Raw genomic sequence first — 72,089 nt, forward strand, 5'->3', positions numbered from 1 at the left:
TATTTTATTCTATTTTAATAATACAGTACTGTGTTTTATATATTTTTTACCTGTCAGCAATTTACCTGAGCCTTGTCACAACTGTTATGATGTACATATGAGCTGAAATACTGTCCAAATAATAAATAAACCTTGACTTGACTTGATTATGTAAGGAATAAAATATGACAGGATCTTCTGTTATAGGACAATAAACAGTGATGATTATTTTACTATAACAACACACCTCAAAATGTGTTATTCCTTTTGTTACTAGAGTTTTACCATAATAGTAATCAGAGAGTATCTTTGTTAAATAGCACATTTTATTTGAGATTAAATTACATGGAGTGTCTGCTTAGCCGCTTCCTTAGAACCAGTAACGTGTTTGAATGAGTGTATTAATAAATGCAGACCAAGCAGATTAGAAAAATCAACAGACCTGTGGAATAAAGTGCTATCTGCAATTACTTTAACAGCTGATATGGAGTTTCGCATCAACTGATATTACAAATCATTTTTGGGGTGTGCGCAACTTTTTCTGGTTACATGTGAACAATTTTAGTATAAAATGAGCGTACCTTTTTGTTGTTGTTGTTAGAGATGCTCAATAAGGAATTTATTAACAGTGCAGTTGTTGGGGTTTTTTTTTCATGTGTGACCAAGAAATTCAACCGTCTGAGTAACATATTAAACAGGTTGACTATGTTCTGAGCCATTTTCTGGGATGAAAAATTTTCACCAGTGCTACACCTCCATCTCCTTCACCTCCTTAAGATCCCTGTGTCATTCACGACGAAGATTAAATTTGACTGCTTTATAATTAAGTAACCTCAATTTATGTAGCAAGTAGCATACTCAGGGCCTCTAAATGTTCAGCAACTATCCAGTAGACAGCAATCACGAAGAAAAATTGGTATCCTGAGGTTCATGGATTACACTGAACTATGTTTATTGCTGCCCTGTGATGACCTGGCGACTTGTCCAGGGTGTACCCCACCTTTCGCCCATAGTCAGCTGGGATAGGCTCCAGCTTGCCTGCGACCCTGTAGAAGGATAAAGCGGCTACAGATAATGAGATGAGATGAGATGTTTATTGCTGTATCCTGAGAGTGGACCTTTTCCCCCCTCTCTGTGTGTATTCACAAAGACAGATGCAAGTGGTCTGAGTTTTTTTGTTACTATGTGATGTTCTGTTTGTAGTCATCCTTCCACACAACTGCCCTGCTCTGTGTATAGTCTTCCTGGAAACTTGTCCCACAGACAGGGAAGGAAAAAACATGAGAACAAATATGTCCTGACAACTGGCCGAGCAATTGAATTATTGCCTGAGTGAACAGGCACAGTGTACACAGATTCTCCCGCTGTCCCCTGGACCAGGCAGACCACCACTATCTTAAAACCCAAAGCAACAGATGCCCTGAAATTAAAAGGCTGTGTGACAAAAAAGGAGAAACAAAATGTAAGTGATTATCTGTCAATTAAACATAAGAGCAACAACACGCCAGTGGTATACAATTCTCTAACAGAGTGCAGAAGTGGAAATCTTTCCAAAGAGCTTTCAAAATGACGAATACACATGATTCTGTCATCCAATAACAGCAGCAGGGTTTTTTATTCAATGCTTTTAGAGCAGGAATGTCCATGACACCTGCATTACTATCGAGTTTATGTTATAGATTGTATAAAATTTATATGAAATAAACATTACATTTTGTTGACCAAATTAAATGTTTTACCAACACTTGTTAAACCAGTAATTAACCATCAACTTAAAATACAATTTATTTCAGACTAGTGCATCTCAAACAATTAGAATATTGTGGAAAAAGTTCATTTTTTTCATAATTTAATTCAAAAAGGTAAACTTTCATCTATTCTATATTCATTACATGTAAAGTGAAATATTTCACGTCTTTTTTGTTTTAATTTTGATGATTATGATGAAAATCAGAAATCCAGTATCTGATGAAAATCAGAAATCCAGTATCTCATCTCATCTCATTATCTCTAGCCGCTTTATCCTGTTCTACAGGGTCGCAGGCAAGCTGGAGCCTATCCCAGCTGACTACGGGCGAAAGGCGGGGTACACCCTGGACAAGTCGCCAGGTCATCACAGGGCTGACACATAGACACAGACAACCATTCACACTCACATTCACACCTACGGTCAATTTAGAGTCACCAGTTAACCTAACTTGCATGTCTTTGGACTGTGGGGGAAACCGGAGCACCCGGAGGAAACCCACGCGGACACGGGGAGAACATGCAAACTCCGCACAGAAAGGCCCTCGCCGGCCACGAACCCGGACCTTCTTGCTGTGAGGCGACAGCGCTAACCACTACACCACCATGCCGCCCTCCAGTATCTCAAATTATTAAATATTTCCTAAAGATTAATCAAAAAAGGATTTACAATACAGAAATGTCCAACTTCTGAAAAGTATGTTCATTTATACACTCAATACTTGGTTGGGGCTGCTTTACCACGAATTACTGCATCAATGTGGTGTGGCATGGGGGCAATCAGCCTGTGGCACTGCTGAGGTGTTATTGAAGCCCAGGTTGCTTTGATAGTAGCCTTCAGCTCGTCTGTATTTTTGTGTCAGGTGTTTCTCATCTTCCTCTTGACAATACCCCAGAGATTTTCTCTAGGGTTCAGGTCAGGTGAGTTCACTGGCCAATCAAGCACAGTAATATCATGGTCAGCAAACCATTTGGTAGTAGTTTTGGCACTGTGGGTAGGTGCTAAGTCCTGCTGGAAAAGAAAATCAACATCTCCATAAAGCTTGTCAGCAGATAGAAGCATGAAGTGCTCTAAAATTTCCTGGTAGATGGCTGTGTTGACTTTGGACTTGATAAAACACAGTGGACCAACACCAGCAGACGACATGGCACCCCAAATCATCACAGACTGTGGAAACTTCACACTGGACTTCAAACACCTTGGATTCTGTGCCTTTCCACTCTTCCTCCAGACTCTAGGACCTTGATTTCCAAATGAAATGCAAAATTTACTTTCATCTAAAAAGAGGACTTTGGACCACTGAGCAACAGTCCAGTTCTTTCTCTCTTTAGCCCAGGTAAGGCACTTCTGATGTTGTCTCTGGTTCAGGAGTGGCTTGACATTAGGAATGCAACAGTTGTAGCCCCTTTCCTGAAGATGTGTGTGTGTGTGTGTGTGTGTGTGTGTGTGTGGTGGCTCTTGATGCACTGACACCAGCTTCAGTCCACTCCTTGTGAAGCTCTCCCAAGTTCTTGAATTGATTTTTCTTGACAATCCTCTCAAGGCTGCAGTCATCCCTGTTGCTTGTGCACCTTTTCCAGCCAACCTTTTCAGCAATGACCTTCTGTGGCTTACCCTCCTTGTGGAGGGTGTCAGTGGTCATCTTCTGGACAACCATCAAGTCAGCAGTCTTCCCAGTAATTGTCGTTGCATGTACTGAACTAGACCAAGAGAGACACGGTATTTATACTGTTTTACTCAACTCAAAATGAAATATTCTCCTATTTTGATTTTTTTTGCACTGTAGGCCATAATTATCAAAATTAAAATAGAAAAATGCTTGAAACATTTTAGTTTACATGTAATGAGTCTAGAATATATTAGAGTTTCACTTTCTTAAATAATTGATGGAAAATATTGAACTTTTTCACAATATTCTAATTGTTTGAGATGCACTAGTATGTTCAAGTAATTATGAAAACACTTATTTATTGTTTGGAATTGCTTATGTTCAACCTCTCTGTCAACCAATACGTGTATCGATATATACACTGCCTGGCCAAAAATAAAGTCTCACACTCGAAATATTGTGTTGGACCGCCTTTAGCTTTGATTGCGATGCACATTCGCCGTGGCATTGTTATGCAACATCACAACATTAATTTCCATCCAGAGTTGCATTAATTTTTAAAAGACTGGACAGTCAAACCACTCCATAAAGTCTTCTCCAGTATATCTCAAAGACTTTCAATGGGGTTAAGGTCAGGAGTCTGTGATGTCCAATTCATGTGTGAAAATGATTCATCATGCTCCCTGACATGTCATCATTTTGAAGTAGTATAAATCTGGACTCATCAGACCACATAACCTTTTTCCATTGTTCCAGAGTTCAATCTTTACGCTCCCTAGCAAATTGAAGCCTTTTCTTCTGATTAGCCTCACTAACAAGTGGCTTTCTTACATCCACACAGCTATTTAGTACCAATCCTGTGAGTTCTCATCACATTGTGCATGTAGAAATGTTCTTATTTTCACATAGTTGTGAGTTCTACTGTCGATTTTTTATGATTTGACTTCACCAAGCATTTAAATGATCTCTGATCATGGTCAGTCAAAAATTTTTTCAACCACATTGCTTCCACAAAGTTGATGGTTAACCATGATCCTTCCAGATTTTAATAATGCGTTGGACAGTTCTTAACACATTTCCAGTCATTTCAGTCCAATTTTCAATCTTCTTAGTTGTGTTCTTTGCTTGATGCAGGCCAATAATTTGACCCTTCTGAAACAGTAACATCTTTTCCATTATACATCTTCTGAAATGGTTGTTAAAGAAATGAGAAGCTACTCACTGCATCAGTTAGGGTTAAAAAAAAAATTGTTGCCAGCTGAAACATATTAATCACTGCAGTAATTCTACAATCAAAGGTTCTTAAATGTTTGCTTATTTAAATCCAAATGGTGACTTTTTTTTTCTTTTTTGGCCAGGCAGTGTATGTGAACAAATGCACTTACACATAGAGTGCATTGGATAATAAATGTAAAACTGATGTCTCAGTGAAGGATAAATACAGTTTCTTGCAGAAATACCGGAAGACTGCATTGCAGCTACAGTAAACATTGCCAGCCATTTACAGACTGTATTTTTTTATGTATTAAATGCATTCCAACATGAGTCTACTATTGCATGCTGAATATCTTCTCCACTACACATTTACATAATGCGTTTATGAACTCATCTAAACCAGTTCCTAAAATATAACTAATTAAAAGCAATTAACAGAGAGAGAGGCATTCAGACTCATATTTAATCAACTTTTGGTGTTTTAGAGACACACTCCAGAATGACTGGAAATTTAGACCTAGTCATTAAAGCCAGCCATATTCTACCCTGTGTAACTAGAATGAACTCAGGTGATACTGGAAGCATTAAAAGAATTCTTGTTTACTTTCTTTGTCAAAATCATATCTGTGCAGACCATTAGGCCTAGCTGTGAAGAAATGACTAAACATGAATAAAACCTGACATTAACGTAATGATATAATGAGGGTCAAGGCAAGTATCAGTGCAGAGAAACATGCATATAAGCATACTGTGTACATTTAGACTAAACTCATGAAAATGTGCATTTTGTTTTTATTTCACTTTGTTGTGTATTACCAAACATACAGTTAGATAATATTTTTGGAACAAAAATATATTTTGGAGGTAATATAACTGGTCAACTTACGTATAAAATGTGCATTAAATGTAATAAATACCATATGGTAGCCACTGCACAGCTTCAGTGTCCTTGGTTCAGTCCTGAGCTTGGGTTACTGTCTGTTTCATCAATTTCATCACCACCGTGCCGTCCCGCACCACCGGGGCAGCACGGTGGTGTAGTGGTTAGCACGGTCGCCTCACAGCAAGAAGGTTCCGGGTTCAAACCCAGTGGCTGGCAAGGGCCTTTCTGTGTGGAGTTTGCATGTTCTCCCCATGTCTGCATGGGTTTCCTCCGGGTGCTCCGTTTTCCCCCACAGTCCAAAGACATGCAGTTAGGTTGACGTGGGGTGGCCTTGGGCTGAGGTGCCCTTGAACAAGGTACCTAACCCCTGACTGCTCCCCAGGCACTCTGGTGTGGCTGCCCACTGCTCTGTGTGTGTTCACTGCTTCAGATGGGTTAAATGCAGAGGATGAATTTCACTGTGCTTGAAGTGTGCATGCGACGAATAAAGGTTTCTTCTTCTTAAAAATTTCGATATGTGAACATGTACGCGCGTGCGTGTTTTTATATCCTACTGAGGCCCACACAAAGATAGTAAAATCTGACAATTTTGACCTTGTGGGGACATTTGGATGGTCCCCACAAAGAAATTGCTGTTGCGTGTGTGTGTTTTTTAAACAAAAACTGAAAAAAATAAAAGAGCTGAACAGTTTCCTTTTCATTACTGAGGTTAAGGTTAGGTTTAGGTGCAGACACAACATTAATTAACTGCAATAATAATTATGTCAATGGAAGGTCCTCACAAGGATAGTGAAGCAAACGTGTGTGTGTGTGTGTGTGTGTGTGTGTATGGAGCAGGGGTGGTGGAAGTGACTCTGTGATCCTGAGCAGGATAAAGAGGTTACTAAAGATGAATGAATGAGATAAAATAATTAAGGACAGGTAAATAGCTAGTTGATAAAACAATTATTTTATTAATTACAGGCTGGCGTGGCAGCAGTAAGTAAGAAAGACAGTGGACGGACAAACGGGGCATGACACGAAAGACAGATAGTGAGTGTCGGACTTCCAAAATACCCAGGAACCCGTTTGTCAGCAAATCATTACAGGGTACATGCTCAAAGCTTTATATGGATCTCATCAGTGTTGTGATAATTGTCAAATCTGACAATTTCAACCTTGTGGGGACATTTGGATGGTCCCCACAAGGAAATTGCTGGGGTGTGTGTGTGTGTATGGAGCAGGGGTGGTGGAAGTGACTCTGTGATCCTGAGCAGGATATAGAAGTTACTAAAGATGAATGAATGAGATAAAATAATTAAGAACAGGTAAATAGCTAGTTGATAAAACAATTATTTTATTAATTACAGGCTGGCGTGGCAGCAGTAAGTAAGAAAGACAGTGGACGGACAAACAGGGCATGACACGAAAGACAGATAGTGAGTGTCGGACTTCCAAAATACCCAGGAACCCGTTTGTCAGCAAATCATGACATGCTCAAAGCCTTATATGGATCTCATCAGTGTTGTGATCATTTATTTCTCAATATTTATACATATAGCCTATAACCATTATAATGGCTTTGTTTTAATGACAAACAGCATGAAGTCCAATGCTATGTTTATTCATTAGATTATACCCTATGAAAAGGTCCTTCTTATACTAAGGCTGTGCTACTGTAGGATGCAGACTCAGGACAAAACAAAGCAATACGAATTAAGATCAAATGCATAGATTTTATAGTATACATTGGTTACATCATCTTATTGCCAAGTTGAACAATAAGAATAGCAGGTCCTGAAGATTCAGTCAAAAGTTTGCAGTGGTTTTCAGTGGAAGTTCAAACGTCCAGAAGATTGAATGCCAGTAAAAGAGGTTTAGTGTGTGTTCAATGAAAGGTTCATCTTCAGTGTTGCTCTTTATTTCCCACCAGGTGTTTGGTTTCCTCCACAGTGCGGTGCTTTATGCAGCTCTCTCACATCAGTGGAGTTTGAGGCGTTCGGAGTCCAGAAGAAAACGTAGTAAATCGCTAAGAAGAAGGCAGCGATGGAAACGCAGAGAAAGTAAGCGATGCCCATTGCAACCTTAACCCAAACCTTGGTGCTGGACTTGGCTTGGTTTATCCACTGATCAGCCGGATAACTCGGTCTCCTGGATGCGTTTCCGCTCAGCCTTCCTCCTGCGCCTTTTTTGCTTCCCCTCATCGTGGAATAAGAGCTAAAGTCCTTACGGAATGTCTTCTTCCACAAGTGTAGTGCGTCGGTCTGGGACACAGCTCGCTCACAAGTCTCCGCACTCGGGATGGAGCAGTTCAGCTGCAGCTCAAGTGCGCGTCACCGCAGGGGAATGGCACGCGCATTGCCTTCAGAACGTGGGCGGGGCTTGTGGTTCCAACTCTGGTTTTCGGTTCCAAAAAGGATATCTCATCTCATCTCATTATCTCTAGCCGCTTTATCCTGTTCTACAGGGTCGCAGGTGTAACAGGTTATAGTACTTCCGTTATAATTGCACAAGATCTCTGTGTACATTTGGTTGCACACACTGACAGTGAGTATACTGATAGTAAGCCCCTCCTCTAGCTCCCCTTGTCTGACCGGATTCCCCCTTCCTCTTTCCTGTCTTACATTTGTATGGAAGAGGTAGGTTTGATTTGTTTTAGCCCAAGGTCAATCCAGTTATTATTTATGTTAATATATGTCATCCATTAGTTTCTTTTATCAGGTTTCATTTACAATCAATATATGTGTATTATTGTTGGGGTTTTTTTTTTGTTGACTAAATTCTAATTCTGTATTATTTATGTTTTGTGTCATGACATGTGGATGCTAGTTTTGCTGAGTGCTAGCTGAAATGCTGTTTGGAGGACTCACTATATTTCATGTTGTCAACAGGTGTGCCATAATTATTATTTCTATTTTAAACATATGTATATCTTTTTTTTGTTTGCCTGTCTTACATTTGTATGGAAGAGTTTTGCTGAGTGCTAGCTGAAATGCTGTTTGGAGGACTCACTATATTTCATGTTGTCAACAGAAAATAAACCGCAGCAAGTGAATGTTTGGGTCGTCACCTTTAATATAAAAACAAAACACAACGCAGAAGTTTCTCCCCGTTACAATGGTGCCGTGACCATCTGGTTCATCCGATCTACGCTCACTAGATCACCGGGACTGCTGCTGTTAACTCCACCGTTGCTGCCACCGAGTGACCGATGCTAGTTTCTCCGCTAGCATCCGACGACTGCTGCTACAGTGAGATCCTGCAGGTGTATTTATGCCACAGTTCGTGCATAAATTAATGACGTCGAGTGTTGTTTTAGTTTTAAACATTCTAAGCCCTTAGGCAATCGCTATTTTGAAAGCGTTTGTTTATGTTGCTGTAATCTACGTAAGTCAGGTGTTGTATAGGCTATTTTTAAGAAGACTCGTGTACATTATAGCCTGGTCTAGGTGCCTATTTTTTTTATTTAAATTTTATGAAACCTTGCCGTTATTAATATTTTTGAGTAACTTCCTAACGGTATTTTTACAAGTTTGCTTAGACATAGTGGTCAGTATGTCAATGTCGAAGTTGAATGGTACTTATGTATGTAGTGGGTTTGGGAGAGGTTGTAAAATTGGTTCAGATGCAGAGGCCAGTCATCAAAGGGTGGGCCAGTCAGCTCTGGATCCAGTAGCATTTTCCACTCCACTCACTCACATAGTAAAAAACACACATGTCACTTACACTGATATAGTTGATAGCCCAACTGCTAGGCTTGCAGAGCAGGCACATAATAGTACTAGTGCAATGCATAATATACCTCCCAATCATTCAAGCCCAGTACATGCTCCACAGACCTGTTCAGGAGGGTGCTTGGATACTTCAAGACTAAATGTGGTTGTTCAATCAGATGTTAAGCCACCGCCATTCTTCAGAGGTGACCATACTGACACATGTACTGTCCATGAATGGGAGGACCTGATGCAGAGTTACTTGCGCAGACGAAAGTGCAGCACTGCTGACATGTATGATGCCATAACAAGCAGACTAATGGGGAAAGCCAGGGACATTGTGAGAGTTTCACTGCGTAGCAACCCAGATATTGACCCCTATAGAGATCCTGCAGCTGTCTTTGACGTTCTGAAAAGGAATTTTAGTGAGCTCCCATACTCCGGCATGCCTATGGCAGATTTTTATAGCACGCTGCCAAAAACTGATGAGAGCGCACTGGATTACTGGGTGCGACTGAACAAGGCTATCGATGTTGTTGATGAGTGTCTCCGCAGGCGGGGCAGGCGTGTTGAAGACATGAGTGCTGAAGTTGTGATGATGTTTGTTACTCACTGCCCAGACCCTCACCTCTCGCTGTCTTTCAAAAGCAAACCAGCCAGTAAATGGTCAGCATCTGAGGTCCAGGAGCGCTTGGATGACCATCAAAGGGGCTTGAGACGTAGGCCCTCAGTGTGTCAGCACTCTCCTTCTACTCACAGTCCCAGCTATGTGGCGTTCACTCAGTCCACTGCCCAGTTTGACAACTCTTATGTTCAGCCAGAGGCGACATTTCACCCTGTGCTTCACCAACCACCTGCAGCTGTGCCTGTAAATCGTGCAGAGGAGGAGCCAAGTATGCATGAGGTAGTAAGCATGTTGAACAAGGTCATCACGCTGTGCTCTGCTCCCCAGTCAGTGTCATGTCGTCATCAGCCTCAGCAGCGCCAACAGTTGTCCCAGCCGCCAGTGTCCTCTCCTTGCCGAGTGTGTAGCAGCACTGACCACTCCACCTTCAGTCACTGCAGGCTACTAAAACTCTGTCGTAACTGCTTCCAACCTGGCCACTTCAAGTCTTCTTGTCCAAGTGTCACTCGTCCAGCTGCAGCCTCCGCACAGCCCAGCCGTGTGCCGTTAAACTAGAGCCCCCGCGCTGTGAGAGGGCAAGCGTGGGTTGTGATACAGCCCTCACCGACCCAGATCTACTTACCATCTACAGTGACAACTGTCAGCTTTTGCCATCAGGACAGGTGCCAATTCTCATCAGTTCACAGAAACTTGAGGGGTCAGGCGAACTGTTTTATACGCCTGTGCTAGTAAGTGACAAGGTCACCTTGAGAGGTATGTTGGACTCTGGGTCCATGTCTTGTACACTAAGTGAAGAGGCAGAGAAGAAACTCCGGTCTGCTGGTGTTCTGCCCAGTGCTCAGTTAATCCCTGGTAATGTGGTGCTTGTAGGCTGTGGCGGCTTAACAACCTACCCAAAGTGTTTCTATGACCTTGAAATTGAAGTGTATAGGACAAAGTTTGTTGTACCCACTCTAGTTGTACCAGGCCAGCAAGATGATTTCATAATTGGCACTAACGTGATTAAGTCTGTCCTCCAAACCATGAGAAATGAAAAGGAATACTGGAAGCTGATTTCCTCTAAGAGTAGTGACCCCGCATGTGAGGATTTCTTAGAGCTGCTGAGCTGTGTGTCACGGTGGAAAGGCCCTGGTGAGCACGACAAAGTCGGAACAGTTAAGCTGGTGCATAGCGTTACGCTCCTCCCGAAGCAAGAACACCTGGTATGGGGAAAGCTTCCTAGTGATGTTCCTGTGTCTCCAGGTTGCACAGTCATTGTTGAACCCACCTCTGCCCGCTCCGCTCCGAAGAATATCTTGGTAGGGAAACTTGTCACTGCTATGTGGGGTGATCGATGGGTCCCGATGAAGATTCTTAATCCAACACTGAAACCAGTTACTCTGCGGCGCAATGCTAAAATAGCCGATGTATCACCATGTCTAGCAATGGAAGATCTGAACATCACGCAGGTACAGTGTCAGACACAGAATGCAAGCCCCAGCCCAGAGTTATGTAGTAGCACGCCCACTGACGTTGTCCAGGCGTTGAAAGCTGCCGGTCTGGGTGATATCGACCTGGATGGCTGTGAAGTTTCTCCTGCTGAAAGAGCCAGGCTGGCAAACTTGCTGTTGGAGTACAGTGACATCTTTTCAAAAGACTCCCTTGACTGTGGAAAGGCCAGAGGATTTGTACACCGGATTCGTCTTTCGGATGATCGTCCCTTCCGGCTTCCCTATCGACGAGTCCCGCCAGCGCATTATCACAAGCTCAGGCAGGTTCTGAATGAGATGGAGGAGCGTGAAATCATCAGAAAATCAGTGAGTGACTATGCCTCCCCACTGGTCATGGTTTGGAAAAAGAATGGGGACCTGCGTATCTGTACAGACTTCAGGTGGTTAAACGCTCGGACCATTAAAGATGCTCACCCACTTCCCCATCAGTCTGACTGTCTTGCTGCGCTTGGGGGCAATGCTGTTTTCAGCACCATGGACTTGACGTCAGGGTTTTATAATGTCCCACTGCATGAGGCTGATAAGAAGTTTACTGCTTTTACCACACCAATTGGCTTGTATGAGTATAACCGTTTACCTCAAGGCCTGTGTAACAGCCCAGCATCCTTTATGAGGGTGATGCTCAGTATCTTTGGTGACCTGAATTTTTCCAGCCTTTTGTGTTACCTTGATGATCTGCTTTCTTTTGCGCCGTCTGTTGATGAGGGTCTGGAGCGTCTGAGGACCGTTTTCAACCGGCTGAGGTCCAACAACCTAAAGCTGTCACAGAAGAAGTGTTACTTCCTCAGGCGTTCTGTTAAGTTTCTGGGCCATGTAGTTAGCAGTGACGGAGTGTCACTAGATCAGGACAAGGTTGCTGTGATGTCATCCTTCATGAAGTCAGATCTTATGGAGTCAGATGGCTGCACACCATCCCAGAAGAGGATACGGTCGTTTCTGGGCATGGCCCTGTATTACCAGCACTTCATCCCAGGCTGTTCCTCCATTGCAAAACCTCTGTTTGCTTTGACTGCAGGCTCTAAGCGTAGGGGCAAAGCGGGGAAAAATGGGAATGGTGGCACATTCCGTAAGCTGACACCACAGGACTGGACAGCTGCTTGCGATAAAGCCTTTGCTGAGCTGAAGACTGCGTTGGTCAGTTGTGTAGCCCTTGCCCATCCAGACTTCGACAAGCCTTTTATCCTCTCCACCGATGCTTCTCTTCATGGCTTAGGCGCTGTTCTCTCCCAAGTCCAAGATGGTGATGACAGAGCGAGGCCTGTAGCATTTGCAAGTAAGTCACTCAACCGCAGCCAGGCCAACTACCCTGCACACAGACTAGAATTTTTGGCGCTGAAGTGGGCAGTGTGTGATAAGTTTAGTCATTGGCTCAAGGGCAACCAGTTCACTGTGTGGACAGATAACAATCCCCTCACATACATCATGACAAAGCCAAAGCTGGACGCCTGTGAACAGCGCTGGGTGGCGAAGCTGGCTCCTTATAATTTCAAGATCAAGCATGTCCCAGGCAAGTTGAATGTTGCTGCTGATGCACTGAGTAGGGACCCCTTTGTCAAGCCGCTGGGCCAACGTCTGCTTTCTGAGCCATACAGAGAACTGCTTAAGTGTGCGATTGATGTTGATGACGGATTCGTGCAAGATGTTTTTCGTTTGACAAGCCAGCCCCAAATGCTCACCGGTATAACTGGGTCTGCAGCCTGCTCTGATGTGTCTGTCTCCGAGGATGAGGTGTCGACGCTGCTTGATAGCCACAGTGACTGGGGGTCTGCTGCTCGTCTCAGGGCCATGTCTGTGGTGGACCACCTGTCTGATGTTGTTCCTGTCGGTCAACCTGCTCTGCCTGCCATATCCTTACAAGAGCTGCAGTCCCACCAGCGACGTGACCCTTCCATCGCGCCTGTGCTGTTATATGTGGAGAGGAAACGGAGGCCATCTTTCCGTGAGCGCTGCAAGGAAAGCCAGTCAACTGTACAGCTCCTAAGACACTGGGACAAGCTCACCCTGCAGAATGGTGTCCTGTACAGAGTTTGTAAAGATCCCCTGACGTACCACAAACGCTTTCAGTATGTCGTGCCTGAACAACTGAGATACAAAGCTCTGGCTGGAGTCCATGACCACGCTGGTCATCAAGGTCAGGCACGCACACTCTGTCTTGCCCGTCAGCGGTTCTTCTGGCCTGACATGGAGAGGGAGGTCCGTGACTACGTCAAAAACTGTGGCAGGTGTGTGCTGAGCAAGACACCTGAGCCCGCTGCCCGAGCCCCGCTGGAGAGCATAAAGACCACCGCTCCACTGGAACTAGTCTGCATCGACTTCTGGTCTGCAGAGGATCGCAACAACAAGTCTGTAGATGTTCTTGTAATTACAGACCATTTCACAAAACTGGCCCACGCGTTTCCTTGTCGAGACCAGACAGCAAAGAAAGTAGCTAGGACGCTGTGGGACAAGTTTTTTTGTGTTTATGGTTTCCCTGAGCGCATCCACTCTGACCAGGGAACAAGCTTCGAGAGCGATCTGATTACAGAACTTCTGGAACTTGCAGGCATCTCTAAATCTCATACCACCCCATATCATCCTATGGGAAATGGTGGGACTGAGAGATTCAACAGGACTCTGGGTAGCATGCTCCGCTCCTTGCCTCCCCGACAGAAACACAAGTGGCCTCAAATGGTCCAGACGATGACGTTTGTTTACAACTGTACAGCACATGAGACCACTGGCTTCGCTCCCTTCTACCTGATGTTTGGCCGTGTCCCAAGGTTGCCAGTGGACTTGATGTTTCGCAGTGTTCTGTTAGACGACACAGTGTGTGACTACAGTGCCTTTGTGGATTCCCTGTTGAAAGACCTCAAGTCTGCCATGTCTGTTGCACAGAGACACACAGAGTCAGAACGGAAACACCAGGCGACCCAGTACAACAGGAGGGCTAAGGGTCAGTCATTATCAGTAGGAGACAGAGTGCTGGTGGCGAACAAGGCCTGCCGCGGCAAACGTAAGCTCGCAGACAGGTGGGGAGACACCATCTTCACAGTTGTTGCTACCAAGCCAGCGCTCCATGTTTACAGGATTCGTGACAGCAATGGGAATGAGAAAGTGGTGCACCGGAATCTGCTGTTGGGGGTCAACTTTCTACCACTGGATGAGAAGCTGGATGGAAGCTCCACGGATGATGATGAGGTGGATGTTCATTCTACTCGGGATGGTTCCCACCCTGTGCGTGCAGCTCCCAGTGATACCGTTTCTGTCTCCCCCTCGAATGACGCTGTCTTTTCCCTGGATGCAGTGGTAGGAGACCGTACGTCATCATGGGTCTCGCAACACTCAGGTGCCCCAGTAGAGCCCCCAGAAAATGTGACCGAAGATCCTCCGGTGGTTGTCACTCGCTCTGAGTCTCCCCTTGAGCATGGTCGTACTGACGCATCTAGTAGTCAGACACACAGTTTATCTGCGCGTTCGCACAGTCCTGTTTCACACACACATGCAGCACATTCTTCACATGCACCAGAAGCACCTCACACTTCTAGATTTGGCCGAGTTATTAGGCCAGTGTGTAGATTAATTGAGTCTATGGTTCAACTCCAGTCTGTCCTTAACGATGACGTCCCAGGGAGACATGTCATCCATGTCTGAAAGAGTTTGATTTTTTTTTGTTCTTCTCATTGACCCAGGTTAGTAGAGGGTCGTAAGTTAGTGTTGTCCTCCTATATATATATATATATATATATATATATATATATATATTTTTTTTTTTTTTTTTCATTTTGGTGTACTTTCCATGTCTGTATAGGCAGTAGGCCTTAATTTATGGGGTGTAAATGGCATCCCTGTTTCCTGTAAAGAATACTGAGACTTGATCAACCTTGGTTTCTTTTAGCCTAATTGGTAAGGCAGCTTTTAGTGCTGGAAAGTTTCTAATGGCCTGTATACAGAATGGATGTGTGTAGATCTTTGTGCAATTCTAGGGGGGTGAATGTAACAGGTTATAGTACTTCCGTTATAATTGCACAAGATCTCTGTGTACATTTGGTTGCACACACTGACAGTGAGTATACTGATAGTAAGCCCCTCCTCTAGCTCCCCTTGTCTGACCGGATTCCCCCTTCCTCTTTCCTGTCTTACATTTGTATGGAAGAGGTAGGTTTGATTTGTTTTAGCCCAAGGTCAATCCAGTTATTATTTATGTTAATATATGTCATCCATTAGTTTCTTTTATCAGGTTTCATTTACAATCAATATATGTGTATTATTGTTGGGTTTTTTTTTTTGTTGACTAAATTCTAATTCTGTATTATTTATGTTTTGTGTCATGACATGTGGATGCTAGTTTTGCTGAGTGCTAGCTGAAATGCTGTTTGGAGGACTCACTATATTTCATGTTGTCAACAGGTGTGCCATAATTATTATTTCTATTTTAAACATATGTATATCTTTTTTTTGTTTGCCTGTCTTACATTTGTATGGAAGAGTTTTGCTGAGTGCTAGCTGAAATGCTGTTTGGAGGACTCACTATATTTCATGTTGTCAACAGAAAATAAACCGCAGCAAGTGAATGTTTGGGTCGTCACCTTTAATATAAAAACAAAACACAACGCAGAAGTTTCTCCCCGTTACACAGGCAAGCTGGAGCCTATCCCAGTTGACTACGGGTGAAAGGCGGGGTACACCCTGGACAAGTCGCCAGGTCATCACAGGGCTGACACATAGACACAGACAACCATTCACATTCACACCTACGGTCAATTTAGAGTCACCAGTTAACCTAACCTGCATGTCTTTGGACTGTGGGGGAAACCGGAGCACCCGGAGGAAACCCACGTGGACACGGGGAGAACATGAAAACTCTGCACAGAAAGGCCCTCGCCGGCCATGGGGCCCGAACCCGGACCTTCTTGCTGTGAGGCGACAGCACTAACCACTACACCACCGTGCCGCCCTCCAAAAAGGATATATGGTTTTAAAACAAAAGTCAACCTTGAGATACTTTAGAACAGCATTTCTCAACCTTTTTTCAGTCATGGCACCCTTCATCTCATCTCATCCCATCTCATCTCATTATCTCTAGCCGCTTTATCCTGTTCTACAGGGTCGCAGGCAAGCTGGAGCCTATCCCAGCTGACTACGGGCGAAAGGCGGGGTACACCCTGGACAAGTCGCCAGGTCATCACAGGGCTGACACATAGACAACCATTCACACTCACATTCACACCTACGGTTAATTTAGAGTCACCAGTTAACCTAACCTGCATGTCTCTGGACTGTGGGGGAAACCGGAGCACCCGGAGGAAACCCACGCGGACACGGGGAGAACATGCAAACTCCGCACAGAAAGGCCCTCGCCGGGCACGGGGCTCGAACCCGGACCTTCTTGCTGTGAGGCGACAGCGCTAACCACCACACCACCGTGCCGCCCGGCACCCTTCAGAAGTATGCAAATTCTCAAGGCACCCCCATACAAAATATACTGAAAAACTACACTGCATCCCCTGACGCCCCACCACCACCACACACACACACCTCATAATGCTTTGCACGGCAATGAAAAAAACAGCTGCAGGCTAATTATTACGCAGTCACGCTGACCATATGTTGACCCCGGCAGTGACGTTGTGACATGGGAAAGAGGGCCGTGAGACAAATTTTGATGATGCATGAGGCGACGATGATCTGCATTAGTGTAACTATCATTTTTTGGAATTTTAATTCATTTTATTTATTTCAATGTTAGAATATATAATTTTTGATGGCACCCCTAACGAAGCCAGACGGCACCCCAGTTAAAGGCTGCTTTAGAAAGAAAGAAAGAAAACTTTATTCATCACACACTTGTGAAATTTCTCTCTGCATTTAACCCATCTGAAGCAGTGAACACACACATGTGAGCAATGAGCACACACACACACACACACACACATATCCAGAGCAATGGGCAGCCATGCTAACAGCACCCAGGGAGCAGTTGGGAGTTAGGTACCTCACTCAAGGGCACCTCAGCCCAAGGCAGTCCCATATTATTTTCTTATATTTGCCTTCTGGGTTTTTTTATATGCTGTTCCGTCCCATGTATAACAAGTGTTCCGTCCCGCAATACCATTTTTGTGACATTTATTTACATAATATATATATATATATTTCACCCTCCAGTTTCCATCAAATCGTGCACTCTGATTGGTTAGCGAGCGGTCCGGAATCCTACGATACGTGTCATGCATTTTCTTATATTTGCCTTCCGGGTTTTTTATATGCTGTTCCGTCCCATGTATAACAAGTGTTCCATCCCACAGTTCCAACTCTGGTTTTTGGTTCCAAAAAGGATATATGGTTTTAAAACAAAAGTCAACTTTGAGATACTTTAGAAAGAAAGAAAGAAAGAAAGACTTTATTCATCACACACTTGTGAAATTCCTCTCTGCATTTAACCTATCTGAAGCAGTGAACACACACATGTGAGCAATGAGCACACACACATACCCAGAGCAGTGGGCAGCCATGCTAACAGCTCCCGGGGAGCAGTTGGGAGTTAGGTGCCTCGCTCAAGGGCACCTCAGCCCAAGGCCGTCCCATATTAACCTAACCACATGTCTTTGGACTGTGGGGCAAACCCACATAGACACCATGCAAACTCCACACAGAAGGGCCCCCGCCAGCTGCTAGGCTCGAACCCAGAACCTTCTTGCTGTGAGGCAACCGAGCTAACCACTTATGCCACCCCTTTAAATAGTGGTGTTGTGAAATATTTTTGTTGGGTGGCACATCTCCCATAACCCAGTACGGAACAGAACGGGATGGAACAGTAACGTCACATATTTTAATGTGGTGTCACGTATTTTCTTATATTTGCCTTCCGGGTTTTTTATATGCTGTTCCATCCCATGTATAACAAGTGTTCCATCCCGCAATACCATTTTTGTGACATTTATTTACATAATATATATTATTTTTTTCGCCATCCGGTTTCCATCAAATCGTGCACTCTGATTGGCTCGTGAGCGGTCCGGAATCCTACAATACGTGTCATGTATTTTCTTATATTTGCCTTCTGGGTTTTTTATATGCTGTTCCATCCCATGTATAACAACTGTTCCGTCATGCAATACCATTTTTGTGACATTTATTTACATAACATATATTATTTTTTTTCGCCATCCAGTTTCCATCAACTCGTGCGCTCTGATTGGCTCGCGAGCAGTCTGGAATCCTACAGTACAATACAGACCCCAGTTACGGACCTTTGGCGACTCATTCGTTCACAACAACAACAAACATAGTAGCAATTTTTTGTCAACATTTATTTTCGCATTTCTCAGTATAATAGCATTAATTTTACAGCATGGATAGCGATAACGACAGTGTTCACAGCGAAAGCGAGTTTTACTACCCTGATGAAGACGAAATAAAAGAAAACATTTCAGGAGAAAGCCGAAAACGAGCTTGTAGCAGGTTTGTTCTAAATATGGTTTCCCTTTCGGGCGCTCTCATTTTCTGTTAGAATTTGGTAAAGAAAAAAATAAATATATTATTTACCAGCTTAAGGTCGGTCCGTATCTTGAAATACCGTGACCTTGAAAATACTGACTGAGGCCTCTGGGCCAAGGTCAGTATTTTCAAGACCTCAGTCACGGTATTTCACGATACAGACCTCCCAGCTGGTAAATAATATATATTTATTTTTTTCGTGGTCTGGGTTCCATCAAATCCTGCGCTCTGATTGGCTGGCAAGTGGGTCCGTATCCTACGATACAGACCCCAGTTACGGACTCCGGGTATGGACCTCTGGCGACTCACTCGTTCACAACAACAACAAACATAGTAGCATTTTTTGTCAACATTTATCTTTTTTTATAAGATTTATTTATAAGATTATCAACATCTCCATCATGACAGTTAAAAGTGGAGACAACTATCCAGTGAGAACCCATCCCAACAGGATGGCGCTCATTCAAGCACATGGGATTTCTTTGTGACGTCACGCCGAGGTATATTCCATAACTGGAGTTCTGGGTTTTTGATCAATTTCGATTGAAAATATTGTGAATATAACGTTAATACAATGTGACGTGATATAATACTGGATAATCAAAGAATACATGACAGTGATACGTGTGAGTACAAGATGTTAAGTACAACCCCGATTCCAAAAAAGTTGGGACAAAGTACAAATTGTAAATAAAAACGGAATGCAATAATTTACAAATCTCAAAAACTGATATTGTATTCACAATAGAACATAGACAACATATCAAATGTCAAAAGTGAGACATTTTGAAATTTCATGCCAAATATTGGCTCATTTGAAATTTCATGACAGCAACACATCTCAAAAAAGTTGGGACAGGGGCAATAAGAGGCTGGAAAAGTTAAAGGTACAAAAAAGGAACAGCTGGAGGACCAAATTGCAACTCATTAGGTCAATTGGCAATAGGTCATTAACATGACTGGGTATAAAAAGAGCATCTTGGAGTGGCAGCAGCTCTCAGAAGTAAAGATGGGAAGAGGATCACCAATCCCCCTAATTCTGCGCCGACAAATAGTGGAGCAATATCAGAAAGGAGTTCGACAGTATAAAATTGCAAAGAATTTGAACATATCATCTACAGTGCATAATATCATCAAAAGATTCAGAGAATCTGGAATAATCTCTGTGCGTAAGGGTCAAGGCCGGAAAACCATACTGGGTGCCTGTGATCTTCAGGCCCTTAGACGGCACTGCATCACATACAGGCATGCTTCTGTATTGGGAATCACAAAATGGGCTCAGGAATATTTCCAGAGAACATTATCTGTGAACACAATTCACCGTGCCATCCACCGTTGCCAGCTAAAACTCTATAGCTCAAAGAAGAAGCCGTATCTAAACATGATCCAGAAGTGCAGACGTCTTCTCTGGGCCAAGGCTCATTTAAAATGGACTGTGGCAAAGTGGAAAACTGTTCTGTGGTCAGACGAATCAAAATTTGAAGTTCTTTATGGAAATCAGGGACACCGTGTCCATGGCCGTCGACAGGGGGGGACAACCGGGTATTTTGTCCTGGGCCCAGGCATGAGGGGGGGCCCAGAACTGGTCCCTCATGAAGATGCCATTAATCATTCTGTTTCATTTCAAAATGTGTTGATTTGGGGGAGAAAAATGTGCTATATTTGCATTCAATGAATGATTTCTGGTTCTTTTGCCTTTATTGTCTTCGAAAATAGATTCAAGAACCTACCTACCACCCCTAATGCAGAAATGGTTTGGTCTTTGATTAAGGTGCCAAATAACACGGCACTATTCCATCATAACGCTTTGACAATAAGCGTGTGAGCCCGTTTGCCAACATGCACAAGTCAGGAGCAAAGAAAAGAAAAGAAAAGAGAAAAAGAGATGAAGAAGCCAAGAGCCTCAGGGGCTCACTGCATAGATATTTTAGAAAAGATTCAGATGATGCAGCAGGTGGTGAAGGCAGTGGGGCAGCTGAGCCAGGTAAGACACAGATAACTTTTTTCCAGCCCCGTAATGTAACCCCAGCACGCGCGACGCGCCATTCATAATTATAAAGTAGGGGATAGCAGGGTACACTGAGTGAACACTGAAATGCACAGGGCATTGAATTATTTCATAAACATATCGGTTTAATAACACTGTGTTGCATATATCTCAATGAAGCAAAGAATAGCACATTGGCCCGCAATCATATCCAAATGTTTTAGGCACGCTTGCTGAGCTGCGGGCAGCACGGTGGTGTAGTGGTTAGCGCTGTCGCCTCACAGCAAGAAGGTCCTGGGTTCGAGCCCCGGGGCCGGCGAGGGCCTTTCTGTGCGGAGTTTGCATGTTCTCCCCGTGTCCGCGTGGGTTTCCTCTGGGTGCTCCGGTTTCCCCCACAGTCCAAAGACATGCAGGTTAGGTTAACTGGTGACTCTAAATTGACCGTAGGTGTGAATGTGAGTGTGAATGGTTGTCTGTGTCTATGTGTCAGCCCTGTGATGACCTGGCGACTTGTCCAGGGTGTACCCCGCCTTTCGCCCGTAGTCAGCTGGGATAGGCTCCAGCTTGCCTGCGACCCTGTAGAAGGATAAAGCGGCTAGAGATAATGAATGAATGAATGAATGCTGAGCTGCGCTGAGCTGAGCTGGACTCCGGTTAGCTGAAAGCCCGTGGAACGCTGCCTCTTGTTAATTAAACCTTATTTTGTTGGAAATCATCCCATGTAGATACGACGGCATGTGAAATTGCCACCTAGATAGAGTTTAATGTAACGAATGGGCTATAAATGGGGTGTTTTGAGGTTAGTCTGTTGCAAAACATTAAACTTTCGCTTAGACTGGATACTCTTCAAACAATTCCCTTGCTCAAGTGAAAAATGATAGGCCTGTATGAAAAGCGCAATTAATGAAAGTAGTCTAATAAGCCCTAAATGAATAAAACAACCTCTGTTTTATTGTTGTTGCTTACACGTTAAGATTTTGAAATCTTCTCGGTCCAGTTCTATATCCAGGGAACGTTGTAATCCTTTGGGTTTATCCGTAATAAACGTGTCAGCCCCCAGGTCAGATAGGCTAATGTTACGTGGTTGGGAGGGTGTCAATTTTTTTTGTAACATTCTAAATCGAGTACGGAAAGGACGTTTATGAAAAACAAGACAAAAAAATACACTGAAAAACTCACTGTACACATCACTAGTGGTGATGCTTCTATGTTCAGATTTTGGGAAAGCCATAACTCCGTTCTCATTGAGGCCCAGTTCCATCCCGTAAACAATCATTTTGGTTTATCAACTACCTGCGCTCAAACATGTCACAGGGGAGGCTCAATGGGCTGGCTATGCTCTCTATAGAGCGCGAACTTGCAAAGAAGCTGGACTTCAATGACCTTATTGATGACTTTGCCACAGCAAAAGTCCGGCGCATTGCATTTCGCACCTGAATAGTTGCAGACTAAGAAAATGTTGAAATAAAATGGTTGACTGTTATAATGGGCTTGGAATACCTGTTATTTAAGGGTTGGAGTGAATGGAGACTGTGAAAAGAGGGGTTGGGTGTGGGTGGTTGCTGTGTGGCGATGTGCGTGCGCGCGTATGTGTGTGTGTGTGGGGGGGCACTCAGATTATTTGGAGGGGGGGCCCACTCAGATTATTTTGTCCCGGACCCAGCCAAAGCTGTCAACGGCCCTGACCGTGTCATTCGGACTAAAGAGGAGAAGGACGACCCAAGTTGTTATCAGCGCTCAGTTCAGAAGCCTGCATCTCTGATGGTATGGGGTTGCATTAGTGCGTGTGGCATGGGCAGCTTACACATCTGGAAAGACACCATCAATGCTGAAAGGTATATCCAGGTTCTAGAGCAACATATGCTCCCATCCAGATGACGTCTCTTTCAGGGAAGACCTTGCATTTTCCAACATGACCATGCCAAACCACATACTGCATCAATTACAGCATCATGGCTGCGTAGAAGAAGGGTCCGGGTACTGAACTGGCCAGCCTGCAGTCCAGATCTTTCACCCATAGAAAACATTTGGCGCATCATAAAACGGAAGATACGACAAAAAAGACCTAAGACAGTTGAGCAACTAGAATCCTACATTAGACAAGAATGGGTTAACATTCCTATCCCTAAACTTGAGCAACTTGTCTCCTCAGTCCCCAGACGTTTACAGACTGTTGTAAAGAGAAAAGGGGATGTCTCACAGTGGTAAACATGGCCTTGTCCCAACTTTTTTGAGATGTGTTGTCATGAAATTTAAAATCACCTAATTTTTCTCTTTAAATGATACATTTTCTCAGTTTAAACATTTGATATGTCATCTATGTTCTATTCTGAATAAAATATGGAATTTTGAAACTTCCACATCATTGCATTCCTTTTTTATTTACAATTTGTACTTTGTCCCAACTTTTTTGGAATCGGGGTTGTATGAAACCCCTGAATATTTAGAAAACGTAATGTTATTGTAATGTACCATCCCGTTCCGGTTCATACGTTCCGTACCAGGTTATGGGAGACACCTTGGGTGGAGCATTTCTAGTGCTAACTTATTTGGTGCTGTTTTTGAAGTTAGTACTCTGCCACACTGACATCACAAGATGACACTGCCAGCTCAGGAGAAGAAAAAAAAATTAACCATCTCAAACGAGCTGCTTCCCCCCATCCCTTCCCCCTCCTCACTAGTTTCTAGTCATATTTAATGTCATTGATTCATCCATTTCAGGCCATGGGGGGAAAGTTAGAAAAGCAGCCTTGGTTCAATTTCCGGGACCCACAGGAAAAATATGAGGGGAGTTGAGTGAATGAACAGCACTTCCCCTCCCTCTGTATCATGGCTGAAGTGCTCTTGAGCAAGGCACCTAGCCCCCAACTATTCCCCGGGTGCTGTAGCATAGCTGTCCACTGCTCAGGGTATGTGTGCACGCGCTCATTGCTCACTTGTGTGTGCATGCGTGTGTTCACTGCTTCAGATGGGTTAAATGCAGAGGAAGAATTTCACCATGTTTGAGTGTACATGTGACAAATAAAGGCTTCTTGTTCTTAATTTTCTACACCACTTATCCATTACAGGACATGGGTGAGCTAGAGCCAATCCCAGTTGACATTTTGAGTACCCAGTTAGCCTAAGCTGCATGTGGGAGGAAACCAGATCACCTGGAGGAAACATGTAGGCATGAGAACATGCATACTCTATACAGAAAGGCCCCAGTCGATTAGGAGGTTTGAACCCAGAACCTGCTCACTGCATGAGGCAACAGTGCTAATCACTGCACCATCATTGCCACCCATTCAATATCATTAAAACTTCCAATACAAAGCAAGATATAATTATGGCAGAATCATTTTGCTTGGCAATGGATAGCAATCTGTAAAATGGCAAGTGAGTTGGTGTTTATAGTGGAATTAGCATGACAGCTGAAGCTTTGGCTCCTGATCTGTTTGAGCGGAGTGAAAAAGCTGGACTGACTAAAGGACTAAAGTGCTGCTGAATTCCTACCGGCACCATGATCAGCAGGTAATCGAATGGCATTGTGGGTAATGTAGGAAACTGTTAAAGTGTAAATAGAGAAACATGTCAATGAAAGAAAATTAAACAAATCTAATAAATCTTGGACACAACTGACTTCCACATTAATTATGAATACTGATACACGAGCTGTTCAGAATGAATTTTTTTCCTTGAATTCTGATTGCAGATGGAGTTTATGTAAACAAAAAATGTTTAAAATAAGCAGCTAATGTTCAGGTTTGCTTATCTGGGAGCAGATTAATTTGCAGGCTCTTTTTACAGCAGTTCAAAGAAACCATTAACGTAGAGCAGGACATTTAAAGCAAAGATATACATTTATTTAAAAAGAAACTTCAATGTAAATAACACAATGCATCAATTACATGAGAAATGAAAAGGCAAAAGCATTAATCCATAATCATCCTTAAAATAACTGAGATACAATAGTGTTTCACTGTGGGATGAATCCTACAAACACTTCATCATACTACCAGTATGTGCACTGCTGAAACACCAACAGAGGCAAACCTAGATCTAATTATCAAATAAACATGAGGGTCCATTTGCAGATAGATCACAAATCACAAATTTCACGATTTTTGCTGCTCCATGAGCACTTATTATTATTTTTAATTTAAGATAAGGGTTCTCGATGCAAACAGTGAAAGAGGACACAAAGCATTGGAATGTACACCATTTCGTAAAAACGTCATGGCAATCTGTATACTTCCACTAAATTTGCCAAAAGGTAGAAACCATGAAAAATTCCAAGACAAAAACAAAAAAGAGATCAAAACAAGAAATCCAAACCAAGATGAGTTCTAGTGAGATACACATTCTTTCTTACCTCAAATGTTCATTATTTATCAAACAGACCCAAAGTCATCTACAAAACACCTTCTAAGAAACATCTTTGGTCATAATACATACACTTTGGGTCAAAAATTATAAATGAGTATATCTAGCACCTTGTTTTGCAGGCAAATTATAATCATAAACATGATTTTTAAAATAAAATGAAAATCCAGATTTTTACAAATAGCTTTGATAATCCTAATGCCCCTTTCCATTTTTTATTTTTTTGCATAGGTATCATACACAACCTACAGCATGCACTTGATTGACTAACCCTTGAGGACTAAAGCAGCATGAAGCGAAAGTAGCATTTCCTCCAACTACACAAAAGTGCAAAAGTCTTAGGCACATGCAATGAAATGCTGTAGAGCAAAGATGGCTTCAAAAATAATGAAATTACGGTAAATGTTTCTACATTAAAAAAAAAAAAGATCAGTAAGCAGTAATGCATGAAAAAAGTTAAATGTTTGGTATAATGACCCTTTGCTTAAAAAAAAAAAAATAGTAGTCTCAGGTACAGCTAGTGCAGTTTTATAATATAAGGAACTGAGCTCTAAGTTTAACTGAGCATCTTACAGAATCAGCTGCAGTTCTTCTGGACACTTCGTCGTGCTTCCTTCTTATTTTTATGGTAAAATCCAGCAGCCTTCATTAGGTTTTTGCCTGAAAAGTGTCTCTTATGTAATATGTTGCTTTCTTTACAGACATATAAACAATTTTCTGGAACATTTAATTTTGTGCTGGAAAACTAAAGTTTTTTTTAACTGGTTCCATAATGTAGAAGTCATAAAAGTCTATAATAAAGGTTGTACTAAAAAAATAAATAAAATAAAATAAAAATAACGTGCCTACGACTTTTGCACAGTACTGTATTTCCGCTTGCAAATGTATCTTGTGACTAGGATAAGGTGTGACCTCTTACCAAATGTCATGTAAAACAGCTAGTCTTCTTTCCTCTTAAGGTATCTTTATTTTTTGCCTTAATAAATTTCATTATCTTTACAGTGTCACAAATGGTTTGCAGAGCCCTGTAAAATTCCAGTCCTAGATTTTGAAAACACATGTAACACTAGAATAGTTTGCGTGCTGAGAGAACACAAAAACCATACAAGGAGTTGTTCGGAGGTGGGGATAAGTCATCACAGGGCGTGCCATCCTCCATATTTTCAGCCAGTGGATATCCATTAGTCCTGATGTCTCTTCTCACCACGTCTTAACTTTCCCCCCCTCCCACTCTCGCAATACTACAAGTGCTGCAATTACTGCAGTTATTCTTTAGCCTGGAGACAGAAAACAAGAGCAAGGCAATAGTCATCATAGTGCTTTAAGAGGATCGAAAAATCCCAATTCACAGCTAAACGAACAGTTATTATATTACAATAAATCAAAAGATTACCATAAAAAAAAGTTGGCTGTACTATGCGCTTAAATTTTGGAAAAGGGTACTCAGTTTGCACTCTGGGGAAAGCCAGAAATTTTATATGTACAACAAAAAAAGTCCTTTAGGAGGCTATAAACCATCAATTATCCAATGCACCCTTAAAGAATCTTTGATAATGTATTTACAATATATGTATAAACTGTAAATACACACACTTGCTTCTCATACCTCGAGGCTAATCTGCTTGAAGGACAATAAATAATTTAACACATTATTCTTTTACGTCAAAACGTGACTTGATAGCCAGTCATTCTCAGAATAAAGACAACTATGACTCCATAATTAGACCATTAACTGGCTCCATCATGTAAAACGGATCAAAGACAATCAAAGAGTTATTCTGTATTCTCCAGGTTTCCATTACCACCCCATCAGCCTGAAAATCCAATCTCTCAATTTCCACATTAAAGGCTTTTTAGCAATAATTAGAGGTTTCCTGCAATTTCCTGCCCTCTTAAACAGGCTTAATGCGAGCCAGTAATTGGATCTGGGGGGAAATATAAGAATGTATTACACTGATCAGTATGTTAACACAATGCCAGTAGCCTTCATGCCTATTGTCAGATGGCGAGGAGAAGGTTTTTGACAAGTGTCTCACTTTAAATACACAACTACAAAATTGATTCGGCTCCTTCAGTCTATTACAGATGTTAAGACTGATTTCAAATAAATTTGAAGTCAAAAAACAACTGAATAATGTTGGCCTGATGTTACCTTTATGTTAATACCATGCTGAACAAAAGCTAATTAAAATCATACTGTATCCAACATGGTATAATTGAGGTCATTTCAGGACAGGACTGAATCTTTTATGAGGAATTACATTCACTCACAGATGAAAGACTAATTTCTGATATACAGATCAATTCTGTATTCTGATAAGAGCAATTCTCCATCAAGAATCCTGTGAGAACTAGAGTTAACCCGAGCTTAGAAAAATCAGTCTTACCGAAGCCTTTCTATTGGGTAAAATCATTTAAAATGAAAATTGATACAGGAATAATGATAAGCAGCACAATATTTATTTTTCAATTTCTGTCTCTACAAATTCAAAACTTCTAGAGCATTAATTACAGGTATAAATATCCTTTCAAATTTAGCCTCACCCTACATTATGAACAAAATAAAATAAAATGTTTCAGAGCCTTGAGAGCATTTTATTAAAGTGAGCATAAACTCCGGTTTTTGGTGCAGATACAATTTAAAATTTACATTATGCGTTTTGTAAACATTTTTGTTCTAACACGTGCGCTCAGGGGGTATCTGGACTTTACTCCATGGATGTGAGCAAAGCTTAAACAACGGAAAACAAATTTAGCTCTAGCGATTCAAGATACAACTGCTGGTGGATGTCTGGAATGAAATTTAATTGTATAAATTATATTCTGCCGGACAACCAAACGGCTCTGGCGCAGCAACCAATTCAGCCATCATTTATCCTATCACACGTTAATGACACCATGCAATCAAATGAGATGCAGCAGGATGGAATTACAAGATCAGATCTTTCTAAATTGGCATCTTTCAAATGGCCTGACGTCACAGATTTAAGCAGATGAAGAAATGTAATTTAAAAAATGGTTTGATCAAGCAGACATGCACTGTGTGTCCATATGCAATCCAGAGGAAAACAAAAGAGGTGCATTGGACCGGAAAGGTCCAGGGAACAGTGAGTGGAGATGTTAGTAGTGCTCTTGAGGAGACTGACAGCCAGTGTGAAGCTGTAGACAAGAACACAGAGTCCCAGAGCAGGGGAGGACGGTCACAGTCAGAGGAGCAGAAGGGGAGCATTCACATTTGTCATGAGAAAGACAAGCATAGCAGCAGGTGCCATCTCACAAGACAGATGGACAGATGGACAGACAGAGAGGTGAGTAAAGGGACAGGTTGTGACAGAAGGGGCAAAAGAGTGAGACAGGTCAGGGCGTTGGCGCATGCTCAGACGTCAGCTGAAGTAAGGGAGTTCTTGCAGAAAACCACTGTTTCAAAGTCTGTAATAAGAACGGCACCTGAGCATGGCTGATCTGTGGACTCTGAAGCTGTACTTTCACTTGTAGATTGCTTCAAATCCAGCTCTACAGCAGGGAGTGCACTCTCCTCTGACAGAACAGATTACACAGGATAAGTAAAAATAAACCATACGACTTTCTGGTACTCACTGAGAATACAGTGGTGCTTGAAAGTTTGTGAACCCTTTAGAAATTTTCTATATTTCTGCATAAATATGACCTAAAACATCATCAGATTTTCACACAAGTCCTAAAAGTAGATAAAGAGAACCCAGTTAAACAAATGAGACAAAAATATTATACTTGGTCATTTATTTATTGAGGAAAATGATCCAATATTACATATCTGTGAGTGGCAAAAGTATGTGAACCTTTGCTTTCAGTATCTGGTGTGACCCCCTTGTGCAGCAATAACTGCAACTAAACGTTTCCTGTAACTGTTGATCAGTCCTGCACACCGGCTTGGAGGAATTTTAGCCCATTCCTCCATACAGAACGGCTTCAGCTCTGGGATGTTGGTGGGTTTCCTCACATGAACTGCTCTCTTCAGGTCCTTCCACAACATTTCGATTGGATTAAGGTCAGGACTTTGACTTGGCCATTCCAAAAAATTAACGTTATTCTTCTTTAACCATTCTTTGGTAGAACGACTTGTGTGCTTCGGGTCGTTGTCTTGCTGCGTAACCCACCTTCTCTTGAGATTCAGTTCATGGACAGGTGTCCTGACATTTTCCTTTAGAATTCGCTGGTATAATTCAGAATTCATTGTTCCATCAATGATGGCAAGCCGTCCTGGCCTAGATGCAGCAAAACAGGCCCAAACCATGATACTACCACCACCATGTTTCACAGATGGGATAAGGTTCTTATGCTGGAATGCAGTGTTTTCCTTTCTCCAAACATAACGCTTCTCATTTAAACCAAAAAGTTCTATTTTGGTCTCACCCGTCCACAAAACATTTTTCCGATAGCCTTCTGGCTTATCCACGTGATCTTTAGCAAACTGCAGACGAGCAGCAATGTTCTTTTTGGAGAGCAGTGGCTTTCTCCTTGCAACCCTGCCATGCACACCATTGTTGTTCAGTGTTCTCCTGATGCTGGACTCATGAACATTAGCCAATGTGAGAGAGGCCTTCAGTTGCTTAGAAGTTACCCTGGGGTCCTTTGTGACCTCGCCGACTATTACACGCCTTGCTCTTGGAGTGATCTTTGTTGGTCGCCCACACCTGGGGTAACAATGGTCCTGAATTTCCTCCATTTGTACACAATCTGTCTGACTGTGGATTGGTGGAGTCCAAACTCTTTAGAGATGGTTTTGTAACCTTTTCCAGCCTGATGAGCATCAACAACGCTTTTTCTGAGGTCCTCAGAAATCTCCTTTGTTCGTGCCATGATACACTTCCACAAATGTGTTGTGAAGATCAGACTTTGATAGATCCCTGTTCTTTAAATAAAACAGGGTGCCCACTCACACCTGATTGTCATCCCATTGATTGAAAACACCTGACTCTAATTTCACCTTCAAATTAACTGCTAATCCTAGAGGTTCACATACTTTTGCCACTCACAGATATGTAATATTGGATTATTTTTCTCAATAAATAAATGACCAAGTATAATATTTTTGTCTCATTTGTTTAACTGGGTTCTCTTTATCTACTTTTAGGACTTGTGTGAAAATCTGATGTTTTAGAGGTCATATTTATGCAGAAATATAGAAAATTCTCAAGGGTTCACAAACTTTCAAGCCGCACTATAACTTAAGAAATTCTGGGTTTTTTTTTTTGTATTTACCCTTCTGTGTGGTTGAATCCTCTGCAGACTCTGAGGGGTTATTGCTGCTAGAGGTGGAATCTGCATGGTGTGATGGCGATTCTTCCTCGACTGCAGGAACAGTTGACTCTGCTGCTGAAAGCAAAATAAATTTAATGTCTTATATACAAGGGTACTTCAAAAAGTTCTCGTCCTCACCTGGAAACAAGAAGCATAACTGTATATTACAAAGCCTCATCATTGTCCACAAAAACTCAAATGAAACAAGCAATCAAAGAAAGGAGGAGAGGAAGGCTTCAAGGTGACGTGCCGTTGCTCCAGGACAATGCGCCCGTGTATACAGCACAGGTGGCAGGGGCAGAAACAGTCAAATGTGGCTTTGAACTGTTGCCCCATGCACCTTACTCACCCAAACTGGCACCGTCTGACTTCTGTTTCCCAAACTGAAATCCCACTTGCGTGGTCGCCATTTTCAGAGTGATGATTAAGTCATCTGTGCTGTTGAGAAGCATTTGGAGGCTCAACATGTGACCTTCTTCCACGAAGGCATAGCGAAGCTTGAACATCAGTGGACCAAGTGCATTGATGTTAAAAAAGACCATGTATAAAAATAATGCAAGAACAATCTTTCTGTTGTGACGCTTTCTGGGTGAGGCAGAGAACTTTATGGAAGTACCCTCGTACTTCATATGAAGCGTATTCATTTTTTAACCATTAGCTTGACAAATGTTTCACATCAAAACCTTAACAGCATTATAAATAAACAAAAAAAAAATTTAAAAAAGGCAAACCTTGTCCTCTGTTGAAAATACATATATATTAACAAAATGTTTATTTTATTTCAAGTTTTCATTTTGCAGTCACCTACTACTATACCATTTCTGAAGATACCAAAAACCAAAATCTTATTTGTAGCAAACTACAAATAAGCTCATCCACCTCAGCTTAACTGAAATGCGTTTTCCACCTCTCTATTTATTTATTTATTTTCATGTCTCTTGAACTGGCAGAGTGCTTTCCTTTTCACATCATGTGCATCAATTAGGGGACGTTTCATGTAAATTAGATGCACATGAGGGTAAATTGCAACGTCATATACGTATACGTAAATGACGGATTAATGGATGGAAGCTTGTGACCATCGCTGCTTATTTTGATGTCGTACAACAGATTCATGCATCAGACGCAGAGCTGTTTGTACGTCGTTCCATATGCTCAAATCTGCACTTGTTTCTTCGTGACTGATAAATAAAGGCCAATATTCTGTACTAGTAGCCATACCATTAAATATGTTAATAGTTAGTCATTCAAACCTTGTCCTAAATACAAATTTTCTTTACAGAATACACTCCAGTCACAAGTGGAGTTTTATAAAGTTTAGGAGAACTGTAAGAACTGGTCAGGACGGGACCATGGCTATGTTCTGCTAACACACAAATTGCAGTGATGTGCTCCTACCAGGCAGGGTGTCATGCTGTTTGTCGGCCTGTTCGGGTGGGTTCGTGACATCACTGGTGTGCTCCACCTCCTCTTGGCTCTTATTCTGAGCTGGACTGCTTTCCTGACTGCTAGGCCTCAGGGGACTCTCACCCAAGCTGCTTTTAGGGGACAGCATCTCCATCTCCTCTCCCCAGTCTGATACAGGCTGGTGGCCCTCCAGAGGGGAAAAGGGGCTGAGAGGCTTTGTGCCCTCTGGGGTAGAGAGGGACTCCTGTTGGGAAGAGGGGATGTGCACTTTGGGTCTGGTTGTCCTCTGTTCCTTAGGACTGGGACTAGATGAAGCAGGGGAGTTATGGACCTTCTCAACAGGTTTAGACTCTTTCAGAGAAACCTCTTTATCCTCGCACTCTTCCACCTCCTCATCTTCATCCCCATCACTGGTATCCTCCCAATCATCATCATCATCATCTTCAGCAACTGATTTCTCTCCAGCATTCAGCTTCTAGCCAGGACAAGTAACAGGAAAAGTCATTAAATTTACCTTTACAGCATCACCTACCATCTTACAGGAATGGATTAATGAAACAACAAACTTTTGAAAACAGGAAAAAAAAAAACCCTCACCTTTTCTAATGGAGCTTTGGGCTTATCCTCTTCCTTGGTTCTCTCTTTTTCCTGTTCCTCCCTTTTCCCTTTTTCCTCCTCTTTCCCCTTCTCCTCCTCTTTCTCTGCTTCCCACCGGTTATCGTGCATGCTTGTGAAGAAATAGAAAAGAAATAGATTTTTCACCAATATGTTTAGTCTGTACTATACATTACATTTCTTTCCAATTGTCAAAATAATGTGTTAAATAGAGATTAGGGCAGAGAAAACGTCCAACAAAACACACCAACAGTGATTTGTGGATACATAATGAACAGGCTCAGGTCTAAAGTTGTATTTGATCAATAGTTTTTATAAATTAATATATTATTCATCCCAAATGGCTGACAATTTAAACCTATAGTGCACTAACATTATTTCAATCCCTACATGGCACACTTGGTATTTTGATCTCCCTATACAACATAAACTAATACTCGGCCATATCATTTCCTATGATACTACCTCCTAAAGCAGCAAGACGTATAGCATTACAAAACCTAAAAAAAGTTTTGTTTTTTTAACAAAATCACTTGCAGTACTTCTGAAGCTTCCTGTGCTGTACTGTCCAGCAGGAAGGTGATCCTTAGTCCTTTAGTTACAATGCAACAGAAATTACAATGTCTACAGAAATCACAAATTTGCAGCCTGCACTGCACCACCTGCTGGAAATCAATTATAAACTTTACAGTAGGGACTGGGTATAGTTCATATTTGGCTGCACAGGAAGCCTGAAACCATGCTGACCCATTGTGGATAAAACTGGACTCCTCGTATACTACGTGCACCACTTTTGTACGGCCATTATGATGGGTCATTTACATTTTTCCCCAATCGAAGAAAGAATTACAGCGCACAGTGCAGCAGGTCCAATTAAGAGTATGTGATTGCTCTCATTAGTGGACAGAAGAATGCTTCTACCTGTAACTCTTGCCTTGACCCCGTCCTTTCCCTCTTCCTCGACTTCTACGGCCCTCTTCTCTGACTTTGCCCTGCCCTAAGAAATCTCCAAATGTGGGTGTCTTGGGAGGTTTTCTGCCATCATCTGCAAGAAAAGAGATTGAAATGAATATTTGAAGGAAGAAATGACATAGTGGAAGATCCTGAAAAGAATTACATAGCAAACAAGCAGAGACGAGCACAGACTGGCTCACAGTAACAGATGGCCCCTCCAATCACCATGATAATTTTTTATAACATTTATCAATCTTCAATGTGGGGAGAGAGAGAGAGAGAGAGAGAGAGAGAGAGAGAGAGAGAGAGAGAGAAAGAAAGAAAAACATGCAAATATGGCCTTGACTTAACATGGGGCTAATACGTGACATCATAATGCAGGGTAATTAGTAAAACAGTGCATATGGCCAAGGATGCAAGCTGCCTAAGTCACTTGAACTTACAGTACCAGTCAAAAGTTTGGGCACACCTAATTCAATGTTTTGTTTTGTAAATATATTTTTATTAATTAAAACACACTTCACGTCTTAAAGTAATGATGGATGTACAGTAGTTTCTCTTTACTTAGTCGAGCGGTTCTTGACATAATATGGATTACTACAGTTGTGGAATAGGGCTAGTTACTGTATTTTTATTATTTACTATTTACTGTTTGATCTCAAATGCATTAAGAAAGCAAGAAATTGCACTAATTAACTTTTGACGAGGCACAGCTGTTAATTGAAACGCATTCCAGGTGACTACCTCATAAAGCTGGTTAAGATAATGCCAGTAGTGTGCAAAGCGCCATCAAGGTAAACACTGGCTACTTTGAAGAATCTAAAATATGAAACATTTTTTGTTTACCACATAATTCCATCCATGTTCCATATATCATAGTTTTGATGTCTTCAGAATTGTTCTACAATGTAGAAAATAGTCAAAATGCACAAAAACCTATGAATGAGCATGTGTGTCCAAACTTTGGACTGGTACTGCAGCCATTTGCAAAAAAAAATCCTGTATGATAATAAATAAGTGAAACTTATGTGAGCGGGTTCAAAAAAAAAAAAAAAAAAACCACACAGCACACCACACAGACATTTCCCATGCCACGAGCTGACCTGAAGCCCCACTGCGTTGCTGTGTACGGGCATTACGCCCCCTATCTGCTGAAAGAACACATCACAGACCATCACCAAACAGCTACAAAGATGAGGGGCAGAGGATTGTCTGAGTGATTCAAAATACAGAAAATGGCTGTTTTGACAATGTGCTTTGCATTTGAAATGTTAGCAGGGTGTGTTTGGGTGTGTGTAAAAGAAAGTGAGAGACTTGCCTCTCCTGCTGCTCTGTTCTGGCATGCCCTCTCCAGCCACAGCTGGGTCCTCAGTGAACCTGTGAAGGCACTGCAGGGTTACTCATTTCGCCATTCTCTCCCTGTCAACATGTATACATCATGCTTCATGTCCATCCAACACACGCTCTGTATAAAAATGTCTTTCTATTTCTCTCATTTACAAATGTATATAAATCATGTGTTGTGTGTTAAAGCAACTGTAAAAATGAAAACTTGAAAGATTATGTACGTCAATATTTCTATGTACTGTAAAATAACTAATTAGGATGACAACTGTTAATATACTCCCCTTTTTACCACTCCGTCCAATCATTGCCTTATTTTTGTAAAACCACGATTCCAAAAAAGTTGGGACAAAGTACAAATTGTAAATAAAAACGGAATGCAATGATGTGGAAGTTTCAAAATTCCATATTTTATTCAGAATAGAACATAGATGACATACCAAATGTTTAAACTGAGAAACTATTATTTAAAGAGAAAAATTAGGTGATTTTAAATTTCATGACAACAACACCTCAAAAAAGTTGGGACAAGGCCATGTTTACCACTGTGGGACATCCCCTTTTCTCTTTACAACAGTCTGTAAACGTCTGGGGACTGAGGAGACAAGTTGCTCAAGTTTAGGGATAGGAATGTTAACCCATTCTTGTCTAATGCAGGATTCTAGTTGCTCAACTGTCTTAGGTCTTTTTTGTCGTATCTTCCGTTTCATGATGCACCAAATGTTTTCTATGGGTGAAAGATCTGGACTGCAGGCTGGCCAGTTCAGTACCCGGACCCTTCTTCTACGCAGCCATGATGCTGTAATTGATGCAGTATGTGGTTTGGCATCGTCATGTTGGAAAAATGCAAGGCCTTCCCTGAAAGAGATGTCGTCTGGATGGGAGCATATGTTGCTCTAGAACCTGGATATACCTTTCAGCATTGATGGTGCCTTTCCAGATGTGTAAGTTGCCCATGCCACACGCACTAATGCAACCCCATACCATCAGAGATGCAGGCTTCTGAACTGAGCGCTGATAACAACTTGGGTCGTCCTTCTCCTCTTTAGCCCGAATGACACGGCGTCCCTGATTTCCATAAAGAACTTCAAATTTTGATTCGTCTGACTACAGAACAGTTTTCCACTTTGCCACAGTCCATTTTAAATGAGCCTTGGCCCAGAGAAGACGTCTGCGCTTCTGGATCATGTTTAGATACGGCTTCTTCTTTGAACTATAGAGTTTTAGCTGGCAACGGCGGATGGCACGGTGAATTGTGTTCACAGATAATGTTCTCTGGAAATATTCCTGAGCCCATTTTGTGATTTCCAATACAGAAGCATGCCTGTATGTGATGCAGTGCCGTCTAAGGGCCCGAAGATCACGGGCACCCAGTATGGTTTTCCGGCCTTGACCCTTACGCACAGAGATTCTTCCAGATTCTCTGAATCTTTTGATGATATTATGCACTGTAGATGATGATATGTTCAAACTCTTTGCAACTTTACACTGTCGAACTCCTTTCTGATATTGCTCCACTATTTGTCGGCGCAGAATTAGGGGGATTGGTGATCCTCTTCCCATCTTTACTTCTGAGAGCTGCTGCCACTCCGAGATGCTCTTTTTATACCCAGTCATGTTAATGACCTATTGCCAATTGACCTAATGAGTTGCAATTTGGTCCTCCAGCTGTTCCCTTTTTGTACCTTTAACTTTTCCAGCCTCTTATTGCCCCTGTCCCAACTTTTTTGAGATGTGTTGCTGTCATGAAATTTCAAATGAGCCAATATTTGGCATGAAATTTCAAAATGTCTCACTTTCGACATTTGATATGTTGTCTATGTTCTATTGTGAATACAATATCAGTTTTTGAGATTTGTAAATTATTGCATTCCATTTTTATTTACAATTTGTACTTTGTCCCAGCTTTTTTGGAATCGGGGTTGTATTATACTGTCTATTTTGCACTACATTTACCTTTATTTTGTACTATACAGGGGTTTTTCTTTTATTTTGCACTTCATTGCCTTTACTTTGTATCATTTCTTCCACCTATTTATTTATTTGTAATTGGCATTCATGGCGGACAGCAAACTAAGAATTTCATTGTACAAGATGACATGTCCTTACTGTGCATATGACAAACACTTTGAACTTGACCTATACAGCTGTGTGTTTTCATGAACAGCTGGATATTTTAGGCTCTTACATTGTGTCTGTTTTCTGGGCATCCCATTCTCGTCTCCACTGACCAGTGGCGTTACGATGACGAGCCAACCTCTCCTCATCGATCTGAGCACGCTCCTTTTTCCAGCGAAGATACTCAGCCCGTTCTCTGCCTGTCATCGACAAAGTCATATCCACGGAGCTTTTTCCTGCAGGCCTCCGGCTCTTTTAAAAACATACAGAGCAAAAGACAAAGTTACACTACTACCGCAATTGGCATGATGTTGTTCAGAGGAGTGCCGAATAATAAAATTTAAATTTGTACTGTAAATGTAATGAATTCCTAACCGTCCATTCTTTCTCTGCCTCAGCTCCAGTCTTAACATTTTCAAAATCCAGTCCACCCCAGTTGCGAACGTGTCTGCGGCTGCCCTCTTTACGATCTGTCTCAGGAATTGGCCCACTGCGGCGTGGATCATCCAAAAAGTTCCGGATGGGGTTCTTTTCACCATCAGTCTTGATGAACAGATGCAAATATTCAACAACAATGTATGCCCATGTCAATATTTCATCTAAACGTAGACTAGAAGATAGTGAGTCTTTCAGTTACTGACCCTTTGACCTCTCTCATACTCCGCAATCTTCTCCATCTCCTCGTTCATCTTCTCGATGTTCTGCCGTCTCTTCTCTTCCCATTCCTGAGCAAAGGCAAATGCATCACGTTATACAGTATAGCTAATATTTTTACAATAAGACTAGCGTATAGTTTTTAACAGATCACAAATCATGTGCCCTGAATAACAGTTTAAAACAAGGCACACAGTGATGGAACAACAGAAAGTCACCTTTGATTTTCTGTCTGCCCCAGAGCCACCCTGCTGCATGCTTCCTCTTCCTCCTCTTCCTCCCCGGCGTCCTCGGGAGCGTTCACTGTGGGAAGGGCCCTCTCCTCCTCCTTCCCCTTCCCGTGGTTCTCTCCTGTCAGAGCGGTGACCACCTCCACGCTGACCACCTCTGCTCAGCCGCCCAGATCCTGTTCTATGTGAGGGACGTCCAGCAAACCCCTCTTCTGTTTCACGATCACCATGGTGTGGTGCTGATTGCCTATCATTCACCACTCGACTTTCCTGCAAATGTGAACAGAGATCAGAATCAGACCTTCAGCTTATAATTCACATGTCTTATGTAAGATCATCAGCTCTTAAGTGCAAACCTACTCTGTTCTACTCTCGCCTCATACGGACATACTGTCCTTACTGGAAACACTGGGAGCCCTTTCTGAACAGCTAGACAGCCCTGAAATACAGTAGTAACATGTGTCATGATGATGATTTATAGTTCCATGACCAGCAAGACTCGGATGTAGCTGCTTTTGGTTTGCAGAAACAACCAGTGCCATCATTTTAATGAACATAACACAAATTAGGATTAGAAATATTTAAAAAAAAAGTGGCAGGTTAGCAATACATAACTTGTTACCAACACTGTTTATGCTCCAAACAATTGTGAGTGCTCTCATAAAATCGACTATCAAAATACAGAATTAAGATACTTAGCCAGGTTTATGCTGTAAGATGAGAGAAATCTTGGCATCTAAAAACTCCTCACACTGCATGACTCAAACTCTCCATACTTACACTGTATGGCAAAATCCATCAAAGTCAAAACACTGACATCAGAACTGCACTTTATAAACCTCTGAGGCTTGCACCAAAACTTCTGAATAATTACTATTCAGTAACAGAAAAGAAACACGATTTTTTTCTTGGTCTCATCAATGACGAATATTTTGTGTTCTAATATGCTTCATAATCCAGAAGATTGTCTCTCTGATTAATTTACTATTGAGCAGGCTTGTAGTACTCGAGTCCAGGACTTGGACTCGAATCCGACTCGTGCCCTAATTTTAAGGACTCGTGACTTGACTCGGACTCGTGCATTAACTGCATTAGGACTCGGAAAATGGACACAAGGATTCTGATTTTTTTTCTTTATTTTTTGTAACATGTCATAATAATTTGGCACAAGATATTTATATCTACATTAATTTTGTACTAATTTCGTGTAAGAGTGTCACACCAGCGTGCCTTGGCGTGTGCATCAGATAGACTCCTGGGCGGACTCCGGACAGCGCGCGCACTAAGTTTACACTCTCGCGTGCACCGTAAACAACTCACACCTGCACAGGATTAAGGCGCAGTCAGCGCGCCTATATAAAAACTGCGAAAACACACTTACTTTGCAAAGTATTGAGTTGCGTTGCTGACACATTACCGAGCCTTATTTCCTTGTTTGGGTTCCTGATCCCTCATTTCCTGTTTCTCATCTTTGATTCTGCCGAGTCTACGATCGCCTGTTTGTGCTTCACTCGACCTATTGCCTGTTTGACCATTTGACGATTTTGCCTGCCGTTCTGGATTGTTTACAATCTTCACTTGTATTAATAAACACACCTTCTGCACTTACATCCGTCTCCCAACCATCTCTGACAGAATAATTCGCACTCCCTGACAAAGAGAAGCACATTCACCTGTTCATACGTCATGTTCAGGAACAAACTAATGTTAATGACGCTAAAACAGCCACCGTCAAATGGTGCAGTTGGAGTGTTGGACTCGACTCAAACTCGAATTTTTTTTAATGACTTGGACTTGAACACTAGGGACTCGAGACTGGACTCGGACTCAAGGTTTAGCAGGGATGAGAGTGGGTCCTGATGAAAAAAGCAGAAAATCTGTAAAATGTCCTGAGGGCGCCGAAGGCACCCGAAGTAATAAGGGAAATCCAGGGGGACACCCCCGTGAAATTTTGTTCAAAATGAGACCTTACACACCCTATTTCCTGCAATCTGAGCTGTAGTTAATTAAAACACCTAATGCCTATTTTCATACTTATTGAAATAAAAAACACTATTATATAGAACAACATGCATCAAAATCAATGTGTATTGCATTAATTCAAAATAATATGCACATTTTATGGGGACTGGTTATTACTCATTGTCAACATCACTTGTTTTTCTAAAAAATGTCCATTAAAATCCATAGTTATTTACAGTTCCATTAATAATTCAAATTTTCATATACAACCCCGATTCCAAAAAAGTTGGGACAAAGTACAAATTGGAAATAAAAGCGGAATGCAATAATTTACAAATCTCAAAAACTGATATTGTATTCACAATAGAACATAGACAACATATCAAATGTCGAAAGTGAGACATTTTGAAATTTCATGCCAAATATTGGCTCATTTGAAATTTCATGACAGCAACACATCTCAAAAAAGTTGGGACAGGGGCAATAAGAGGCTGGAAAAGTTAAAGGTACAAAAAAGGAACAGCTGGAGGACCAAATTGCAACTCATTAGGTCAATTGGCAATAGGTCATTAACATGACTAGGTATAAAAAGAGCATCTTGGAGTGGCAGCGGCTCTCAGAAGTAAAGATGGGAAGAGGATCACCAATCCCCCTAATTCTGCGACGACAAATAGTGGAGCAATATCAGAAAGGAGTTCGACAGTGTAAAATTGCATAATACAGTGCATAATATCATCAAAAGATTCAGAGAATCTGGAAGAATCTCTGTGCGTAAGGGTCAAGGTCGGAAAACCATACTGGGTGCCCGTGATCTTCGGGCCCTTAGACGGCACTGCATCACATACAGGCATGCTTCTGTATTGGAAATCACAAAATGGGCTCAGGAATATTTCCAGAGAACATTATCTGTGAACACAATTCACCGTGCCATCCGCCGTTGCCAGCTAAAACTCTATAGTTCAAAGAAGAAGCCATATCTAAACGTGATCCAGAAGCGCAGACGTCTTCTCTGGGCCAAGGCTCATTTAAAATGGACTGTGGCAAAGTGGAAAACTGTTCTGTGGTCAGACGAATCAAAATTTGAAGTTCTTTATGGAAATCAGGGACGCCGTGTCATTCGGACTAAAGAGGAGAAGGACGACCCAAGTTGTTATCAGCACTCAGTTCAGAAGCCTGCATCTCTGATGGTATGGGGTTGCATTAGTGCGTGTGGCATGGGCAGCTTACACATCTGGAAAGACACCATCAATGCTGAAAGGTATATCCAGGTTCTAGAGCAACATATGCTCCCATCCAGACGACGTCTCTTTCAGGGAAGACCTTGCATTTTCCAACATGACAATGCCAAACCACATACTGCATCAATTACAGCATCATGGCTGCGTAGAAGAAGGGTCCGGGTACTGAACTGGCCAGCCTGCAGTCCAGATCTTTCACCCATAGAAAACATTTGGTGCATCATAAAACGGAAGATACGACAAAAAAGACCTAAGACAGTTGAGCAACTAGAATCCTACATTAGACAAGAATGGGTTAACATTCCTATCCCTAAACTTGAGCAACTTGTCTCCTCAGTCCCCAGACATTTACAGACTGTTGTAAAGAGAAAAGGGGATGTCTCACAGTGGGAAACATGGCCTTGTCCCAACTTTTTTGACGTGTTGTTGTCATGAAATTTAAAAATCACCTAATTTTTCTCTTTAAATGATACATTTTCTCAGTTTAAACATTTGATATGTCATCTATGTTCTATTCTGAATAAAATATGGAATTTTGAAACTTCCACATCATTGCATTCCGTTTTTATTTACAATTTGTACTTTGTCCCAACTTTTTTGGAATCGGGGTTGTATTCAATATATTGAATTAAATTAAAATATATATATCTTATCGAGACTGACCTTTTCCTAATGTCCACATTACTTGTATATGATTTCTTCACAATGTCTATTTAAACTTTAAAAAGTTATACAGTTATCAACACTGTCAGCTATAATTCAAATGATCATATATTCAGTGTATTGAATCAAACAAATGCATATTTTATGGAGACTGTCTTTATCTTATTGTCCACATCTGTATGTTTTCTTCAAAAGGAAGAGCATATGTCTATTCACACTTTTTACAGTTAAGTTGTTTACAGTTCCCAGTTATTTTTGAAACAAATTTTCATTAGACCATTTAGAATTCTTCTTCAGCTTCTTGGCCAAAGCCAAAAGCTCATCAGTCCTCTCTTTTTTTCCTTTTTCTTTCATTAGCCATCTCCTCCTGTGTTTTTACATGCTCTAACCTGGCTCTCTTCTGCTCTCTCACTTTCCTTTTGCTTTGCTAAACTTGTTTTTTATACCAGCATCAATTTCACGTACCTTCGCTTCATCTCGCTTGTCAATAGTATTCGGCATCTTGAGAAAAAATGCCGATTAGAGGAGTGTACTTTTGATATGCAGCTCACGAACATGTGTAAGTTTTGATAAAAGAAAGCAGATGTGGGCGTCTTTGTAAAAACTGTTTTGATTGGCTATTATGGTCTTGACATCGATATTTTGACCAATAACAATGTAGATAACACGAATTTTACATAACATTCAACGAGATTAAACGAGACTAAAGATGGCGACTTACAAATAATGTGTAAACATCGTTAGAGTTAATTAAGTTTGAACAACATGAAGGAATATACCCCAACCCCCCTCAATTAATTAAAAAAAATTCTCAACGGATCTGGCATAATATAAAAAGGTTGTTTTTTACTCAGAAAAAGTGGAAATCTGCCGAAAAGCGGAAAACTCTCATCCCTGGTTTAGTGACTCGACTACAACGCTGCTATTGAGATCGCAAAAAATGTTGAAACCAGCCTCAAATTTATGGTGAACGGTTTCTGAAATACACTATTTCTGGCATCCCCTCTCCTGCCATTTTCCAATTTATTGATTTTCTGTTGCTGAAATGCTTATTTCAGTTGGATAAATAACAAACGTGCTCACAAGAATGATCTAAATTCAGTCAAACTGTACAGTGAACAAATTACATTCTGTTTCGAATGTTGAATATTCTCCACAAACAATCTGACACTTAACTGCCTTAAGCGACCTTGCAGAGGAGGACAGGTTTTATATTTAAGACAAGTTTCTGCCCGAGCAGTTCCACATCTACATTCATTAAGTTCCATCGTATGTCACAGTCTATTCAGTGAGACGTCTGACCTTCACAGGCCACAGCGGGAGGTCTAATCACCACTGCACAGGCCATCTGTGTCCCAGAATAACTCTACAGGCATTGATTAAAATGCACTAGAATCTTCCTCAGCTGACCCCAGGTGGGAAATTAAAACCTTGAAAGCTGTGAGGAAAAGGCACTGTGATTACGGTAAGAAGTCCAGAAGCATCAAGTCTCCTTGCTATTTCTACTTATTTTGCTGTAGGATGCTGAACTTTAAGTGGAATGACTGAGTATTGAGAAATATACAATAGATATTCAATATCTATTGCAAAAGTATTAGTTTGTCCTGAAAAAGTGGTAGAATTTCAAAACACCCATGACCAGGAATACAAGATCACATTCCTAACTTATGCTGGATTACTAAAACTTTCATCACGTTCAACATACACAACCATCACTTGCATTGCTCTGATGCATCGACACGGATAGTCTTACCCCACTGGGTTTAGACAGGTCGACTGTCACAGTTAGGTTCTCCTTTTCAATCTTCCTCCGGTCTGAATCAGGCTCATGAGCACGGGGTTTACGGTGTGTCATCACAGCAATACCCTCCTGCTCTGCCTTCTTTTTGTCCTCTTCTATTTCCTAATGGGAGGGGAATTAAACAAGCGTAAATGCCAAAATTCACTAGGAGTCATAGTTTAAAAATGTTCCATCAAAAAAAAAAAAAAGACATTGCAGGAAATCAGGAAGAGTTACCTTTTAGTTTACTACATGACTACCTTTTTTTAATTAATTAAAAAAAAAACATAGCCAATACAATTTCTATGAACAGGAAGGTCTACTTTCTGTGAGGTTTACCAATTGTTTTGCATCCAATATATAGCAGCTAATACAAAAGATTCACAACTTCAGCCACTAACAGCCAGCACAAGAATTATTGGCACCCTTCGTAAAGACGGGCAAAAGGTTACAAAAAATTATTTGTGGTTAGTTGTGTTTAATCTCCCACTGAAATTTAAACTCCTCTTGAAAATGTTCAACACAATTGCTGGCCCCACAGACCAGGACAGGACAGTCTTATCAACAAACTAACGTTTCTGTTTATATTTCACGTTTAAGTTCTCCTGAGTGTTTCAGAACTTTTCAGCAGTCGTGCCTACCTGGTTCACTGGGGTATAAATATGAGGTGACAAAGAGGCCAAATTAGCTTCCCATCATCAATGTAGGGAAGATCTGAGAGTGCACAAACGAAATGAAATGGTGTTTTGATATTCATAAAAGAGGAAAAGGCTATTACGAAAATAACTACACACCTGAAAATGCACAGTTTGGGGACTTAAGACACTTAACAACAAGCTATCCATCAGAGCTGTAAGAAACCTGCCTGGAAGAAGATGCAAAATGTATTTTACCCCCAGTGCGCAGTGAAGACAGGCAAACATTTCTCCAAAAGTCACGTTGGACATTTGCAAAACACTGCAGCATTTTGGTTTCATCAAATCTCTAAATCTACAATTAGACATGACCTCCATGGTAACAGCTATTTGAAAGGCATGTGAAAAGCAAGCATTTTCTTTCACTGAAGCACAAATGTATGCTCATGGATTTTGCAGGACGCTACTGAAACTTTGACTGGAGGTGGGTTCTATGGTCAGATAAGACAAAAATAGAGCTTTTTGGCAACAAACACTCGAGGTGGTTTTGGATAGAAAAGAAGGATGTTATAATCAACCGAATCCCTGCTGTACAGTATGGTGGAGGATCTGTCATATTGTCGGGCTCTTTTTTTCCTCCAAGGGCTCTGAGAATCTTATTAGGATACAAAGCATCACGGACTCCATAATGTACAGAATCAAGCTTTAAACATAGTCATTATAGTCCCAAAATTCTCTCATTTACAGCATGATATTAAGCTAATTAACCACAGTAATTTTCATAAGCTTTTTACCCATCTTTACCAAATGTGCCGATCATTCTGGGGGTGACAGAAATTCTGAATGACATGCTATACGGTTTTTTTTGTTGTTGTTGTTTTCTTTTCATAAAATGTTACAACCCACAAAACCACATGCTGGCAGACAGGAGATGAGAAATAAACAGTAAACGCAGGGAATGCCTGTAAAACATCTAATACCTGATGTCTTTTCATTAAAGCCTCATTTTTCTTCCGCAGAGCTTCAATACGTCTGTCCAGTTCTGCATCTTTCTCCTCCTTCGTCTTCAGATCCACCACGGCAGACTAATACAAAGAGTGAATGAACAATTTTCACTTACAAAAATGTTCAACAGTTCACATCATAGAATCTTCATAGCACTCTCATTTAAAGGTGCTAGCCAAACAGAGTGATGCTAATTACATATTTAATATTTAAAAGCAAAATCAGCCTGTCTTATCCTATGGAGTTTTCATACCATGCTAACATGGCATGAGAAAGAAAACAACCAAGTGTGTTTTTCAATTTAAAAAAAAAAAATCACTAAAATATCTAGTATAAATAAGCAGGTGATTATAGAAAATTCGCAGTCACCATCATCGTCCTCCTTGTCCAGCACTGTTGCCAGGTCGGGGTCCATGTGGACCCTATTGATCAACATGTCATATTAACTGGAGCATATTTTTAAGCCGGATGCCCTTCCTGCTACAACCCTCCCATTTCTGGGCTTGGAAACAACCATTCACACTCACATTCACACCTATGGACAATTTAGAGTAGCCAATTAACCTAACTGCATGTGGGGGAAACCGGAGCACCCAGACACGGGGAGAACATGCAAACTCCACACAGAAAGGCCCCCATCAGCATCTGGGCTCTAACACAGGATTTTCTTGCTGTGAGGCGACAGTGCTAACCACTACACCACCGTGCTGTCTCGAGAAATTCAGACTATTTCTTGATAATCACCTCGAGCAACCCAGTGAAACAGTAGCCAATCACTTCGTCACCGTAAGTGAGGAAGAATTACAAATTATGAAAGAAAACGTTGTTTCTAAAAGCACTAAAGATGCTACAAAGTTTGGTCTAAAACTATTCAAAAGTAAGGTGGAATTGTGATTTATTTTATCCATTTCAAAACAAAGTATTATTTTACGTGAGTCAGTGTAGATAAGTGAGACAAGCCTAGAAGTGTTTTTGTTACATTTGCATGCCGCTTTTGAAGTTTGAAATAATTTAATAAGTTATTATTATTATTATTATTATTATTAAATAAAATCACCTGTGTATTTATATTAACGCAATTATCTGCCTCAGGCTCAGTGAATAACAAAAATGAAGTCTCAGTTATTATTCACCAAGAATCACTTCACCTTCGGCGAATATCTGTATTATCTGTAGCTGCTTATCCTGTTCTACAGGGTCGCAGGCAAGCTGGACCCTATGGGTGAGAGGCGGGGTACACCCTGGACAAGTCACCAGGTTATCACTGGAGTGACATATAGAGACAAAACCATTTCACACTCACATTCACACCTACAGTCAATTTAGAGTCACCAGTTAACCTAACCTGCATGTCTTTGGACTGTGGGGGAAACCGGAGCACCCGGAGGAAACCCACGCGGACACGGGGAGAACATGCAAACTCCACACAGAAAGGCCCTCGCCGGACGCTGGGCTCGAACCCAGGACCTTCTTGCTGTGAGGCGACAGTGCTAACCACTACATCACTGTGCCGCCTCTCTTCGGCAAATAATTATTAAGAAGAAGAAGAAAAAACTTTTGTCACATGCACACTTCAAGCACAGTGAAATTCATCCTCTGCATTTAACCCATCTGAAGCAGTGAACACACGTGCACACACCCAGAGCAGTGGGCAGCCACCCTAGAGCGCCCGGGGAGCAGTCAGGGGTTAAGTACCTTGCTCAAGGGCACTTCAGCCCAAGGCCGCCCCACGTTAAAGTGCATATCACGGGTAAATTCAGGGGCAAGATCAATGTAATTCTTCTATTTTATATTAAACTTTGGTCAAATATCTGTCACATTTTGGGCAATTTTTTTACCTTGCGCAATACCAGAAAAACTCAGTTGAAAATCAAGCCATTTGAGGCGAATTGGTCCGCCTCTGAAAAAACTTGGTATTTGGATTTCCTGGGAAACATTGATTTTCATGACGTCGCGTGCGGGACGCCTCCTTCTGAATCCTACGTCAACGCTGGTTTCTTTATGAGAAAACAACCTGGTGGTTTTCTGCAAATTTCTTCAACGTTATCACATAATGATTAAAATGGTTAACAGATGTATCGTAAGAGAGTGTAGCAACACCAATCATGATGGGATTAGTACTCATTGTTTTCCAAAAGACCGGACAATGAGAGAGAAATGGGAGCGCTTGGTCTACACAGGCTGTGCACTGAAACCGTGCAAAGCTCTCTCAGGCTACGTTTACACTAGACCGTATCTGTCTCGTTTTCTTCGTGGATGCACTGTCCGTTTACATTAAACTGCCTGGAAACGGGAATCCGCCAGCGTCCATGTATTCAATCCAGATCGTGTCAGCTCCGGTGCTGTGTAAACATTCAAAATACGCGGATACGCTGTGCTGAGCTCTAGCTGGTGTCTCATTGGACAACGTCACTGTGACATCCACCTTCCTGATTCGCTGGCGTTGGTCATGTGACACGACTGCTGAAAAACGGCGCGGACTTCCGCCTTGTATCACCTTTCATTAAAAAGTATGAAAATACTGCAAATACTGATGCAAATACTGCCCATTGTGTAGTTATGATTGTCTTTAGGCTTGCCATCCTTCCACTTGCAAGTGGTAAGTGATATGCGCTGGGATCACACACACAGCGGCTCAGTCCCGAATCGTGGCTTGTGCACTTCACTCGCGCGCTGTGTGAGCTGCGCAGGGCCGGAGTGCGCACCCTCCAGAGGGCACTCGCTGTTCAGGGCGGAGTGATTTGGAGCGCAGGATGCCTGCGGAGCCGAGCGTATCCGCGTATTGGCGTTGCTGTGTGCACGGCTAACGGTTTTAGTGTAAACGCGAATCGTTTTAAGAATGTTAATCTGATGATCCGCTGATTCGACGTAATGTAAACGTAGCCTCAGCCTGCTGGCGCTTCCGCAGGTGACGTCATGATTCTCCAGACTCCCTTGGGATTTTTCCAGACGCGTTTTGTTATTTTATTTTTTTCTGCTGTAGACATATGGCCTTGTGCAAAATTACCCTTCTGGATGAGTGTGTAAAGGGACATGCTTTCATAGATAAAAAAACAAAAAACAAAGTTGGTCCAGAACATGTACCTTAACCTAACTGCATGTCTTTGGACTGTAGGGGAAACCCATACAGACACGGGGAGAACATGCAAACTCCAGACAGAAGGCCCTCGCCGGCCGCCGGGTTTGAACCCAGGACCTTTTTGCTGTGAGGCGACCGTGCTAACCACTACACGACCGTGCTGGTAATAGAAATAGAAAACTGTAAGGAATGTCTCCTTTAATAAGCTTTCGATGATACACTTTCACTCTTGAGAATTCACTCTATTCTAGACAAAATACAAGAATCTGAAGACTTTTCGGACTGGACATATCTTTGCCTCAGAGCACAGTGATGAGTTATATGTTACCTTTACCTTCATTTACTGTGTTAGAAACTTACCATGGCTGGAAGCCTGTCTTTATAAAAACACACTGCAGGACTTACAGCCTCTCAGAGCAGAGATATAAATACTCGACCAAACTAGAAAAAAAAACACACACACACACACACACACACACACATTTACAATCGTGGCATCTGAAAACATATACTGCACATTACTATCTTACTCAGCAACTTCATTTCAATACAATTCTACAAATAAAAAATTTACAAAGACACTAAAATTTCTGAAGAAGGAACAAGAGAATAATCAAGGCAGGAGATACAGGCCTGTAGTGCAGAAACGTTGCCTTTTTTTTGTTTTGTTTAGTTTTAAAACCTCCTAAATCTAAACTGCTAACGCTAACAGGATGATATTCTGAACACGTGTATATTTAAAAAAAGGTTCATGCTTGTTCAAGTGGTCATGTTTTAAACACAGTGGCGCTGAAACCTCTCCCTAATCAGTTCCACTGCAAGTTCAACACCGAGGAGCGAACCGACACCACTGTTAGCATAACGGCTAACTAGCAAAGCTGTGAGGCAGCCAACTGGGCTACGAACAATCACGTGACCACTAACTTAACAACAAATATTACATAATGTTGTGCTGTTTTACCCGAGAGAGAATAAAACACCGCCAAAACATAAACAGTAACGTGCTGTGCTTCTATAGCCAAAGAAACTGTCAAAACTGTCCCAGAACTACTTCCGGTAACAGCTACATCTACTTCCTGACAACGAACCAAACCACCTACAGAGCAACTGGACATATCAAAATACAAGCCCCTTTTCGGGGGCTTTTTCACAGATAACCTAAACCAGCAATCTCATTATCTCTCGCCGCTTTATCCTGTTCTACAGGGTCGCAGGCAAGCTGGAGCCTATCCCAGCTGACTATGGGCGAAAGGCGGGGTACACCCTGGACAAGTCGCCAGGTCATCACAGGGCTGACACATAGACACAGACAACCATTCACACCTACGGTCAATTTAGAGTCACCAGTTAACCTAACCTGCATGTCTTTGGACTGTGTGGGAAACCGGAGCACCCGGAGGAAACCCACGCGGACACGGGGAGAACATGCAAACTCCACACAGAAAGGCCCTCGCCGGCCACGAACCCGGACCTTCTTGCTGTGAGGCGACAGCGCTAACCACTACACCACCGTGCCACCCGCCATGTGTCCTTAAATTCATTAATTGTTCTATTTTAAAAAACAAACACTAATCTCATCTCATTATCCGTAGCCGCTTTATCCTGTTCTACAGGGTCGCAGGCAAGCTGGAGCCTATCCCAGCTGACTACGGGCGAAAGGCGGGGTACACCCTGGACAAGTCGCCAGGTCATCACAGGGCTGACACATAGACACAGACAACCATTCACACTCACACTCACACCTACGCTCAATTTAGAGTCACCAGTTAACCTAACCTGCATGTCTTTGGACTGTCGGGGAAACTGGAGCACCCGGAGGAAACCCACGCGGACACAGGGAGAACATGCAAACTCCACACAGAAAGGCCCTCGCCGGCCACTGGGCTCGAACCCGGACCTTCTTGCTGTGAGGCGACAGCGCTAACCACTACACCACCGTGCCACCCGCCATGTGTCCTTAAATTCATTAATTGTTCTATTTTAAAAAACAAACACTAATCTCATCTCATTATCCGTAGCCGCTTTATCCTGTTCTACAGGGTCGCAGGCAAGCTGGAGCCTATCCCAGCTGACTACGGGCGAAAGGCGGGGTACACCCTGGACAAGTCGCCAGGTCATCACAGGGCTGACACAGACACAGACAACCATTCACACTCACATTCACACCTACGGTCAATTTAGAGTCGCCAGTTAACCTAACCTGCATGTCTTTGGACTGTGGGGGAAACCGGAGCACCCGGAGGAAACCCACGTGGACAACATGCAAACTCCGCACAGAAAGGCCCTCGCCGGCCACGGGGCTTGAACCCAGGACCTTCTTGCTGTGAGGTGACAGTGCTAACCACTACACCACCGTGCCGCCTGAATTATCTCATCTCATTATCTCTAGCCGCTTTATCCTGTTCTACAGGGTCGCAGGCAAGCTGGAGCCTATCCCAGCTGACTACGGGCGAAAGGCGGGGTACACCCTGGACAAGTCGCCAGGTCATCACAGGGCGGACACAGAGACACAGACAATCATTCACACTCACATTCACACCTACGGTCAATTTAGAGTCACCAGTTAACCTAACCTGCATGTCTTTGGACTGTGGGGGAAACCGGAGCACCCGGAGGAAACCCACACAGACAAGGGGAGAACATGCAAACTCCACACAGAAACGCCCTCGTCAGCTGCAGGGCTTGAACCCAGGACCTTCTTGCCGTGAGGCAACAGTGCTAATCACTACACCACCGTGCCACCTGAATTATAATCTAATGAAATGCAAATAAAATGAAATATAAACATTATGACACACCTAAAGTACACCCGTTATCTGTAGCCGCTTATCCTGTGCAGGGTCACAGGCAAGCTGGAGCCTATCCTAGCTGACAGGGTACACCCTGGACAAGTCACCAGGTTATCACAGGGCTGACACAGAGACAAACAACCATTCACACTGACATTCACACCTACAGTCAATTTAGAGCCACCAACTAACCTAACCTACATGTCTTTGGACTGTGGAGGAAACCAGAGCACCTGGAGGAGACCCACGCAGACTCCACCGGGGTGTAGCTAGGATTTTTCAAGGGGGGGATGTGACACACTGACTAGCAGCCTGAGTACATTATATAACAAAAAATAATTACCATTGCTAGTTTTGCGTAGCTTAGAAACCGGCTCTTCCATCATTCCCGTTTCTTCCACGTTTTCTTGATGTTGTGTTCTAGAAACGGCACACTAAAACTTAGCTTCAAAGCCACAAACTTTGATGGAAAAAAATATATAATAATTGCTTATCTGTCTTCAAGTCAAAAGAAGGAGGAAAGTTTCGCTTATTTTGACATGGCGAATTATTAACACGAGGAAATACTCGTAATTTGTAACTAAAAAGACTGCAGCTACACTGGCAGGACCATGCTTTCTAGTGTGATCGTGTTGCACTTGCACAGAACTGTTTCAGTCCTGCGCACCTTGGCTTGTGCACCTGAAGGCACGCCTCGCTGCATGTGCGCCTAATGAGCTCCGGCATGCGTACCGTTAACAAAGAACACCTGTCTTTAAATCAATGAACTATGTTTGGGCTATTTAAGGACTGCGCCCATGCAAGGACGATGCGAAGTATTACACCGCATCTAGTGTGCCTTACTGGGCCCTGTTTCCTGTCCCTGTTGGCCTCCAGGTTTTTCGACTCCTGTTTCTCATCTCTTGATCTTGTATAGTTTTGCCTCTGATATTCTGTCCGCGCCTCGATCAACCTCCTGCCTGTTTCCTCAATTACGACTTTGCCTGCTGTTTCGGACTGTTTGCCTGTTGTGTGCGTTTCACGCACTTTATGCTCATATGGCACTGTGTATTATTTAACATATCTGCACTTACATCTGCCTCTCCCGCACACACTCTGACAAACTGGGTCTTCGCGCCCAAACCACAGGAAGTCAAGGTTATAGAAACCCTAATGAGGCTGAGGTGACAATCTAGTTTAAAAAAAAAAAAAAAAAGTGTTAGAAAAATTGCAGTGGGTGCTTTTCTAATATTCTTATGCGGCTCTTGAAAAAATGTAGGGTCTGACGGGGGGTGTCATGGGCACTCCAGGACCCCTCCAGCTATGCCCCTGGTCCACACAGAAAGCCCCTCGCTGGCCGCGAACCCAGAACCTTCTTGCTGTGAGGCGACAGTGCTAACGATTACACCACTGTGCTGCCATGATACATTCCACAGATAACCAACCTTATCCTATCTTTTAACGTGACTAATTACTGTATAGGTACAACCCTGATTCCAAAAAAGTTGGGACAAAGTACAAATTGTAAATAAAAACAGAATGCAATAATTTACAAATCTCAAAAACTGATATTGTATTCACAGTAGAACATAGACAACATATCAAATGTCGAAAGTGAGACATTTTGAAATTTCATGCCAAATATTGGCTCATTTGAAATTTCATGACAGCAACACATCTCAAAAAAGTTGGGACGGGGCAATAAGAGGCTGGAAAAGTTAAAGGTACAAAAAAGGAACAGCTGGAGGACCAAATTGCAACTCATTAGTGTTTTGTTTGTGTTGTGGGTTCTTCAATAAACACACGGGTATTTGAAGAGAACGAGCTTTATCTATTAACTGGTTGCACACTCATTACAGGCATACACTCAGAACTGTATTCATCACTGAATCTACTGTACATGTTCTAACACTAGGCTTCTGCATGCGCATGCGCCACCTATCTAGCTCATAGAGGATCACATCACTCAGGATGACCAATCAAATTGTTCATATCATTACATCTCCCTTCTTTAAGTAAAAGTATTATACTTTTAAAATGATGGCTCATGCACCTTTAAACCTTTTGAACTTACTTTAACCTTACAGTTACTCTATTGTAATTTACTTACTTTAATCTGAAAATCCATCAAACTATGTAAAACTAAATTTCAAAAATGTTACCTCATCCTGACTGAACTACTATACTAAATCTGTTCAATCAGTCTCTCAGGTGGTCTTATAATCCTTGAAGATCTCTTGAGGGGTTGTTCTGGACTCGGAGCAGGATCTGGACACGGAGCCGGAACTGTTGCCTCGGATGATGGATTCTCTGGATGCTGACGTTGCTCGGCTGCTTCATCAGACGGCTGATCTGCTTTGGCTGGCCCCAGGATGTCACGGCGATTCCTCCTCAGCACAGTGCCATCTTCTGTCTGAATGTTGTATGATCTTGGTTGAATCTCTTTCAGGACAGTTGCTTTCTGTGCCCATGTGTTGGTTTTGTCTTTGAGTCGCACCTTGTCGCCAGTATGCAGTTCAGGCAAGTTCTGTCCCCCTCTGTCGTAGTAGAACTTTTGTTTTGCTTTCTGCTGTTCTTTGTACCTCTTCACCTTTCCTCCCTCCTTTGTTTTCAGCAGCTTTTCCTGAATAGGCAGGTTTGATCTCAGTCTGCGTCCCATGAGGAGTCTTGCAGGTGACATACCACACTCCAGCGGTGTTGTGCGGTACACGAGCAGGCTTTGGTAGTAGTCTGTTCCACTGTCCATAGCTTTGTACAGCAGTCTCTTCACAGTCTGAACTGATTTTTCGACTAGTCCATTCGACTGTGGGTAATGCGGACTCGATGTTGTGTGCACAAAGTTCCATTCCTCAGCAAAGCGTTTGAAGCTCTCACTGGAAAATTGCGGTCCATTATCTGAGAAGACCTCACTTGGCACTCCACGTCTCGCAAAGATGGCTTTCATGGCTGTTATTACTGCCTCCGCTGTTGTAGTGTTCAGTCTACTAACCTCTGGATATAACGAGTAGTAATCTGTCACGACAATGTAGTCTCTTCCAGCACATTCAAACAGGTCAGCACCCACTTTTTGGTATGGTCTGTCGGGCACTGTGTGCGGTTTGAGTGGTTCAGCTGGATTGCTTGATTGATCTCAGACATGTTGAGCAATCAGACACTTCATTCGCGATGTCTTGATTTATCCGCGGCCAGTACATCACCTCGCGAGCTCTTTTACGACACTTTTCAATTCCAAGATGCCCTGCATGAATCTTCTTGAGCATGTCATGTCGTAGACTCTTTGGAATGACGATCTTACTGCCCTTGTAGATGATGTCGTCAACTACGGACAACTCTGCTCTGCAATTCCAGTATTCTGTGATATCAGGTGAACAATCTTGCTTTGTGTTGGGCCATCCATCTTTGATGATTTGACGTAGTCTTTTCAAAGTTTGATCTTTGTTTGTCTCTGTCTTTATCAGTTCCATCTTGACATCGGAAACAGGTAAGGCACTTGTGATCATGTCCACATAAGCATTCACATCATCATTTATGTTACTGCTCACCGGTTCCTTTGGGTCAACTGCTCTTGACAAGGTGTCGGCTGTGTACATCAGCTTCCCTGGTGTATATGTCACTGTCAAAGAGTAGCGCTGAAGGCGAATCATCATTCTCTGGATTCTCAGTGGACAGTCATTGAGTGGCTTTTGAAACAGTGCGATCAATGGTTTATGATCAGTTTCCACACTAATTTCCTGTCCTGACACGAACTGGTGAAATCTCTCATAGGCATAATTTATACTCAACAGCTCTTTTTCGATTTGTGCATAACGCGTCTGTCATTGAGCGTGATGCATATGCAATTGGCTGCCATTCATCGTACAGCTGCAGAAGAACAGCTCCTAGTCCACTCTGTGATGCATCGGATGAGATCTTGATGGGTTTGGCTGGATCATAGAATCTCAGTACCGGTTCAAGTGTAAGCTGTGTCTTCAGGTCTTTCCATGCTTTTTCATGTTCATGACTCCACTCCCATTCTGTTTTCTTTTCGGTTAGTTGTCTCAGTGGTGCCATGCATTCAGAGAGATTGGGTATAAACTTTCCCATGTAGTTTATCATTCCATTGAACCGCTGCACGTCTTTCTTGCATTGTAGCCTTGGCATGTTTTCTATTGCTGACACTTTTCTGGGATCAGGCCTAACCCCCTCGCTGCTCAGTATGTCTCCAACAAATGTCAGTTCTTTCACGCCCAGCTGGCATTTCTCTTGGTTCAGTTTTAAGTTTGCTTTTCTTGTCGCTTCTAGGACACCTTTCAGTCTCTTGTCGTGTTCAGCTTTCGTACTTCCCCATACGATTATGTCGTCCATTGATGTGTCTACACCTTCCAGATGCTCATAGATCATATGAATTGTCTTATGGTACACCTCAGGCGCTGAGGCTATGCCGAATGGTAATCTCAAAAATCGGTATCTGCCAAAAGGACTGTTAAACGTGCACAATTTTGAGCTTGCACTGTCCAATTTGAGTTGCCAAAATCCAGAAGACGCATCCAATTTGCTAAAGTACTTTGCGTTGGCGAACTATGACATTATTTCCTCTCTCGTGGGTAATTTGAAATGTTCTCGCTTTATAGCTCTGTTCAAATTTCTTGGGTCCATACATATTCTAGGATTGCCATTCTTTTTGTTCACAATGACCAGAGAACTCACCCAGTCGGTTGGTTCGTCTACTCTCTCGATCACTCCCAGTCTTTCCATCCTGTCCAATTCTTCTTTCATTGGCTTTTGAAAAGCAAATGGCACTTTTTGGCATGGATTGATGACTGGTGGCACTGTCTTGTCAACTTGGATCGTGTGCTCTCCAGGAAGACAGCCTAGACCCTGAAACAGATCCTTGTACTCTTCCATCAGTTCATCATACTCTGTATCTGCATTTTCCACTGTTAGCACTCTTTTTACTAGATTCAGTCTCTCACAAGCAGCTCATCCTAATATGGTCTGCACATTCCCGGCCGCTACTATGAACGCCAGTGTATGCTCTTTGTCTTTGCGTGTCACTTTGACCATGCATTTTCCTTTAACAGGTATTGCTGCTCTGGAATATCCACTCACTTTCACTTTTGTTGCATGTAATTTAGGTCTGGGTCTGATTTTGTTAAACACAGTCTCTGAAATCACATTTGCTTGAGCTCCAGTGTCTAATTTCATCACAATGTTTGCGTCATTCACTTTCAGGTTCAGCATCCAATCTTTCTTGTCTGTATTTTCTTCTGTTACTACATCCACATAGAATTCCTCAGAGTCACTCTCATTCACTGTATGCACTTTGCTCTGTTGTGCCTGACTCTTGCACTGTCTTGCATAATGGTTCTTTTTGTTGCAATTATTACACACTTTACCATACGTGGGGCATTTTTTGGGAGGATGCTGCGTGCCACATCGACTGCATGCCTTTCCTTGCACGTCTCTGTGCGCTGGTTTCGTTTCACTCTTGACGTCGGGAGTGCCACTTTTCTTCCTGACTGCTCCTCGTTCTTCTCTTCTCACTGCATCGACGTTGCAACTCTCACCGACCAGTTCTTTTGCTTGCGTTCTGACTGTTTCCGCCACTCTGCACATAGTAATTGCTTTCTCTAAGTCCGATTTTTCTTCTCTCAGTAGCCTCTCTCGTAGACTATTATCTGGAATTCCGCAAACAAGTCTGTCTTTTATCAATGAGTCTGTCACTCCTCCAAATTCACACGTCTTGCTTCTGTTCCTCAACTCGGTTACATACTGATCAATTGACTCTCCCGTTTTCTGAACACATGTAAAGAATCTGTGCCTCTCAAACGTGACGTTTCTTTTCGGAATACAGTACTCCTCGAACTTCTTCAGTATTTTATCCAATTTCATTTTGTCATCTTCTGCGTCAAACTGAAAGTTGCTATAGACTTCTAGCACATCTTCGCCCACTACATGTAAGAACACTGATGCTTTCGTCTTTGCACTCTTATCATCAGCACCAATAGCTGATAAGTACAATTGAAAACGTTGCTTAAACTTCCTCCAATTCTCAGCCACATTACCTGTCAGCTGTAGACTGGGTGGTGGTTGTAGCACTTGCATCTTTGTTATGCTCTTTTTCTCCCGCGGAAAACAGGCTAACAATCCTCGGTTGACTTAGCTTGCTATGTTCTCACCGGACTAGCATCGGATGTTTTCAGTCAATTCTTTCCAATTCACTCTTAATGTCGAAGTTTCTCCTCAAGTCCATCTTCTGACACCATGTTTTGTTTGTGTTGTGGGTTCTTCAATAAACACACGGCTACTTGAAGAGAACGAGCTTTATCTATTAACTGGTTGCACACTCATATTACAGGCGTACACTCAGAACTGTATTCACCACTGAATCTACATGTTCTAACACTAGGCTTCTGTATGCGCATGCGCCACCTATCTAGCTCATAGAGAATCACATCACTCAGGATGACCAATCAAATTGTTCATATCATTACAATTAGGTCAATTGGCAATAGGTCATTAACATGACTGGGTATAAAAAGAGCATCTTGGAGTGGCAGCAGCTCTCAGAAATAAAGATGGGAAGAGGATCACCAATCCCCCTAATTCTGCGCCGACAAATAGTGGAGCAATATCAGAAAGGAGTTCGACAGTGTAAAATTGCAAAGAGTTTGAACATATCATCTACAGTGCATAATATCATCAAAAGATTCAGAGAATCTGGAAGAATCTCTGTGCGTAAGGGTCAAGGCCGGAAAACCATACTGGGTGCCCGTGATCTTCGGGCCCTTAGACGGCACTGCATCACATACAGGCATGCTTCTGTATTGGAAATTACAAAATGGGCTCAGGAATATTTCCAGAGAACATTATCTGTGAACACAATTCATCGTGCTATCCGCCGTTGCCAGCTAAAACTCTATAGTTCAAAGAAAAAGCCGTATCTAAACATGATCCAGAAGCGCAGACGTCTTCTCTGGGCCAAGGTTCATTTAAAATGGACTGTGGCAAAGTGGAAAACTGTTCTGTGGTCAGACGAATCAAAATTTGAAGTTCTTTATGGAAATCAGGGACGCCGTGTCATTCGGACTAAAGAGGAGAAGGACGACCCAAGTTGTTATCAGCGCTCAGTTCAGAAGCCTGCATCTCTGATGGTATGGGGTTGCATTAGTGTGTGTGGCATGGGCAGCTTACACATCTGGAAAGACACCATCAATGCTGAAAGGTATATCCAGGTTCTAGAGCAACATATGCTCCCATCCGGACGACGTCTCTTTCAGGGAAGACCTTGCATTTTCCAACATGACAATGCCAAACCACATACTGCATCAATTACAGCATCGTGGCTGCGTAGAAGAAGGGTCCGGGTACTGAACTGGCCAGCCTGCAGTCCAGATCTTTCACCCATAGAAAACATTTGGCGCATCATAAAATGGAAGATATGACAAAAAAGACCTAAGACAGTTGAGCAACTAGAATCCTACATTAGACAAGAATAGCGCCACTTGTTCCAGAGCTACTTGTTGGAGGAGCAGCAGCTCTCTATGGATTATGCCGAGGACGCCGGAGACACCGGGAGAAGCGAGCCGGCGCGCTCGTCAGGCTGAGGCAGCGGGGGTTTCACACTGCGCTCCCGTCTATTCACCTGGCTAACGTCCGCTCTCTGGCCAACAAGATGGACGAACTGCTGCTCCTCAACACAATCAACATGGATTTTAACAGATCTGCTGCCTTGTGCTTCACCGAAACCTGGCTCGGTGAGTACATCCCGGACACTTCTCTCCACCTGCCTGGATTTTACCTGCACCGAGCGGACCGCGAAACGGAGCTCACGGGGAAAATGAGGGGAGGTGGAATCTGCTTTTACATTAATGAAGGTTGGTGTACTGATGTCACAGTTCTAAACAAATCATGCAGTCCTCATCTGGAGTCATTATTCATAAACTGCAAACTGTTTTATGCCCCGCGAGAGTTTTCCTCATTTATTCTGGTTGGAGTTTACATCCCTCCTCAGGCGTGTGTTAATGAGGCATTACAACACCTGGCTGACCAGATAAACAATGTGGAGAAAAAACACTCGGACTCTTTGGTCATTGTTTTGGGGGACTTTAACAGAGCAAACCTCAGCCACGAACTGCCAAAATATAAACAGCACATTAAGTGTCCCACCAGGGACTCTAACACTCTGGACCACTGTTACACTGTTTTAAAGGACTCATACCACTCTGTCCCCCATGCAGCCTTGGGACTATCTGATCACTGTATGGTTCATCTTATCCCATCCTACAGGCAGAAGCTGAAAGCTGCTAAGCCTGTAGTTAAGATGGTGAGGAGATGGTCTGATGAGGCCAAAATGGAACTGCAAGCCTGCTTTGACTGCACTGATTGGAGTGTTTTTGAGGCTGCAGCTTCAGACCTGCATGAACTGACTGATACCGTGACATCTTACATCAGTTTTTGTGAGGATGTGTGTGTGCCCACCAAGACCTTCTGTACATACAACAACAAACCCTGCTTCACCGCAAAACTCAGGCAGCTTCGCCAGGCCAAGGAGGAGGCCTACAGAAGTGGGGACAGAGTCCTGTACAAACAGGCCAGAAACACCCTGACGAAAGAGGTGAAAGCAGCTAATGGCCCTTTTCCACCTCACTTCAGCTCGCTTCAGCTCACTTCAGTCCGACAAGGCTCGCGTTTCGACTACCTTAGAGCAGCACGACTCAGCTCGCTTCAGCCCTGCTTAGCACCCAAAACTCGCACGGTTTTGGAGTAGGGCTGAAGCGAGCCAAACCGAGCCGAGTGGGGCTAGGGGCGTGAGCAGACACTCCCCTGTGCACTGATTGGTGAGGAGGAGTGTCCTCACATGCCCACACAAGCCCCGCGAGCACGCTGGGATCTGTAAACACCGTAAACCCGGAAGAAGAAGAATTACGAGAATTTCTGAAGCCTTATGCGCCTCGCCTCATCTATACACTCTTGCCAGTATCTGTTGGCGTTGTCGGTGACAACAAGCCACAGAACCAAGACCAGCAACACTAACAACTCCATGTTTATTGTTTACTATCCGGGTCATGAGACTACCGCTTAAAAGATCACTGATGTCACTGTTTGCGCCGCCTAACGACATCACGTGACGTCCACCCACTTTCGCCAACTCCACCCAATGTGTCCACCCACTTCCAGCCAGCACGGTTCAGCGCGGTTGTAGTTGAAATGCAACTCCAACAGCCCCACTCAGCTCGACTCAGCCCGACTCAGCACGGCACGGCTCAGCCCAACTCAGCCGCATTGGTAGTGGAAAAGCGGCATATGAGGAGCTACACTGAAAGGATCAAAAACAGCCTTTCAGCCAATGATCCGGTGTCAGTGTGGATAGGCCTGAAGAATATCACTAACTACAGGAGACCATCCCCCAATACTGCAGTGAACCATCAACTGGCTGACAAGTTGAATGTGTTCTACTGCAGATTTGACACATTCACACCTCTCCCCTCCCACCTCTTACTGTAAAACATGCAGTCATTAAAGACCCATTTACACCCCCTGCTATTGTGCCTCCTCTCGCCTCTGACCCCACACCAGCACTCAAGATCTGTGAAGAGGATGTTTGTCAGCTTTTTCACAGACAGAAGATCAGGAAGGCACCGGGCCCAGACAGTGCCCCTTTTCCACCAAAGCAGTTCCAGGGCTGGTTCGGGGCCAGTGCTTAGTTTGGAACTGGGTTTTCTGTTTCCACTGACAAAGAACTGGCTCTGGGGCCAGAAAAACCGGTTCCAGGCTAGCACCAGCTCTCTGCTGGGCCAGAGGAAAGAACCGCTTATGTCAGCGGGGGGGGCGGAGTTGTTAAGACCAACAACAATAACAAGACCGCGAAAGATCGCCATTTTTAAGCAGCGGGAAGCCGCAGCTGTACAAACGCGAAGTCATCCATTATTATTATTATTGTTGTTGTTGTTGCTGCTGCTGCTTCTTCCATGTTGTTTTTGCTTCGATATTCGCGCCAAGGTTTAAGCAAACGTAGCGACATAACTGACGTATACAGCGACGTAATGACGTATACAGCGACGTAATGACGTGGCACCGCGAGCTATGGAAAAGCAAACTGGTTCTCAGCTGGCTCGCAAGTTGAACGAGTTGTGAACCAGCACCAGCACTGGCCCCGAACCAGCCCTGGAACTGATTTGGTGGAAAAGGGGTACAAGTGTCACCCTCCTGTCTGAAGGTCTGTGCTGATCAGCTGGCTCCCATCTTCACCCAGATCTTCAATAGATCCCTGGAGCTGTGTGAAGTCCCCTCATGCTTCAAACGCTCCACAATAATCCTGGTTCCCAAGAAAACCACCATCACAGGACTGAATGACTACAGGCCTGTAGCCCTCACATCTGTAGTCATGAAGTCCTTCGAGAGACTGGTGTTGTCCTTCGGGTGTGACATCACAGACCCCCTGCTGGACCCCCTGCAGTTTGCCTACCGGGCAAACAGGTCAGTGGATGATACAATAAATATGGGTCTACACAGTGGTCGAGTTGTAAAATCAAACCGGGGGGATGGTGAAATTTTTAGTTGCATGTCGACCCATCGGTCGGTCCGTCGGTGGGAAACTGGTTTGCTTTTAGGAGGGTTTGCACACAACGTAGGTCTGTGGACCTTGTTCATTTACCAGACATGCAGTATTTTGTGCTGATAAAGTGTGTAGTAAACACTGTGTACCCTTTTTATTGTTGTAAAAAAACATAATACACTGGTATTTTACTGTAAAACATACACAGTGTGGATGTCATGTCATATTTAGTCAGTCTCCTGGCTGACATACCTACCACATTCTCCATATTAGGGTGAAATGCAGATGACAAATTTGAAGTGTAACTTCATAGTCATGGTAGGCTCCTTTTAAATCGTTTGGTAAATAATTTATTAAAACCTCAGCAGGCAATGTAAATGAACAACTGAATCTTTTCATATCAAGTCATTAGAATTTTTATTCAAAGCTGAACATTGGGAACATTGAGTTAAATACAGAGGTAGGTAGGTAACCAATAAGCTAAAACAAGCAACAGTAAATTGTAAATCAGCCTTACATGTTGTGACCGGCTCTCTAGTGAGGCAATGAAGCCTTCAAAACTGCTAGTGTTGTTTATTTTAGCCTTCCTGTCTTGAATAACACTTTTTGCTGCCTGAAGAATAACAAACAAACGTCCAGGCTGATTAAATTAATGGCCTTATACAAGAACTCAAAGCTAACATGAACCTGAGTAAGCTATCGATAGCTGGCTAGACTCCAAACTAACATTCATTATGATAGCTGTGTTGTTATCCGCCGCCCACAAATTAGGCTACATATCGGTAACTTTACAGCATGATAGTGGGCTCACAGAAAGTGTGACTGATATTCGTAACTCTTGACTTACCTCCTGAAATGTTTTTTCTTGCGATCTTAAATCCGAACTTGCTTAGGTCTTGCTGTCCACTCCGCTTGGCCATGATGCTGCAATCCGCTGCTGTCACTGACCCCGAATGAAATAAAAAAATAACGGAACCCCAACTGAATGTCACCTCCTCAAACACTTCGCTCTCTCGCGGTAGCTTATTGTATGCTCAGTTTCAGCAAAGCTACGTGGAATGGCATTTCTAATTCCAATGTTAAATAGAAGTAATGTCCACATTTATTGATAAAATTGCTCAAAGGAAGGGAGGGGGGGATGCCCATTTTAGAGGGGGGATGATTTCGACCATTTTTTATTCCAGGGGGGATGGCATCCCCCCATCCCCCCTCAACTCAAGTACAGGGTCTACACTACATCCTGCAACACCTTGACACTGCAGGGACGTACGCCAGGATCCTGTTCGTGGACTTCAGTTCGGCATTCAACACCACTGTTCCAGACATCCTCCACACCAAGCTCACCCAGCTCACTGTGCCCTCCTCCACCTGTCAGTGGATTACAAACTTCCTGACTGACAGGAAGCAGCAGGTGAGGATGGGGAGCATCATATCCAGTACTCGGACTATCAGCACTGGTGCTCCCCAAGGGTGTGTGCTCTCTCCACTGCTCTTCTCCCTTTATACCAATGATTGCACCTCAAGAGACCCGTCTGTTAAACTCCAGAAATTTGCGGACGATACAACGGTCGTCAGCCTCATCCGGGACAGTGACGAATCTGCATACAGACAGGAGGTTGAATGGCTGGTCTGGTGGTGCGGTCAGAACAATCTGGAACTGAACACGCTCAAAACTGTGGAGATGACAGTGGACTTTAGGAGGAGCCCCCCCCACTCTGCTGCCCATCACCAACAACACTGTGACTGCTGTTGAAAGCTTCAGGTTTCTGGGTTCCACAATCTCTCGGGACTTGAAGTGGGAGACCAACACAGTCACTATCATCAAAAAGGCTCAGCAGAGGTTGTACTTTCTGCGCCAGCTCAGGAAGCTCAACCTGCCTAAGGAGCTGCTGACACAATTCTACACTGCCATCATTCAGTCTGTTCTTTGCTCTTCCATCACTGTTTGGTTCGGTCACCAAACAGGAGAAGAACAGACTGCAATGGACAATAAGGTCTGCAGAGAAAATTATTGGTGTCAACCTGCCCTCCATCCAAGACCTATACCTGTCCAGAGTCAGGAAACGGGCAGGTAACATCTCTGCAGACCCATCACACCCTGGTCACAAACTGTTTGAACTTCTCCCCTCAGGGAGGCGATATAGATCACTGTATGCAAAAACAACCAGACACAAGAATAGTTTCTTCCCTCAGGCTGTCTCTGTGATGAACAGCTAAAATCCAGATTCATATATCAGTAATATCACTTGCAAAATATCTGCACACTCATACAGTCATTCTGTGCTCACTGTTACTTATATTATATTTATACTTATTTATATTTACTATTTCATCTTTGCACTATGCACCATATTGCACCAAAACAGAAAATCCTTTCTGTGATAAAGAGCTAAAATCCAGACTCATATATCAGTAATATCACTTGCATGGGCGTCGCCACCATTGAATGTGAAGGGGACATGTCCCCCTCACATTTCATAATTCTTTGTTTGGACCCCCCCACATTTAACATAAAATATTAGTTCACCCAGCGCCGTTTCTATTGCTTCGTGAAAGAATCCATTCCACTTGATCGATAAGAGAATACACAGACCACTGAAAATCCACTCCGGGTTTTCCGGGCGCTCCCTACAACAGCTCACCGCGCGCGAGGGAAGTGAATCTCAGCGCGAGCACAGAAATGTTGGTGCAGCTGCTGGAAAGTGGAGGAGGTGACGTCAGCCCCATTGCAACCTCACAATGTCTAGCTTTTGCTAAAACCTTATTCTTTTGTTATATGCCCTCAAAATTAACCCTAGGACACGTTAAATTCATGTTCAACTAAACAGTGAAATAAGCTTAGCCTAATGGGGTATTCTTGGTTGATGGTGAATTGTTTGCAGTATTTGCTCCTCCCCAGACACAATGGACATAAGGACATTCTTTACAAAGAAGGAAAGTCAGTCAAAATTTCCCCACAGGACAGGGTTTTTTTTTAATCCCAATGGAAATGTTAGTGCAGTTAGCTGGCTAGTCAATGTTAGGAGATGTATCAGCTAGCTTAACGTTAGCCATCATTTAATTCAAACCCAGTAGGCCTGCCTTACTGTAATGCCAAGAATGAGGTCAAGTCTGCTCTGATGATATTTATTGATTCCTTGTTTTGTCTGGTCTTTGGCAGTTTTCTGGAAAGTAAGATGGGAAGTCAGTGTATGGGGAAGGAATAGTAGAGAGGAAAGCGATGGAGAGAGATGGATGTTATTCCAGGTGGATTGTGAAGGAAAGGGGGATAAAAGTTATGAAGTGGTAGAAATTGTGGTGGCACCAATATAAGAAGGAGTTATATCTATAAATCTATTTGTTATACTAATCTGTAAATGCTACTGTAGTACCACCATTGCATGTAAGTTGACAAAACTGCACTTGTTCATTGTGTGAAGTTCTCTTTTATGTGTCATTGCTTGAGCCAGTGTGATTTTGTGTTATGAAGACTGCATGATGCCATGCCATTTTTGTTATGAGTATCACTAAATCGGAAAAAAGTAAAATGCACCCACTAAAGTCACTGTTGGTGGTGAACAAAATTGCACCTGTTCATTGTGTGAAGTTATTTTTTGTGTGTCACCGTTGCTTGACACAGTGTGATTTTGTGTTATGAAGTTTGCATGATGCCCTGTCATGCCTGGTCATTGTGTGAAATTATGAATATTCTTATTTTTAAACATACAGTTGAGTGTCACTATTGCTTGGCACAGTGGCATGTTGTGTTACATCTAAAACTAAATAGAAAACACAAAATAAAAAGTAAAATGCACCCATTAAGTCATTGTTGGTGATAAATTGTGTCACATTCATCTCATCTTAGGCGTAGCGGTGGGTTTAAAAACAGGCTGATGAATATATGGACTAGTTGAATGAGGACTTATTGTTGAGTCTCTAAAATAATCATTGAATTAAGTGACTTTTGTAGGTAAAATTAGGTGTTTAACAACCTGTTAAAAATACACCAGAATGCAGGAAATGGCATCTAATTAATTAAAAATTTTCTGGCGGAGGACCCCCCACCAGTGTGTCCCCCCCACATTAAAAATGCTTCTGACGCCCCTGATCACTTGTAAAATATCTGAACACTCATACCGTCATTCTGTACACACTGTATACTTTATTTATCTATTTCATACTTGACTTACCTGGATTACTTTGCACTATGCACCTATTGCACCCCCCTTTTTTTTGTTGTTGTTGTGTTTGTTTGTTTGTGTATACGCTTTTTATCTGTTTTGTACTATGAGAGCTAAGTGAAACCGGAGTCAAATTCCTTGTGTGTGTCCACATACCTGGCAATAAAATATTTCTGATGGGTTAACATTCCTATCCCTAAACTTGAGCAACTTGTCTCCTCAGTCCCCAGACGTTTACAGACTGTTGTAAAGAGAAAAGGGGCTGTCTCACAGTGGTAAACATGGCCTTGTCCCAACTTTTTTGAGATGTGTTGTTGTCATGAAATTTAAAATCACCTAATTTTTTTCTTTAAATGATACGTTTTCTCAGTTTAAACATCTGATATGTCATCTATGTTCTATTCTGAATAAAATATGGAATTTTGAAACTTCCACATCATTGCATTCCGTTTTTATTTGTACTTTGTCCCAACTTTTTTGGAATCGGGGTTGTATTTTTAAAGTTAGGTTGTGTGATTGTTGGTGGCTATTTACACCAAAAGCAGTTGAAATCCTGACAATGAGCACCTTTGTAGATTTCAGCCAGAATTAAGGTTTTCAATACATCTCAACAACATACAGAAGAGAAGATGAAATTCAGCTTAGTGTGGAAAAGTGTGTGTGTGTGTGTGTGTGTGTGTGTGTGTGTGTGTGTGTGTGTATCATTGATCACTGTGTCCTCATCAGGGAGGTGGTGGGTCTGGATCCTGCCCCAGAAACACTGGGCATAAGGTGAGAACTGAGTGAGAAACCAGTCCATCAGTGGCCATGTGTTCACCCTCCTTTACATACACCTAGTGACAATTTACCATGGTCAAGCCCCTTACTGGTATGTGTTTGGGAGAAATTATGGTATAAATTTATGTTTAATAGTAGATCCAAGCTTAGTTTTTTTTCGCTCGTGACATGAATACAGTGAAAAGCAATCTGGGCAAGTCCTGTTGGATTTTAACAAGGTGCAGGAACTTCATGCGTCAACATAACAGTACGGGAAATAAGGCCGGACCAGCGGACCTCAACCGGTAATTTTCACATTTGTCCATCTGTATTTCAAAAGCATCGGACCAAATGGCCCATGAAAAAATTGTAAAGATATGGGTCTAATCTACTTCCAATTTTCTTCCAAATTTTGGGCGAATACATTATGTCATAACATGGCCTGCGATTGGCCGATCGCATACGCTCTCGATGAATGACAAGTCGCCTCTCATCAGTGAGTAGGAGTGCATTCTGGCATGACACCACGCGACACTGTTATCAGCTGGGTAGGTATACCACTAACGTTAAAAGAAAATAGACTACTACAGGTTTTGGGCCCCGACAAAGTGCTTTTTCCATCGTATTTTAACCCTCTGGGGTCGAGAGCTTCTCCGGTGAAACTTGGCAGGTTTAGAATGAGTAGGTCATGTATTTAGATAAATATCACCATGAGTTTTTATCATAGAAGCATGATAAACATATTGACAGAAACTTTATACTTTCCTATGTACCCACTGCCAAATATTATATTTTTTAATTACCTAAATTAGAAGAAACATAAAACTTGTCACCTTACTCAGTCACACAGGAGTCGGAGTGCTGAGCGCCCACTTATGCATTCATAAAAGACTATTCCCATGGTAACGGCATGATAATCACTTTCACTCTTTCAGTTTTGATTGGTTTCTCTTTCGTGGTGTTTTCTTCTATTTTCTAAATTCTAGTCCAGCAGATTTTAGTCTGAATGCCAAATTATATTACTGTGTCTAGTTTTGAGTCATTTTAAAAGTCATTTTGTTACAAAGTTACTTGGAATCTCGTACGCAAAATTTTAACTCTATTATGTAAGAAGAGTTGTATTGTTAATTACTAAATTTCTTATAGATATTATAAACATAGTACAAAAATAGTCATTGTTGACATAATGTTTCATGAGTGTTATTATAGTACCTTTATATGAGTACCAGTAAGTTGTAACCAACTGGAACACCCTTGCCCACCATACTTTTTTCTAGACATGGAACTGACCTGTGTGCGCTACTGTTTTCTTGAACTTTTAGCATGTTTTACTTGAATCTTCTGACATTTTCTTGTAAATTATATTCAATTTGTAGCATAATTAGCAACTAATGTCTAGTGTAATTTGGCCTTTGAAGATCACAAAAATGTGCCTGGAAATAGCTGAGAAGCCATCTCCAGGCATCTAAAGCTCTTCAGCTTATGGGGCCCCAAGGCGGCCCCCAGCCCCTCAGCTGAATTGTTCCGGGCCTTTGGCCCATCATTCGGACAGGCTGAAATTTGGACAGACAGACAACATTTCAGGCTTGTCTGTCCTGTAACAGTTTGTTTAAAAGTCCTTATTTCCCACTCTGTAATAACATCCTGTATTCCCGGACTGCACTGTAGACTACATGTAAAGGATGTGCACCATCCTGTTATGTTTATGGTATTGTTAACACACATGTTCACAAGCCAAAATGATAAGATGCTGACACAGGCTAACTGCATACACACACATGTCGGCTGTCTGGCTACTGCTCATCTCATCTCATCTCATTATCTCTAGCCGCTTTATCCTTCTACAGGGTCGCAGGCAAGCTGGAGCCTATCCCAGCTGACTACGGGCGAAAGGCAGGGTACACCCTGGACAAGTCGCCAGGTCATCACAGGGCTGACACATAGACACAGACAACCATTCACACTCACATTCACACCTACGGTCAATTTAGAGTCACCAGTTAACCTAACCTGCATGTCTTTGGACTGTGGGGGAAACCGGAGCACCCGGAGGAAACCCACGCAGACACAGGGAGAACATGCAAACTCCACACAGAAAGGCCCTCGCCGGCCCCGGGGCTCGAACCCAGGACCTTCTTGCTGTGAGGCGACAGCGCTAACCACTACACCACCATGCCGCCTGGCTACTGCTCATATTCATTAATAGGGTATCCCTGTACTCACTATACCCTGTGTATGTACATGGTACACGTGCTGTTTTGGGGGTGAGGCTCACTTTGATTTTTATGACAGCAGCTGGATAAGTCTGCGAGAGATGTTGATTTTTGTAACAGCTCTGAAGAAAATCTGCTTGAAATCCCCTGAGTCTTGGGAACTAAGACTTATTATAGGACTTGCTCACATGCAGCTCACACAATCATTGTATCATTCTCTCAGTCTATTAGACTCAGGAGCTCAGATAGCAGTTGCTGACTTTGTATTATAGACATGCAGCTCTTGCAGTCTTTGTTTATAGTTATCTTGGTATTAAGCTCTGTCTTAAGTGGCCACTTACATTCCCTCAATTTACCTGGGTATATTCACTGTCTAAAGGCCAATTTATGCTGACAACCCAGTCCTCGCAGATAGTGTCGCAGACAGTGTCTGCGTAGCCCCCCCACCTTCGCAGACGCTCTGCGCGCACCTCCCAAAAATTGTGACCACCGCAGAAGCCTCGCAGACAGCGTCGCAGACAAGAGGGCTCTGATTGGTCCACTCTAAATCCGCTGTACACGCACTTCCGCTTCCCTACTTTCCCGGTTTGGTTTGTTTTCACGACCGGCATTTTTAAAAACACGAGCGAAGATGGAGCAGCATGAAGAGCGCTTGATTGAGGAAGTACGTACATCTATACGACTCCAGTTCTAGTCATCTCATCTCATCTCATTATCTCTAGCCGCTTTATCCTTCTACAGGGTCGCAGGCAAGCTGGAGCCTATCCCAGCTGACTACGGGCGAAAGGCGGGGTACACCCTGGACAAGTCGCCAGATCATCACAGGGCTGACACATAGACACAAACAACCATTCACACTCACATTCACACCTACGGTCAATTTAGAGTCACCAGTTAACCTAACCTGCATGTCTTTGGACTGTGGGGGAAACCGGAGCACCCGGAGGAAACCCACGCGGACACGGGGAGAACATGCAAACTCCGCACAGAAAGGCCCTCGCCGGCCCCGGGGCTCGAACCCAGGACCTTCTTGCTGTGAGGCGACAGCGCTAACCACTACACCACCGTGCCGCCCCAGTTCTAGTCATTATAAAAAAAAAAGTTCTAGTCATTATAAGTAACCGGAGGATAAACACTCCACTAACCACACCCACCAACTACTCCTAGCGACTTCACGCCCCCTTGCGTTGTGCCGGTGAATAACATCGCGCACGCCTATTACTCCCCGCTCAATGATAAATTACAACTGTCTGCGAAAAGCTATCTGCGAAAGCCTTGTCGCAAGAGCATGCAGAGGCCTTTATATGGACACATTGCAGATGCTAAAATAGTAATAATTTATTGATATAAGGTGTTTTGTGGTCAGTGTACTACACTGTAGTGTGTCACGTGGTCATGCATTATATGACAATGCAACTTTCATAAATATTACCATATATCGGTTGTTTTATACACACACACTTGCAACTCTGACAATATCATTTTCAGTGACGAATAAAATGGTTTTGAAAGTTCCTAGTTTTAAAACATTTTTGATATGGTAATTTTCTTTAAGAGATTTCATTTACAACATGTCTCTGACAGCTCAAAATGCATCTCTGGGTATTTAAAAACTGCAGAGCTTCTGGGGGCCTCTGGCGGCCTTACTGTACTGGGTTGATGCCCCCCTTCCCACTTTCCTGGATCCACCCCTGAAGAGGAACCCAGAGGAAAACCACACAGACAGAGGGAGAACATGCACAGAAGGCAGTTCAAGAGCTGGTTTGGAGTTGATACCTCATCTCGAAGCAGTTCTTCACTTTGTGACAGCCAAAGAACAGGCTCTTGGCCAGGAAAACTGGTTCAAGAGCGACAGCAACAGTAACTAAACTAACCAACTAAAATGTTGTGACTGGCATTTTTAAAAGAACAGAGCTAATGTAGCATCTAGTCTGCCTAATCCAGTAGTACACCATTGTCATTGTTCTGCTTGGTGCTAGCATTGCTGGGAAAGAGGAGACGTATACACACAGTGATGTAATGTGGGTTGATGGTGGCTCTCTCGCCTGTGGAAAACCAAACAGGGTCTCAGTTGGCAAGTTGAACCAACTCCAAACCTGCACTAGCACCAGCCAAGAACTAATACCTATTTTGCATGGGTAGAAATGGGGTAACAGAGTAACCTGAGCTGAGGGTCAAACTGGGGATCCCTGAAACTCATGTTAAAAAAAAATGACAGTAAGTGAGAACCTCCAGAATTAAAGTTTACATCCCTATAGAATAAAGAAAAGAACAAATTAATACATCTCTAGAGAACAGAGAAAAGTTGTGCTCTATTGTGGTTGTATATGACGTCAGGTTTTAATGTACATGAGTATACAATTGAGTATATACAGTATTATAACTGAGTATACTGAGTATATAATTGAATATGTACATAACCCTGTGGGCGGCACGGTGGTGTAGTGGTTAGTACTGCTGCCTCACAGCTAGAAGGTTCTTGGTTTGAGCCCTGCAGCTGACAGGGGGCCTTTCTGTATGGAGTTTGCATGTTCTCTGCATGTCTGTGTGAGTTTCCTCCCAAATGCAGATTAGTTCAATTGGCTACTCTAAATTGGCCATAGGGGTGTGAGTGGCTGTCTCTGTATTAGCCCTCTGGTGGATTGCCCATCAGACGGGATGTACCCTGCTGCTTGGTTCCAGCTTCTCTGTAACAGGTATAGAAAATAAAATGTCTGAACTACATTGCGTTACTTCTTATGTATGCATTAGAGTTATTAAAAGAAAACCTCAAGTCCCCCTAAAGTCCCAAAAGATGCAGATTTTTTTAAAAAAATCTTATGCACACAAGATAATAAATTTTCCCGCAAGATAATAACTTGTGTGCACTAGATATTATCTTAGTTATTATTTTGCATGAACCACTTTTATGCACAACTTTTATGCACAAGATAAGAAAACATATATTGCTTTTCAGGACTTTTGGGGCAAGGCAGAACAGTGGCGTAGTGGTTAGCACTGTCACCTCACAGCAAGAAGGTCCTGGGTTTGAGCCCAGCAGCCAGTGAGGGCCTTTCTGTGTGGAGTTTGCATGTTCTCCCCGTTGTATGTGTGGCTTTCCTCTGGGTGCTCTGATTTCCCCCAAAGACATACAGGTTAGACATGTCTTTGGGTTAATTGGTTAATTTGAGGCTCTAAATTGATGGTAGGTGTTAATGCGAGTGTGAATGGTTGGTTGTCTCTGTGTTAGCCCTGCGATAACCTGGCAACTTATCCAGGGTGTACCCCGCCTCTCACCCATAGGCAGCTGGGATAGGCTCCAGCTTGCCTGCGACCCTGCACAGAATAAGTGGCTACAGACAATGGATGGACTTTAGGCACACCATAATTTTTTTTTTTTTTAAAGATATTTTTTTGGGCTTTTTGCACCTTTATTGGATAGGACAGCGCAGAGACAGGAAACGAGCGGGAGAGAGACGGGAAGGGATCGGGAAATGACCCCGGGCCGGAACCGAACCCGGGTCGCCCGCATTCATGGCATGGCGCCTTAACCACCTGAGCCACGACGCCCCCAGGCACACCATAATTTTTATATTATTTCATTTTATTTGCATTTCATTAGAATATAATTTGGGCGGCAGTGGTGT

At 42.7% G+C, this 72,089-nt stretch overlaps 1 protein-coding gene across 4 annotated transcripts; it reads right to left on the minus strand.

Annotated features, from left to right (window-relative positions):
* Positions 1-24,523: 24,523 nt before the first annotated feature.
* ccdc9 (coiled-coil domain containing 9) lies at positions 24,524-49,093 on the minus strand. 4 transcript variants are annotated; one of them, XM_060944020.1, is made up of 16 exons: positions 48,991-49,093; positions 48,390-48,470; positions 44,926-45,030; positions 43,284-43,433; positions 37,656-37,937; positions 37,425-37,508; positions 37,159-37,326; positions 36,854-37,035; positions 34,640-34,698; positions 34,425-34,469; positions 33,289-33,412; positions 32,350-32,479; positions 31,744-32,227; positions 30,307-30,420; positions 28,513-28,602; positions 24,524-26,342 (listed from the first exon to the last, which is right to left on the minus strand). In XM_060944020.1, the coding sequence occupies exons 2-16, from the start codon at positions 48,390-48,392 to the stop codon at positions 26,338-26,340; spliced, it is 2,025 nt and encodes a 674-aa protein (XP_060800003.1). In that variant the 5' UTR covers positions 48,393-48,470; positions 48,991-49,093; the 3' UTR covers positions 24,524-26,337. The 4 variants fall into 4 exon arrangements, with proteins under 4 accessions (XP_060800003.1, XP_060800002.1, XP_060800001.1 ...); XM_060944019.1 differs by having other exon boundaries at positions 30,307-30,417; positions 34,425-34,472; XM_060944018.1 differs by having other exon boundaries at positions 34,425-34,472.
* Positions 49,094-72,089: the final 22,996 nt, after the last annotated feature.

This window comes from Neoarius graeffei, chromosome 17, assembly GCF_027579695.1.
Source record: "Neoarius graeffei isolate fNeoGra1 chromosome 17, fNeoGra1.pri, whole genome shotgun sequence".
Classification (NCBI taxonomy): Eukaryota; Metazoa; Chordata; class Actinopteri; order Siluriformes; family Ariidae; genus Neoarius; species Neoarius graeffei.

Excerpts from the sequence above, each read along its gene's own strand:
- ccdc9 (XM_060944018.1), bottom strand. Across the intron at positions 34,699-36,853 it reads GCCCAGAAAACAGACACAAT|GTTCACTGAGGACCCAGCTG; the intron begins GTAAGAGCCTAA and ends GTGCCTTCACAG. Across the intron at positions 34,473-34,639 it reads AGAACAGAGCAGCAGGAGAG|CAGATAGGGGGCGTAATGCC; the intron begins GCAAGTCTCTCA and ends GTGTTCTTTCAG.